Below are 72089 nucleotides of genomic sequence, written 5' to 3' on the forward strand. Positions count from 1 at the left end.
GAAACATGACAATTGCATGACACAAGTGAGGTCCTTTATAACATTGTCTTTTCTTGGAGAGTGGTATCTCTTGGTAGTTTATACTCAGTAGTCATAAATGAACTATACCAGAAGAAACAAATGCATTAGGCATTGGAGTTACATCTGCCCCATGAGCACTACCCTAGGGAATTAGAATCTAATTGGAACTTGGATATTTCTTTTGTGTATTCCGTATGTTGGTTAGAGACTACTGGTAAGCATGTAGTATTTAGCACTTGACAAAAGTGGAACAGATCTTAGTGACCAGTCTGTAGGCTCAGTCATATGTAACATTCCAACAGTGTGTTTGTTATTTCTTCCATTTTTTATTGAAGCTAAGTGATCTACATTGCTAACCTAACAGTATTTTGCTTGAAAGACTTATGGGTTCACAGTACCTGCCAGTAGTAGCTAGCAGTGAGTCTTAAAAAGTTAGTGTAGATGGTTATCATTCTTCATACCTGTAGTTGTTAAGAAGTGAAATTTATTCTCTCAGATACCATGTATGAAATCAGGAGACAGTAGTCTTTTGCTGTGTGTCCCCTTCTTGTACTTTATCGTTTTTCTCTATTTTAGGATTAGACTGCAAATATCTCATGAGGCTGCTGCCTGTATCACTGCTCTCCGGGCAGCCATGGAGGCCCTGGTTGTTGAAGTAACCAAACAACCTAATATCATCAGCCAGTTGGACCCCGTTAATGAGCATATGCTGAACATGATCCGCCAGATTTCTAGGCCATCAGCTGCCGGTATCAACCTCATGATTGGCAGTACGCGGTGAGTACTGCAGTAACTTTTCTTTGAACCAAGCTGAGGACAGTAATCTTTTTTTCTTCTTCTTCTTCTTTTTAACTATTTATTTATTTTGAGAGGGAGAGAACATGAGAGTGGGGGGACAGAGAGATGAGGAGAGAATGAATTCCAAGCAGGCTCCAAGCTGTGAGCATGGAGTTGATGGGAGCTTGATCTCACAAATCATGAGATCATGACCTGAGCTGAGATCAAGAGTCAGATGCTTAACTAGCTGAGCCACTCAGGCGCCCAGAGGGCAGTAATCTTATACTGGCCTAAAATCCCCACAGTTAACTATTAGAGACCTGGTTATTTTAAGTTAAAATTCTAGACCTACACTGAATATGAAATATAAAGCTGGTTAACACACTCAGAAAGATGTTACTAAGTTTTGTTTCTGTTACTGATGTATTATGTCAGTGCATATATTGGGAGTTTGAAAGGGACCTTGAAAGTACTTATAGAGTCAAGGGTGGGTCACATGACCGGAAAGTGACAGAGTCCAGACCGTTCTCTTTCCACAGTACTGTTCTGCCACCTCTAGCAAAAAAATGTTGATGGGGTGTTAAATTGCCACTTCTTCAAATGAAAAGCCTCAAGGTTTATCTTAGGAAAATGAAAGAATGTGAATATCTTGGAATGCCTGGATGACTCAAGTTGGTTAAGCTTCCAACTCTTGATTTTGTCTCAGGTCATGATCTCATGGATTGTTGAGTGCCAGCTTCAAGTCAGGCTCTGCACTGACAGCATAGAGCCTGCTTGGGATAGTCTCTCCCTCCCCCCCTCTCTCTCTCTGCCCCTACCTAGCTTGCTCTCACTCTCTCTCAAAATGAATAAACTTTTTAAAGAGAAAAATGTATCTTGAAGGGTGAAATTTCTCATAATTCTTAAAATTTGTGTCTTTGGTTCACTTTTTTTCACCTTTTTAATCTTTACTTGCCCACAACTTATTTGGAAATATTTGATAGCTACAGAGAAGGCAGAGGAATAGTAGTACAGTGAAAAACCCATATAGTCACATAACTTAAACTCCCTAATCATCAGCATCTTGTGCCACTTGCTTTCATATATCTGTGCACAGACCCACCTGCTTTTGTTTAATCCTTTGTGACTAACTCGCAGAGGTTACAGTATATTACATTGGTATACTTAGTGTATCTTTAAAGCACATAGCTGCAATACCGTGATCACACCCCAAAAGTTTATGTGTTATAATAACATTATCTAATATACAAACATACTAAAGTTTTTCTAGTTACCCAAAAATATTTCTTAATATTTCAAGGATCACTTACTGCGTTTGGTTATAAACTATTATAATTTTAATATATAGAACTGTTTTGTGCCTTATGGATTCTGGGTCCCATTTTGTTACAACTGATTTACTTTTTAAAATTTATTAATCATATAGATAGTATTCATTGTGTGCCAGACACTGTGCTTAAGTGCTTTTCTAATATTTGATCTATCTGTGATGTAGATAGATCTCTGTTCCCTTTAATATGAATAAGGAAACTGGCACAGAGAAGTTCAGACCCAAGGCCATACAGCTAGTGAATGGTAGGACTGGGTTCAGACTAAGACCGTAGTGACTCCTAAAACAATGCTCTTATTTATCGTGCTATATTTGCCCTTTCCAGTGGGTCAAATATATAAAAAAATTACTGAGAAGAGTCTTCAAAAAGAAAGGTAGATAATTGTCACAGGCAGATAACAACTGCAGTGCTCATAGGTGTTTAGGAGAGGAGAGCTTACTTTCGGCAGGAGAGAGAGTGATTAAGGAGGCTTCACGTATAATCTGCTTTGTGAAGGACAGAAGTCCAGATGTAGAAAGGATGGGATAAATACACGAAAAAGTCTGAGTTGCGTGAATATAATGATAGCCTCAATCACAGTAGGGAGAACTGAGATGGAGAGAAGCAAGGATTAGATGGGTTTGCAGGAGAGTTGGGAGGAACTGGTGATGGATTGCAGTGGGGGGGGTAGCGCATGGAAGGAATGAAGACCGACCCCAGCCACGTTTCTGTCCCGGACGGCTGCTGAATTCATAGTGCTAGTCTCTCAGAAAAGCTGCGAAGGAGGAGTAAGCAGTTTGGGGTATGCTGCATTGAGGCTGTTGGTGAGACATCTGATTTATGCAGTTTTCATTACCCCTCATTTTTATTGTTTTGCCACATGAAACAGATGTAGGTGAAAATAAATCCCCACAGACATTTTTCAAAAACATATTTCAGAGTTAATGAAGGAAAATACTTGGTGATAAAGATCAAATAACTGATTGCCAACTCCAGCAATCTCTTCTTTATGTATTATTTCCTTCATAGAATGCTGTATAGGCATTGCCTCAGTGAAAGCAAACTAGCTTAAGTTGTAAGGACATATGGCCAAAAATAAAGATCTTTGAGAATGAACCAGAAAGAACTTTAGAAAAACAGATGGTTACCATTAGTTGATACATCCTCCTGTTTTGGAATAACAGTTTAGTTCATTTCAGTTCATTTCAGTTTGCATTTGTGCACTTGGCCTGTTCCCTTTATGTATTAAATTTTCAAATATGACTAAATGTTTATTTTTTGTAAGTGGCTAAGAAGTATTACGGATGCTTTGCTACAACGGTGATTTTCGTACTTTTCCTAGGTATGGAGATGGTCCACGTCCTCCCAAGATGGCTCGATATGACAATGGAAGTGGATATAGATGGGGAACCTCTGGTTATGGTGGTGGAGGCTATGGCAGCGGAGGCTACGGAGGTGGCGGAGGCTATGGTGGTGGTAGTGGAGGCTTTGGTGGCAGCGGCTTTGGTAGTGGCCCCAACTCCTTTCGGTCAGGCTTTGGTGGAGGCTATAGGGGAGGTGCCCGAGGTGGCTTCAGAGGTGTCTCAGGAGGAGACTACAGAGGGGGTGGTGGAGGCGGCTTCAGAGGATCTGGGNAAAAAAAAATTTTTTTTTTTTGCATGCTACCCATTTTCCCAAGTTTATTTGATGCCAGTAAGTAAACCCATTTTCCATTCATTGTGTGGTTCGTTAATAGTTTAAGGAAACCAAGCATATAGCTAGATCCATTAGTGGTTTTGTTTATATTATGTAAAATATAATGATCTGTTATAAAAGTACCACAGTTTGTATTTTTTCTTTAAGGAGTAAAGATTTGCCCTTAAAATTAACTTGATATTTTCTTGGCTTTAGTTTACTACAATAGAAAATAAAGTATTATACCAAATACTGGCCATGTAGTTCATTGTTGACCTTATACAGTAGACTTATTTTACAGTGCCAGTTACATCTATTAGTTTTAAGCTTCACAGGAAAAATTGTGCTTTCAGTTTTCTAATGTATACCAAGTGATAGTTCCTACATGTTGTAGTTAGAATAAATAGTCTTGAAATGGAATTGTTATTACAGCAAATTCTGGCCAGTACACAATTTCACATGGACCTCTGCACTTGAATAAAACTTTTGACCTAGGGCTGAACATTTTGACTTTTTCCCAAGCTTTTTCTTTGAAAAATCTAAGACCAGGGTTAGCTTTTTCTTTAGTTAGTTTGTAGTGTAAAAATTAATTTTAATTAGAATTTTAAAATTAACCCACAAAACTCTTTAACGGTTAGAAGTCAAAGCTAAATGAAGCTTCACCAATGGATCAGTGGATTTTAGTAGAGATATTTATACATTTATAACACTATATGGTTTTCAATAAATTTTCACGCTTCTGACTTGAGAAATAGCACAGTACAGGAGAGATTACAAAGGCTTTGGATTGAGTAGAATTAGCCTCATGTCTTAAAGCTGCAGATCTCAAGATTGTATCTCCAACTGCGATTTCCTTTCTGAGCATCAGATCATATTAACAACTGCTGCTTGGATATCGCACAGACACCAAGAACTCCGCACTCTCCAGACTGAAGAGAACCACCTAATTCACCCTGTGCCCTATCCCCATCCTGTACTGTGTTGCCCTGTTCATCTGTGGGGGGGGGTTGTAATCACAGGAGATTTAGCTGCTTTAGGCCAAAGCCTTATAAATTGCCATATGGATGTAGTCTGTTCTCCCAAAACATTTTCCAGTTGTGCTTTCGTAAACCAACTGCCTGTTCTCTTCAGGCCTGTGTTCACTTGGAAGTGCAGTGATGCTACAGCTGGAGTAAACATTCCCATACAAGTCTCATACCACCGCCACCCACTCCTGGTGAGCCTTCAGAATAGAAGCTTCTCTCCCTTCTCCCCTCTCCATCTCCAGCCTCAGTCCTACTTCCCAACCATACTGAACTTTTAGCCTCATCAGTGGACCATGCTTTCTCTTACTTTTGCACATGTGCTGAAAACTCCCACAGAAGGCATACATTCAGTAATACCTCATTCATCTGGTACTTCTTTCTCCAACAAGTGTAACTATGAGTGAGAAATCAAAAGACCAGAATGGCTGAGAGGTCAGATTACATTCTCTAGAACATGAAAAAAGCAGTTAGGCATCGTTCTAATAATCTTTTATTAGTCTTTGGCTAAAAACCTAAGGAAATGCCTAGGCAGATTTCCAGAGCTCTTTTCTTTGTGGCTCCTTCCTGCCTTTTTGCTCCACAAATTCTAGCTGCCTTCCCTAAAACAGCCTCTGTCCTTTGAGCTCCATGAAACTGCTTGTGCTTGCTTGGCTCTTCCTTCCTCTGCTGTGATCTACTAGTTACATGTATGGAGATAACAGCTTTGTGTGTGTAGGGTTTTTTTAAATAGGTAATTTGGTTTTCTAGTTGTTTGCATGGGAGTGGGGAGGAAAATCAACCATCAGACTGTCACGGCTGTAAGTGGAAGTCAAGTTGGTTTTAATTGTCAGAAGAATCCATTGTAACCTTCAGAAGTCATTCCTTTGAAAAAATGATCAGACACATGGAGCAGAAGGCCATGTGGAGGAGGATTTTGTGGCATATTAATACCTGGAGATACTAGGGCTCCTCGTGGCTCAGCCTGTTAAGCTTTTGGCTTTGGCTCAGGTTACGATCTCAGAGGTTCATGAGTTCAATCCCTGAGTTGAGCTTTGTGCTGACAAACAGCTTAGAGCCTGGAGCCTGTTTTGGACTCTGTGTCTCCCCCCACCCCCCTGTCTTTCTCTCAAAAATAAAAAAAATACCTGGAGATATCAACCAATGTGCTGTGTTTCCTTTTTCAAACATCCTTCTACATCTGCCTAGAACAAAGAGAATATTCAGTTTAAGGATGTTGCAGGTGCAAGATGACTGGAAAGCGATTCCAGAACAGAGGTGATTATTAAGCTCCCACCCCACCCCCCTTCCCCATTCAGGAGATGAAAGGGGCTAGACACGGAAAGGATTGGGAAGAAAGATCACAACACAGTGGGGTTTGGAGGTGTAGGGAAAGTTGGCACTGATAAAATTGGGCCTGCCCTGCTAGAAATTTAGGCAGGGATGAAAACAGACCTGTTGGGTGATGGCGTCTTCACTGTGTACTTCCAAGTTTTGTGAGACGTAAACCTAACCGACTCCATTTTAGGAAAAAAACCTCCATCTTGAGGGTGAACTAGGCCCGAACCCAAAAAACCGCAGGAAGTACTTAGGCAGCCTGCCCTTAGTTACTTCCCTAACGACAGCAGCAGCCAATCAGTTTAAAAGAGGCGTCTATGTCCCAAGACGTTCCTGTTGGCAGTTTGCGGTCAAGCCAGATGGGCCAAGCCAATCGGGTACTGACGAGACAGCATGTGCTAAAAATCAACCTATCCGGAGACTGCCAAGCTGGGCAGCCCCGAATCCCACTGTACCCACAATAAAAGCCCTGCGACCCGGAGTTCTGGGCTCCATACCATCACCGCTGTGTCGGGGTGCGTTGGAGTCCCTGCTCGAGCTTGAATAAAGACCCTCGTGTGCTTGCATCGCAGTTGCCTCCTCGGTGGTCTTTGGGGTCTTGTGATCTGGGCAGAACAGTTTGAAGATTGTAGCAGTGATGTCTCAGTCAATAGCTTTCTTTGAGGTGAGGGTGTTCTAGAAGAGAATTGTAGAGTTGCCTTTGGGCCCAGAGAGAAGGGGAATAAGCGGAGGTGCCAGTTCCAGGAAGCCATGCTCCTCAGAGTCTGTGTCAAGAGGCTATGTCAGCGCTGTGTCCTTAAGCAACAGCTACAGTTTGATGGGGTCTCCTATGTTATGAGTGTGCACATAAAAATCCTCTGGACCTCACCTATGCCAAAGAAACAGACCAGGAGACCATGAACAGTTGTGTCAGCTTCGGGTCAGCACAGACATCTAGAAAGAGGACATCAACTGTGGCAAAGCACATGTTTGAAAGCCAGTTTCCTGACAAAATTGGGATAAGAGAAACACCACCAAAAACGGGATTATGAATTACACTGGAACAGAGACGGGTTTTGGTTTTGACGGGAAAAACGGTTCCTGAATTCCACTTGATTTGCCTAAAAGTCTCCAAGTTTGGCCAGAAGACAAGTTAGTGTGTTTGTGTCATGTGATATTTGTAGACTGTCCTATTAGGTGTAGTGTGAAAGGCTTCTGAATCGTACGGAAAACTTACTATTGAATCAGAGCTAATTGATTACAGTAATTAAACTACTTTAGTGATAATTTTGCTTTTAGGAAAGAATCTATTTCCTGGGCACTAATTAGGGTGACCCAACTGTCCCAGTTTGCCCAGGACTGAGACACGGAAGGTACTAAAACTGGAAAAGTCGTGCACAAACTGCACAAGTTGGTCCCCCTAGGATAATCTTAATGGGAGGTCATTCAGGAATTTCCAAACTTTGAAACTGCATATTCCTTTCAAACCTAGAAATTTAGAGGCATTAAAGGAAATTATTTAATCCAGTGTTTAACACTTCTCATATTGGTAAACCTATACAGTATATTCCATATTAAAATAATAGGAAGTACAATAGGATTTGATTAACCCTCTGATCTAAATAAAATCCAGTTTTTTTTGGCATTAGTAATAGCTCTAAGCTTTTCCAAATTAAACTAATATTCTAATGATATCTGTCAATGGCTTCAGAATTTTATTAAGTAAAATAAATGTGCATCTTATACAAAATCCGAAAAATGACCAAAAATTTTGTATTGTCATGTTCAGTATTTAAAAAGTTAAAAAGTTGTCCGAGTTTTCTACAGAACAAATGAGAATGTTCTGTAGAAAACACAATACAATTTTGTTAGAAGACCACTGTTAGGCTTCAATTGAATAATAATATGTGAAAAGAGACTTAAATATTACCCGTATCAGTGGTCAGAAGCTTCTGTGGCCTGAGAGGCTCCTTTGAGAATATGGTGAATGCTGTGGACTCTCCATCAGAAGGCATGCACACAACATTCTTCTACTTAAAAGTTTCCCTAGTTCTCAGACCCTTCAAACGCGTGTTTCTGTACTCACTTTAAGAACCTGATTTGGTTCAATCCACTAAAAGTGTACTATATTTATATAGTCTTTAATTTTAATAATTGGGGGAAAAAATCTACCCCTGTCCTCAAATGTAATGCTTTCTGGTTGTTAACTTCAATCTAGAAGAGAACACTTCAGGACAGCTGTCTCACAAAGAATGGCAACTTGCTCCTATAATCAGAGCAACGGTTTTGCACCCTGTGCTGCCAAAGGAATGGCTCTCTGTCCCTTGATGTGTAGCCAGTTTCACTGCTTCTACTTTATAAACCGACAGCAGGCCTTGGTATTGTGGGTCCCACTGTGCTCTTTAGTTGAGGCTCTGCTCTAGCTGCTACTGACATTGTAATGGAATAGGAAGGCTCCGCTCCCACTGCCGGTATTGCAAAAAGGCAGAAAGGGGTCCAAATTCATTCCTTTTCATTCCACACCACACACCACTCTTCTAATCTTGATTCTACCAGTCTTTGACCTCTAGAATCCTAACATTTTCATCCCCAGGCAACTTTGATAAAATGTCCTTAAAAAGTCCTGTATTGTAAATCTCATTTCAGTCTTTTAGCACAGGCAGAGACACCCCAGTATCATTCTTTAAAACTGTTTAGCAGTTGTTACTTAGAATGCACAGTACAGTGGGAGATGTCATGTTCCTAAGACCTAGTGCCTATATTCTAAGAAATTTTCAGCACCTTAGGTGGCCCAGATGCTTAACAGACGGAGTTGGCTAGGCACACCCCGAAAACAAATGTGGTTTTAAACATTGTTTTTGATACTCTTAGTCCAGTAAGCATTAGGTATTCTATGTAGGTAGTAGGCAAAACTTAAGTTTATAGCCAAATTAAATAAAAATAAAATTAAAATGTTAAAATAAATAAAAAATTAAGTTTATAGCTAATTCCTGATTCATTCCCACTTATCTGCTAGTAACTGAAATAAAGTAAGACAACACTACAGCACTATATTATATAGAATTAGGTTCAACTGCAGGAGACCAGGAAATCCAAAATAAGAGGCAAACAATACAGAAACTTAGCAAAGGTGACCCTGTGTTGCCATAGAGAATCTCTTGAGGCTGAGATTTGAATAAGGCAAGGTTTTTCTCATTTCGTCAGCAGTCTTTAATTTTTTACACAGGCCTTGTTAACTGGGTGACATAATTTCAGGTACTGTCCATGGAAGCTTTAACAAGAACAGTCTTTCTACAATGAATGTAATGAGCTTTAGGAGGAGGAATTTTCCATTTCAAATCCTCTTCCTCCACTTCCCTTTTTTGGCTTCAGGAAGAGGTGATTGACAAAGACAGGATCTTTTGAGAGTGAGCAAAAAGCAATAGCTTTGCAAGAGCACACTGCTCACTCACTGGTTACCTACCTTTTATCTGTTGCGGCCATTGGTTTCCAAGCAATTTCTCTTTTCCTAGGCTCACTTCAGAGTAGGTGTTTTTTGTTTTTTTTTTCTCCTATTCTCATGTCCTTACAGCATGCAAAACCATTTTTCAGATTTTCTAAGAAATTTGATCTTTCACCAAGTTTTCTCCCTCCTTCACCTTCCCATCTCTCCTTTCCAGTGTAATAACTGACCACAACTTCAAAGGTTTAACACCAATTTATTATCTCACACTTATGTAGGTTGAAGACTGACATGAGTGCCCCTGGGCTAAAGTCAGGATGGTGACAGGAACTTTCTGGAAGTTTCAGGAGAGGATTTGTTTCCCTGCTTATTTGAATGGCTGGCAGGATTCAGTTTTTTGCAGCTGTTTCCTGAATGGTTATCAGCTGAGGGCTGCTCTCAGCTTCTAATGGCCAACTGCTTTCCTTGGGTTTGGCTTCCTTCCTCCACCTTCAGAGGCAGCAACAATGGATTGAGTCCCTCTCTGGTTTTCAATTTCTCTCACCTCTTTAGTCTCACCGCCTTTACCCACTCTCCTGCCTCCCACTCCCACTTTTAAGTACTGATTATATTGGACCTACCTGGATAATCAGGGACACTTTCCTCTCCTCAAGGTCCTCAACTTTAATCACATTTGCAAAGTCCCTTTTGCCATGTAAGGTATGTATTCACAGGTTCTGGGGATTAGGATGTGGACATCTTTGGGGAGGTCATTCTGCCTACCACTTATCTCAACCTACTTTCTAGGTCAAAGGCAGACAAATCCTAATTCTCCTCAAAAGAGATTTTAAAATTCCCTCCAGGGGCGTCTGGGTGGCTCTTTCGGTTAAGCACCTGACTTGATTTCGGCTCAGGTCATCATCTCAAGATAGTGAAATGGAGCCCCGTGCTGTTGGGCTTTCGTGCTCCATTGCTGAGCCTGGAGCTTGTGCTTCTCCCTCTCCTTCTGCCCTTCCCCAGCTTATGTGCACATGCACACACGTGCTCGCTCACTCTCTCTTAAAAAAAATAAAAACACATTTGGTTTGGAGTTAAATAGTGATGATGGTGGTACCTATCAAAAATATACCAAATAGTGTTGAATTATATATAATTTAAGAGGTGAATTTATCATTTGTGAATCATATCGCAAAGCTGTTATTAAAAAAGGTTAAAATGAATCATTCAATGAAGGCATTAGAATGTTTAAATATTTTTTAATTAAATAGGTTTTGAATTTAATTAAAACTACTATTTCTGTGGGATATGAGGTTTACTAAGCAAATATCTGAAATATAAAATGTTAACATAAATCCAGATGCTTTAACTTGTGACTATTCTGATATCCCCCTTCAAGTTTGCTTCTATTTTATTATTATTCATCTCCAAATTCAGATTCTGCATTACCCTGGAGAGCATACTGTCGTCTTTTTTATCCCCTGAAGCTGCCCCTTTGTTGAAGGCTTCTTCTGCTACGATAAAAAATTGTTCAGTTGGTTGAAGAATGCTTACACCATAGCCATTGTTGTTGTAAATATGATTATTAGTCATCTTCAATTTTGGTGCTGGAAGAACCTGTTAAATTATTCAAAGGAAAGAGTGTTTCAATAATTTCTATAAAAATAAAATACATGAACTCTAGAATTCTTGGATTTACACATTTCTTTAAAACAACTGAATTTCAGTTTTGAGCAAGTGATATTTTCTTCAGACTAGGTAATGTAATATTAACTATAAAAATATTTACTGCAGAATTATTAAATGAAGTTTTCAATTTATTTTATACAATATCTCATGAAGCTTTTGATATAAATATGGAAATGATTTCAGATTTAGAAAATGATAAATTTTCAAGTAATACAAAAATAATTTGAAATATTATAAGTAAACTAGAGTTCTAGGGAAAAGCTTCATTATCTACGTAAGTCTAGAGAGGAACCTAGACAGGTAGGATTCAAGGAAGTAGAAAGGAATGGGAAAGCATTTCACTTATAAATTATTGCTATCAATGTTTTAATTGTCTAGCTTCTTGTACAAACTTTGGAAGTAAGATTTAAATATTTCTTAATATATTTTTTTTAATTTGCTTTACTTCCCAAAACGTATTACAGATCTGTCCAATGAAAAAATCTAAAAGGCTTTTTATAAAAGCGTTCTATCGGCTTTATCGAAGTTAATCTGCTAAGAATCTAATTATTCTAATCTGCTACGAATATAATTATTACATTGTAAGGCTAAAACTGTTTTATATCAGCCATCATTTAAACCATATTGTTAATTATATTTACTATTCTTTTCCAAGTCAATAATAACATTTAGACTAAACTGTATAGAAGTAATATTTTGGTATCTTTGTGATAACTATAATTCTTATAACAATTCTATATTAAGAAATATGATAATACCTTCATATTAACTCCACCTAAGGTGCTTTTTGAATGATCACTGGTTCTGAGGTTATTACAGTGATGAATTTCATTCCTTTCCAAAATGGCTGTGCTCCCAGGATACAGTTCGACACCAGCACCCTGTAAATTAAAAGCAAATAAAACAATCTCAAAACACACATATACCTCTCTAAAATTTTCTTTGGATTTGAAAGTTGTAATTCTATATTAGCACTCTCAACACACGAAGTTACAGAAAAATATATGATAGTTTGTGTAACGATATATTGTAGAGATAGTTAGAAATGTTGAAAACTAGTACTATCTGTGTTAGAAGATCATTGGGCCTAGAAGGAGGGTTGAGGTCATATAGTCTCATTGAGGCACATTGCCCCCACCCACCCAAATGAAGTCTCAAGAAGGCAGCCAAAAATCCCTTCAAGCAATTCTTTCCACTGTTATGAAATTTTATTTTTATATACTCTAAACCCCTCAATGCTGTGGAAGTTTAGTGGAAATTAAGTCATTCTATAAAAGGGTCCTATTATGTTTATCCTTTATTTAATCTTCTCATTGAAACTTCCAGTCCTTTAGTGAGTTTGTGCTTGTTATTTGAAGACTCAAATTCATTTGTTTTTAAGTAAACTGTTAACTGACCCATGATCTGCTGTACAGCCACCAATTCCTAGATATTTTTAAAAATCATACTTAAAGCTAATAATGCCTTAGTCTGGACTTGGGCAGTTCGCTTTTCCTATACGTACTATGATGCTCTGTACTTGTCCTCATTTTGTCAGTTTCTAAGCTTGATTAGAACTCAGTTCAGGGATGAAGTAATTGTTATTCTTTGCGCACTAAGATCCCTCAGACTTATCTATTGTCACATAAAGCTGTGTTTATAAAATGGAATACCTGGGCACCAGTTATTTCACTGTCTGTGATGGTCAAAGCAGCCCCTGTCAGAACACACACTCCTGTTCCTTCACATTTTAATACACAGTTTTCTAGAATCATGTGACCAGACTCCACCACCACAATACCATCAACTGTGCCTTGTTGTATCAAAGATAGATGCATTAGCTTCACATTATCGGCTTTAGACACCACAAAACTGTCATGTGAAGGCTCAGAAGTAATCATAATTTCCTCTCTCTTTCCAACTCCTGATTCATAGAGACAAAAACACATAATCAAGTCAGTGATCCCAAAGTTTAAAAGTCCTTTAGTGGTTTGGTAATACTTGCTATTACTGTTTCTCTTTTCATGTATTTTTAATAAATAATATGTACGTAATTATCCAGTTGTTAACTGATTATATACTTACTATAATGTAATCTTTTGTCCATATTTTGATGCCATGATGGAAGAATATGGTTTATAATCAATATAAATGTACCTATGGTATTTATTCAACATACTCATTCCATAATATATTTTCCTAAATTTCCTATTACATAACCAAGCAGTCATTTACAGAATGTCTAAGGTATAAAAGCTCTCTTACCATAATCTGGTTTTAAACCACAATAAATTACCATAACTAAAAAAAGACTGGCAGAGACTTGTGAATTAGGTTATAAGATTAATGCAGTCATGCCCACAATTTTGATCTAGAGTAGTCAAAGCAATCAGCTACATTTAATATCAATCCAAAAATAATGAGTTGAATTTTCAAGGAGGCTATAAATTTTAAAAATTACAAATATGTTCCTTATTACCCAAAATATTACTGGTTACAGTCATCAAGATCTAGTGAAATTTTTGCTCAAATTTTTTAAAAAAATATTTTGAGAGAGGAAAGATAGCGAGCGCATACGAGGAGGAGAGAGGGTCAAAGGGAAGTGGGGAATTCCAAGCAGTCTTCACAAAGCTCAGTGCAGGGACTGATGCAGATCTCAATCTCATGACCATGAGGTCATGACCTGAGCCAAAATCAAGAGGCACTCGCTCCACCATCTTTGCCACCCATGTACCCTTGCTCAGTTTTTCAACTGATAGGCAAAGCTTAAGTCACCTCAATCTTTTCTTTTGGTCAGACAGTGGGAATATCCTTACTTCAATGTCAAAGGGCAGAATTAAAGTTACTAAATAGGTTCAGAAACTGAAAGGAATTTAGTAAACTCTACTCTTCTATTTTAGCAAGTCTGCATATGAATTAACCTTTCTGAGAAAATGCTGAGTATATTTTAATATATCCTTACATTGGGTTTTCCTACTAAAGTGATAAGAAGTGCAATACAGACAGAAAAAGTCATTTGAGTAAAAATATAGATGGAGCAAATAGAAAATATTACAAACAGGTTTTTTTGTTTTTTCTGGTTTTGATCTTTTTTAGAATCTGTGCATGTAGTGCTACCTTATCATGGGGGAAGAAGTAGTCTCATTGTTTTGCTCTGGTACATTATGTCCAAATAATGTCATCTGTACAGATAATATGCTCATGAGCAGGTGAGAAAATCTTAATTGTGAAAGGCACATAAGGGATTTTTGTGTTACATAAACTCATTAACAATTTCTAATAATTTAATTAACTATACTTATACAATTTTTCCAGTGTACATTGCTATAGAAAGACTGCAAAGGATGCCCTGCTAACCCTTTATAATGATGTCATCAGTCAATAAAGCAAGATTCACAGCTTGATATTCTCCTGGAAAAATGACCACTGTATCTCCACTGTAACAACTATCCAAAGCCAAATCCAACTCATCATGCTGTTGGAGAAGTGTATCTGAAGATAAGTCCTTTACCTGAAAAGAAGAAAGAAAACAGTACACTATCAACAATAAATTCAATTGAAAATAGGTCATTTTATTTATTTAAAAAAATTTTTTAATGTTTATTTTTGAGAGACAAGTTGGGGAAGGGTGGCAGAGAGACAGGGAGACACAGAATCCGAAGCAGGCTCCAGGCTCTGAGCTGTTAGCACAGAGCCCGATGTGGGGATCGAGCCCACAAACTGTGAGATCATGACCTGAGCCGAAGTCGGATACTCAACCAACTGAGCCACCCAGGTGCCCCCAAAACAGGTCATTTTAATCAGCTAACTTATTATTAATGTGCTTTTCTCAAAGGGTTACTATGTATATTACACTGTAATACACTGTAAATACTCTATGTTCATTAAATGCTGAAAGTATTAGTCCGTCAATTAAGGGAATGATGAAATATTTTATTTACAATCACTAATAATTTTACAGCTATTAAACACTGTGTGCCAGAAGTTATATATATATTTTTCTTAATTTATTTCTAGGAGAGAGAGAGAGACAGCGTGAGCAGGGGAGGGTCAGAGAGAGAGGGAGACACAGACTCTGAAACAGGCTCCAGGCTCTGAGCTGGCAGTCAGCACAGAGCCCGACGCGGGGCTCGAACCCACGAACTGCGAGACCATGACCTAAGCGAAAGTCGGACGCTTAACCAACTAAGCCACACAGGTGCCCCCAGAAGTTATATTTTGAACTTAACATATTACCTCCTATGCCTCACAACAGGTCTTTGAGGTGAAGTAGTATTCTTACCTTATCAGGTGCAGGAGATTGAAACTCAGTAAGATGAAATGATTTGCCCAAGGACACAGAGTTAGTGACTGGTTAAATTAAGCTTTAGAATCAGGTCTTTATGACACCAGATCTCTTTCTAATATGCTACTTTATTCTCTTTAACTCAAACTAATCCTACAATTTTGGTAAATCAAAAAAACTTTGTACATTAAATATTCTAAAACTAAAAATAGTAGGTACCAGGAATTTGCACTGAGAGTAGGAAACGGGAGAGAACTTCATTCTTAGCGGCATGAAGAGTGAGGTACTTTGGAAATAAAGTTTGAAAACTAAAAATATATTCTGAAAAAAAGCTTATTTTTATCCCAGTAGTAGTGGTATTATCATTCATATATCTTTTTTTCTTATAAGAGTGTAACTTACAAAAAACAAGTGATAGCATAACAAAAATTGAAACTTCCATCTAAAAAAATGTATTTTATGAATGTATTCATTTACTCATCATATCAACATGCTATACCATACATGTACATGGCTTTGAATCCTGACTTTTCATTGCAACATATTTTTCCATATCTATAATATTTTTTCAAAGCCTATTTTTTTTTTAAAGTAGGCTTCATGCCCAGTGTGAAGCCCAGTGCAGGGCTTGAACTCACTACCCTGATATCAAGACTTGAGCTGAGATCAAGTCAGACACTTAACCAACTGAGCCACCCATGTGCCCCTCAAAGCCAAATTTTTAATGATTATATAATAATGCATCACATGGGCATATCATAATTTATCACAATTTAATTATAATTTTCTTACTCTTATTAGATGATTCATAATTATACTATGAAAATACTAAAACAAATAAATCCTTATGCACATCTCTAGTTATTTCTTTAGGATAAATTACTAGATGGAGAATTGCTGTGTCAAAGGAATAAGAGATTTCAAGCATCTTGAATACATCTTGCTAAATTGCCCTCCAGAAAGTTTAACTAATTAAAATTTGGTTTGGAAAAAATAAATAAATAAAATTTGGCTTAAGAACTCATTTTGCTACAAACTCATCAGCAGGCAGTATCTTTTACACTTATAAAATATTTGCCAGTTTAATAGGCAAAAACCCTCACTGCCTCATTTTAATTTCCATTCCTTTGGTAAGCAAGAGTGAATATTTTTTCCAGATATATATGAAACTCATAATCTTTACTAAATAAACAAACCCGTATATTCATTTCCATGTGTATTCTAAAAACTTGGGTGGCAGAGAGTACAAGCATTACCTCTGTAATTATTTTGGAAGAACTCTGGATTCCATCTCATTTATTTATTTTTTCATGAAAATAGGAAACACAAGAGAGAAGAGTTTGATGGGGAAGATAAGGAATTTAGTTTTGGTGCCAGTTAATTTGAAGTACTGGAAGTCACTAAGTAGAGGTATCCAGTAGACTATGCATATAAGAGTCTAGAATATAGGACTGAGATGTGACTAGGTATAAAGATCTTGGAGTTACTTACATATAATTTGAGCATAGGAATGGATAAGATTAGCTGTAAGACTATATAAAAAAGAAAGATAGCACTTTGGGACAGAACACTGAGGAACTTTTAAAGAATAGGCACAGAAGTACCTGGCTGGCTCAGTCGGTAGAGTATGTGGCTCTTGATCTTGGGGTTGTGAGTTTGAGCCCTATGTTTGGTGTAGATTGCTGAAATCAATAAACTTAAAAAAAAAACTAAAGAATAAGGAGAAATAAATGACGATTTCAAAGCTGAGGAGTAGCCAAAGAGGTGGTGAGAAAATCAGGAGACCAAGATGTCAAAAAGGAGGAAGTAGTTGATGATGTCAAATGCTGAAAGGTTAAATGAGGTGGTAATCTTTGAGTTGTGTTTACTGAATTTAGCCACAGCTTGGTCCCACACTGATGGCAAGAGCATTTGCACCGATATCCTGGAGGCAGAAACAAGATCACTGTGAGTACAGGTATTTTTGGTTTTGCTTTTGTATTTTGGCTGTAGGTGTTTATGGAAATCTCTGTCAGGTCTCTGGCTACCTGCTGAGATTACATAATAGACTGTGAATAGACACACACAAAAAGAAATACAGCTTTTGCAAAAGAGTTTGGAAGATTTACTAACCATACAGACAATTACAGTCGTCAACAATTAATAAAGCAACCCTGGGGATAGGGTAGACTCTGATTTCTAGAGTTATTATATTATAATACTCAAAATAACCAATTTTCAACAAAAAAATTTTACAAGACTTTTGAAGAAATAGGAAACTATGGCCCATTTACAGGAAAAAAAAAGATTGACAGAAACCATCTCTGAAGAAGCCCAGATAAGCCCTTGGATTTATCAGACAAAAATGTTAACAACTGTCTTAAATATGTTCAAAGAGCTAAAAGAAACCAGGGACAAAGAACTAAAGGAACCAAAAGGGCAATGTGTGAACATACAGAGAAGATTGATAAAGATATAAAATTATGGGGCACCTCGGTGGCTTAGTCAGTTGAACATCCAACTTTTGATTTTGGCTTAGGTCATTATTCCAGGGTCATGGGATCAAGCCCTGAATCAGGCTCTGCGCTGAATGTGGAACCTGCTTGGGATTCTTTCTCTCTCTTCCCCTGTCCCTCTCCTCTGCTCGCAAGCTCTATCTCTTGAATTAAAATAATAATGATAGGGGCTCCTGGGTGGCTCAGTCGGTTAAGTATTCAACTTCCTCTGAGGTCATGATCTCATGGTTCGTGGGTTTGAGCCCCACATTGGGCTCTGTGCTGACAACCAGCTAGAGCGTGGAGCCTGTCTTTGGATTTTGTATCTCCCTCCTCTCTGACCCTCCCCTGCTCACACTGTCTTCTCTCTCTCTCTCTCTCTCTCTCAGAAATAAATAAAAATATTAAAAATAATAGTAATAATGAGATAAAACTATGAAAAGGAACCAAATATAAATTCTATTGCTGAAAATTATAATAGCTGAAATAAAAAAACTCACTAGAGAGGTTTGACATCAGATTTGAGTGAGAAGAAGAAAGAATCAACAGGACAATTAAAATTATGCAGTCTGAGGAACAGAAAGAAAAAAGTATAAAGAAAAATGAACAAAGTTGAAGGGACCAGTGGTATACCATCAGGAATAAAAATACATCTATTACAGGAGTCCCAGAAGGCAAAGAGAGAAAGGAGAAAAAGAATATTTGAAGAAATAATGGGTGAAAACTTTCCAAAATTGTTGAAAGATGTGAATCTACACAACCAAGAAACTTAATGGATATCAAGTAGGATAAACACAAAAAGATCCAAACCAACACACATAATCAAACTGTTGAAAGTTAAAACAAAGAAAACGGTGAGAGAGAATCCAAAATAAACAAGGAATTGGCAATAAGAGTAACAACTGATTTCTTTTTTCTTTCTTTCTTTTTTTTTTAATTCTAGGAGAGAGAGAGAGACAGCGTGAGCATGAGAGGGTCAGAGAGAGAGAGGGAGACACAGACTCTGAAACAGGCTCCAGGCTCTGAGCTGGCAGTCAGCACAGAGCCCGATGCAGGGCTCGAACCCACGAACCACGAGATCATGACCTAAGTGAAAGTTGGACGCTTAACCGACTAAGCCACCCAGGTGCCCCATAACAACTGATTTCTTAACAGAAGCCATGGAAACCAGAAAGCAGTGGGACATGTTTAAGGTAGGGGGTGGGTACTGTCAATCAAGAATTCTCTATATAGCAAAACTACCCTTCAAAAACAAAACAAAACAAAATGAAGAATTAAGACACTGACAGATAAACAAAAACTGGATCTTCCCTACAAGACATGCTAAAGGGATTCTTTCAGACTGAAGGAAAAGGACACTAGATAGTAACTTGAGCCATATGAAGAAATACTACAGTAAAGGTAACTACATTGTTAAACATAAAGCCAGTGATATTTTAATCTTGGTTTGTAACTCTTCTTTTTGATTCCTATATTACTTTAAAAAGCAATGCATTAAACAATAAATATAAATCCATGTTAATGAGCATATGATGTATAAAGATTTAATTTATGACAATAGCAACATAAAGGGGGAAATGGAGCTATACAGGAGCAGAGTACTTATATGCTATTGAAGCTGAGTTGGAATCAATCAAAAGTAGATTGTTATAAATTTGGGGTGTTAATTGTAATCCTTGTGGTAACCACTAAGAATATAACTAAAATATATACAGAAAGGAAATAAGTAGTGAATGAACCAATGCACTAGAAAAAATCAAACACAAAAGAATATGACATACAGAAAAAAAATTGCAATATGGCAGAAGTAAATACTTCCATATCAGTAGTCACTTCAAATGTAAACAGATTAAGATTACCAATTAAAAGGCAGGAGATTGGTAGAATAGATAAAGAAATATGATACAGGCACCTGGGTAGCTCAGTTGGTTAAGAATCTGACCCTTAGTTTCAGCTCAGGTCATGGTCTCATGGTTCATGAATTTGTGTTGGTGGCACAGACCTGCTTGGGATTTCTCTCTCTCTCTCTCTCTCTCTCTCTCTCTCCACCTCCCTCCCTCTCTTTGCCCCTCCCCAGCTTGCATGTACGCTTTCTCTCTCAAAATAAATAAATAGACATTAAAAAAAAGAAATATGATCCAACTATATGATCTCTACAAGGGAATCGCTATATCCAAAGACAGAAATAGATTAATACTGAAAGTACAGAAAAAGGTATTCCATACAAATAATAAACAAAAGAGAACTACAGTGGTTATATTAATATTAAACAAAATAAACTTTAAACCAAAAACTGTTACCAGAGACTAAAAGGGACATCATTTGTTGACAAAAAAATTTAATTCATCAAGAATATGTAATAAGCATATATACACCAAACAATGAAGGCCCCAACATATCTGAAGCAAACATTAACAGAATTAAAGGGAGAAATAGTTCAGCAGCAACAGTTGGAGATTTCCATACTCGTCTTACAATAATGATTAGAACATCTAGACAGAAGATCAATAAGAAAATAGAGGACTTAACACTGTAACTTAGGTAGATCTGACACACATATATAGACCTAAACATATATACAGAACCCAACACAGAAGAATACATACTCTTCTCTAAGTGCACATATAACATTCTCCAGATACACCATATGTTAAGCCACAAAACAAGTCTCAATAACTATCTTCTCTGATCACATGGAATTAAGTTAGAAATTGATAACATCAGGAATACTAGAAAATTAACAAGCATGTGGAAATAAAACAACCCACTCTTAGACAACAAATGGGTCAGGGGAAAAATCCCAAAGAAAATTATAAAATGCTTTGAGATGAATGAAAATAAAAACCAACATCCCAAAATTTATGGGATGCTGAAAGCAGAGTTCAGAGTGAAATTTATGGCAATAAGTGCCTACATTAAAAAAAAAGCTCAGATCAAAAACCTAACTTAACATCTTAAAGAACTAGGAAAAGAACAAGTTAAATTCAAAGCCAAGAGAAGATAGGAAATAAAGATTAGAGAAGAGGTAAATTGAATGGAGAAGAAAAAACCCAATAGAATTAATGAAATCCAAAGTTTATTCTTTGAAAAGCTCAGCAAAATTGAGAAGCTTTCAGCTAAACTGACTTAAAAACAGGGGGAGAAAACTGAAATAACTCAAACCAGAAATGAAAGTGAGGACATTATTACTGACCTTACAGAAATAAAAAGCATTATAAGGAAATATGAATTAACTGTATACCAACAAATGCACCAAAGCCTCTCACTTTGGTTTTCTTTTTCAGTATTACTTTGGCTACATGGGGTCTTGAAAAGACAATTTGGAATGGGATGCCTCTCTTTCTCCTAGACCTGGGAAAATGTTTAATGTTTAGTTTAGGCACTGGAACAAGTGCTTCTTATTTTTGCCAGGAATGATTGTAAAGCTATAGAGTGTATGGAAAGAGCCCAAATGTCCATCGACTGATGAATGGATAAAAATGTGGTACACACACACACACACACACACACACAATGGAATATTACGCAGCAATTGAAAAGAATAAAATCTTGCCATTTGCAACAATGTGGATGGAACTATACTGTATTATGCTAAACAAAATAAGCCAAACAGAGAAAGAGAAATATTGTCTGATCTCACTCACTGCATATGTGGAATTTAAGAAACACACAGCTAACATAGGGGAAGGGAAGAAAAAATAAGATAAAAACAGAGAGGGAGGCAAACCATAAGAGACTTTTAAATACAGAGAACAAACTGTGGGTGGCTGAGGGGAGATGGATGGGGGATGGGCTAAATGGGTGATGGACATTAAGGAGGGCACTTGTTGGCATGAGCACTGGGTAATATATGTAAGTGATGAATTACTGGGTTCTCTCCTGAAACCAATACTACACTGGATGTTAACTAACTTGAATTTACATGTAAAAAATAAATAAAAATAAAATTTTTAAAAAAATAATAATAAAGAAAGAAAAGCCAGAGTGTTCTAAACCTAAAAACAGTCATCCCAATTGAGAACTTGGAGAATAAATGAAGAGGTAGGGACTAATATTTAATTTGGTTGACTGAAAGGACATTTATGACAGTAAGTGGATAAAGAATACAGAAGGACTAGGGATGGGCTGTGTTCAAAAGACAGTAAGTTCATTAGAAGTGCTGTATGTTGCTGAGACAGCAAGGTAAAGATGCTTATAAGGACAAGTAGTGATGTTGGTCAGCAGCGAATACAAGCAAGAAAGGGAAAGAGAAAAAAGAATAAATTTACTGAAAAATCACTGTGTGCCAGGCACTGCTAGGATAACATCTCGTATCATCCTCAAGAGCTCCTATAAGATAGTGGTGGTGGTGGTAGTTTAGTTTCCTACTAAACATTTATTGAGTACTTACTACATACCAGGCATATTCTAAACATATTACAAATATGAATTCATTTAATCTTCACATATAAAATATAAATAAGAAACACATACACTTTATAAATGAGGAACTAAAGCACAGACAGGTAAATAACTTGTTGAAAATCACATAACTAGTAAGTGGCAAAGCCAGAGTCTGAATCCAGGAAGTCTGGCTTCAGAGCCCATGGTCTTAATCAGCATAATAGACAGTTTTGATCTCTCTCTCTATTTTGGGGAGCTTTTTAAGTTTTTATTTAAATTCCAGTTAGTTAACATACAGTGTAATATTAGTTTTAGGTGTACAATATAACGATTCAACACTTCCATACACCAGCCCATGCTCATCACAAATGCACTCCTTCATCCTCATCACCTATTTCAACCCATCCCCCCTCCCCCCCAGTTACCATCAGTTTATTCTCTATAATTAAGAGTTTGCTTCTTGATTTGTCCTTCTCTTTTTTTACCCTTTGTTCATTTGTTTTTTTTTTCTTAAATTCCATATGAGTGAAATCATATGGTATTTGCCTTTGATTGATTTATTTCACTTAGCATTGTATTATCTCACTCCTATGTTTATACCAGCATTAGTTACAATAGCCAAATTATGGATGCAGATCAAGTGTCCACTTGGCTGTCCAAAAGCTTGGGATATATATATGAATATATATATATATATATTCATGTACATATGAATGTCCCATATATATATATGAATATTATTCAGCCATAAACAGAATGAAATCTTGCCATTTACCTCTCTTTTTAAAGCACTCTGCAAATAAGGAAATTGAGGCTCATAAGTTAGGCAGCTTGCCCAAGATTACATAGTTATTAAGTGGTCTCAGACTGGCTACTTAAACCCTGGGCTATCTGACTACAAAGTCCATGTCTTTTACTATAGTACTTGTGAAGATCACCAACAGAGAAATGATGGGGCACGGATAAAATTGTTTGAGAAGAGAACGTAGAGCAGGAAGAACTTTGAGTAAAGAGTCCTCAAAGTTAAGAAGGGTAAATGTTACGTACATAGCTCTGATAACTATCAAATTATACGATTTTGTCCACCTCAACAGTAAATCTAAGACAAAAGATCTAAGCAAAGTGGAAGTTGATGATGCTGCTGTCTCAGAGGAGTCTTTCTCACATTATCCAGGCCTGCGAAGTTCATGGGTATTTACTTACACAAATGAAGACAGGGTTGCAAACTACAAGATAGAAATCAAAGAAATTTCTCACTCTCACATAGGAAAATAAAACCAGAAACAGATTTAAAAACAAAATAAAAGGAGGGGCGCCTGAGTGGCTCAGTCAGATAAGTGTCTGACTTTGGCTCAGATCATGATCTGACTGTTCGTGAGCTCAAGCCTCACATAGGGCTCTCTGCTGTCAGCACAGAGACCACTTTGGTCCCCCTCTCTCTACTCATCCTCTCAAAAATAAGCAACATTCAAAAAAAGATAAGTAAAAATAAATATGGTAAAATGAGGCTGGAGAGAGAATCAGAATCTATACCTTACTTTTTTTTATACCTTACTTCTTATAAAGATTTTTACAAAGATAGTTGGTAGAATAATTAATGTTATTGAATAATCTGATGCAATAAGCAATTAAAAGAAAATTAAATTTTGCTGAAAATAATAAAAATGGGTAGGATAGTTGACAAGACCAGGCTAATAAGCCAACTTTATCTCTCACTACTCTCCTCTTAGGTGTTAAGCACCATCTTTGCTGCACTTCTTTCCATTCCTCATATATACCACACACTCTTGTCAAATATACACTCATTTACTAATTCAACAAAAGTGCTAAGTACCTACCATGTGTTAAACATCATGCTAGGTGACTGGATGAATGGTAAACATAACACAACTTGCTCTCAAGAAGCTCATGTTCTTATAAAAGAGACAGACATTTTATAGACAGCCACAAAAAATATTAAGTACGTAACGATAAGGGAAAATGCAAGGTACTGTGGGAAAGACAGTGTAATGTATTCTCGAAGGCTGAGAAAGCCTTTTTCTGTGGAAATACTTAAATTGAGACCTGAAGGATGTAAGTAGCTCTGTGAAACAGCATGGTGTACACCAGGATGTTGAGTTAGTGAAGGAGAATAGAAGTGGATATATGAAGGATATGATTAGGATAATTCTCAGAAAATTGTGACTAGCAGCTGGATAGATGGTGGTGCCATTTATTGGAATAGAGAGATCTAGAATACAAACAGGCCAATGGACAAGATCGTGAATTTAATTGTGGACATTTAGGTAGACGTACTTACGAGAAAATTAAGTGGTGATGAGCAACAGGCATTAGGACATATATGTCTTGGACTAAGAACAAAAATCTGGGCTATGGAGACACATTTTAGATTATCAGTACATGTAATCAAAGTCACAGGAAGAGATCAAATAAATCACTTAGGGAAAATATATAGTGCCAAAAAAAGTAAGTACCAAATATTTAGAGGACAGAAGAGGAAAAAAAAAACTATAGAGAATGAAAACCAGGATAGTAACAGAAGACAAAAAAAAAGAATATTTCAAGGAGAGAGGTGTGAAATGCTAGGGAGCCATCAAGTAAGATGGAAATATTTACTCCTTGACTTAAAACATTTTTCCCTCTTGGGCTGGTAAAATTTATGCTCATCTTTCAGGTTTCTGCTGAGTTATTTCTCCAGCTAGTATTGCCAGAATTCTTAATTCTGACTTATATCTGTCCTATGTACATCCTATATACATCCTCCTATCATAGCTTTTATCGTTCTGTGTTGTAACTATAATTGCCTATTTATGTGTCCATATCTCCACTGTAATTCAAGCTTCTCAAATGTATGCAAGACTGTGGATCTGGTTCAAAGCTGTGTCTCCCTCAAATGCAGTCTTTCTCATATTTGTCCCCTATCCTTCCCATAGCTACTAACATAGCACCCAGGAGCAAGGTCTATATTCATTAAATAGTCGTTTACATTTGTTTAATACCTATTATATGCCAATCACTGAAGTGGGAGAAACAAAGCATTAATGTTAGACAAGAATCTTACCCTCAAAGAGCTTCTTTTCTGATTATATGCAGCTACAACTTAAATGAACAAATAGGGACCAAGTGTATTTCTTACCATGTCAGTAGTCATCACTTTTGCCACAATATGTGTTATAGTCTTTCCAAAATCTCTTTTTCCCTTCCTGCGCCTCAGGATTCTTGGAAAGAAAGGTCCATGAACTCTAGAGTTGAAAACATTTATTTATGATTAAATTAACCTGAAAATTTACAATTCCTGCTTCCTATTACTTAATCATGCTAAGTGTCATCAAAAGAAAGAAAGTCTAACTTTTATCATTACTATCAGCCGAAAGGGACACTCCTTTTCCAATAGATGTAGATTTACTAAAATCCTTAGGTGTCATATTTTGAGTTCTCTGAAGCACATTATTATTTGATACAAATGGGATATAGCCTTAATACCAATATTTTTAATCTACAAAGTTTTCATTAAACATTTCAAAAGTAAACCGAGTCCGTGTTTTTATACCTATTTAAGCAAGTAGTTATGATCTTGAGAAAGAGAACTACTTGCCCGTTTCTTCACCATGTACCTGATCACTAGCTGCTCAGAGTACAGCATCCTATGTTCACAAAATACAGTAGTTTATCATGCAATCCTAGTTTTAAAAATCAAAAGTATGTTTAGCGTTTTTTAAGTCATATTTATCAAGGTATAATTTACACGACAGACACTCATTTTAAGTAAACCATGCCATGAGGTTTCACAAATGTGTGCACTCATTTAACTCAATCACAATAATCAAGATACAGAACATTCCCATCACACTGACAGGTTCCTTTGTGCATCTTTGCAGTCAATCCTCCACACCTATGCCCAGACAACCACTAATCTACTTTGTCGTTAGATAACCCTTTCTTGGAATTTTTAAATAATATTTTTAAAGTGAAAACATATATGAAGTACTCTTTTGTGTCTAGCTTTTTTCACTCAGTCCATGTTGAGATCCATCGTGTTATTTTGTGTATCATTTTGTTTATATTGCTGAGTAGTGTTTCATTATTTGATTTTCTGTGTACAAGATCATGTCATCTGCAAATAGAGATAATTTTATTACTTCTTCCTTTCCAATCTGGATAGCTTTTCTTTTTCTTGTCTATTGCTCTGTCTGGAACCTCTAGTACTATTTGTTTTTTTTTTCTTTTTTTAATTTTTTTTTAATGTTTTATTTATTTCTAGGAGAGAGAGAGACAGCGTGAGCAGGGGAGGGTCAGAGAGAGAGGGAGACACAGAATCTGAAGCAGGCTCCAGGCTCTGAGCTGGCAGTCAGCACAGAGCCTGACGCGGGGCTCAAACCCACGAACCACGAGATCATGACCTAAGCGAAAGTCGGACGCTTAACCGACTAAGCCAACCAAGCGCCCCCCTCTAGTACTATTTGAACAGAGGTGGTAAGAGTGGACATCCTTGTCTTCTTCCTTGTCTTCTTTCCTTAAGATCTTCCTGATCTTAGGAGGGAAACATCCATTCTTTCACCACTAACTATGATTAACTTAAAGGTCTTTCAGAGAAGGCTTTGAACAGGTTAAGAAAGATCGCTTCTATCCCAAGATTTTTGAGAATTTTTATGATGAAAGTGTCGAATTTTGTCAAATTCTTTTTCTGTATTAAGGTGTGGCTTTTGTATTTTATTCTATTAATATGGTGTGTTATACTGATTTGTTTTTATATGTTAAACAAATTTTACAACCCCGGGATTAATCCCACTTAGTCTTAGTGCCTGATCCTTTTAATGTGTTGCTAGACTCAGTTTGTTAGCATATTCCTGAAGACTTTTGCATCTATATTCATAAGGGATATTATTCTATAGGGTTGTTTTTTTTCTTGTGATGTCTTTGTAGTTTTTGTATTAGCCTAATAGTGGCCTCACTGAATGAGTTAGGTAAGTATTCCCTTCTATTTTGAAAGTTTATAAGTAATTGGTGTTAATCCTTGAAATGTTTGGTAGAATTCACCAGTGAAGACATCTGGTCTTTGGTTTTTCTTTGTGGGTAGTTTTTAATTTTCTAATTCAATCTCCTTACTTGCTATAGGTCCACTCAGGTTTTATGTTTTGGCTTGAGTCAGTTTGGGTAGATTGAATCTTTTCAGGAATTTGTCCACTTGATCTGGTGATCTAATTTGTTGGCATGTAATTGCTCAGAGTATTCCTTAGTAATCCTTTTTATTTCTGTGCAGGTTTTTATGTGGATGTAAGTTCAACTTAGTTGGGTAAATACCAACTAGCAGCAAGCACTATCCCTTACTATTGCTAGGCTCATATGCTTAGACCACATTTAGCTTTTACGAAACTGCCAAACTGTCTTCCAAAGAAGCTGTACTGTTTTTGCATTCTGATCAACAAGAAAGGCAAGTTCTTGTTCCACACCCCTGTCAGCAGTTGATATTGTCAGGGTTTTTGTTTATTTCTGTTTTAGTTTCTGTTTTGGATATTAACCATCCTAATAGGTAAGTGATGGTATCCCATTCCTTTAATTTGCAGTTCCCTAATGACAACGACAATGATTTTGAGCATCTTTTTATAGGCTTTTCTTTTCTTTCTTTCTTTGTTTCTTTGTTTCTTTCCTTCTTTCTTTCTTTCTACCAGTTATATATCTTGTTTGGTGAGGTGTTTGTTCAGAATGTTTGTCCCATTTTTAATTGGGCTGTTACTCAGAATGAACTTTAAGAGATCTTTGTATATCTTAGATAATACAAGTCTTTTATCAGATATGTGTTTTACAAATGTTATCTTCAAATTTTTGGCTTTAATTCTCTTAAAAGTGTCTTTCACAGAGTGTTTTTAATTTTAATACAGTCCAATTTCTCAATTTTTTTTCTTCCACAGATCATACTGTCAGTGTTTTATCTAAGAATTCATTGCCAACCCAAGTTCACTTACTTTTTCTTCTATGTTTTATTCTAAAAGTCTTAGTTTTATTTTACTTTTAGGTCTATGGATCGCTTTCAGTTAGTTTTTGTGAACATGTAAGGCCTGTGTTTAGGTTCATCTTTTTGTATATGGATGTTAAATTACTATATAGCACCATTTGTTGAAAAAAATACTCTTTCTCCATTGAATTTTCTTTGCCCCTTTGTCAAAGATCAGTCAACTATATTTGTGTGGATCTATTTATGGACTCTATTCTGTTCCATTGATCTACGTGATCACTAATACCAGGCTTTCTTGATTCTTGTCGTTTTATAATAGGCTTTAAAAGTGGGTAATATGAATGCTCCCTGTTTATTCTTCCTCAGCACTCTGTTAGGTATTGTAGGCTTCATGCCATTCCGTATGAATTTTAGCAATAGTCAATATCTACAAAATAGCCTGCTGGGATTTTCGTTAGGATTGCATTGAATCTACACATCAATTTGGGAAGAACTGACATATAAACAATATTGACTCTTCCAATCCATTCAGAGAATATCTCTCCATTTATTTACATTTTTATCTGTCATCATAGTTTTGTAGTTTTCCACATATGGATTCTATATATATTTTATTAGATCTGTACCTAAGTATTTCATTTTTTTGCTTTATTATGATATTTTTAAAATTTCAAATCCTTGTTACTGGTATATAAAAAAACTATTGACTATTAACCTTGCTATACTTATTAGTTCCAGGGTTTTCTTTTTGTTGATGATGTGATGATGATTCTCTGAGATTTTTTATGCACACAATTATGTCACCTGCAAAGACTTTTATTTCTTTCTTCCTTCTGTATATCTAGTATTTCCGTTTCTTGTCCTGTTGCATTATCTAGGACTTCCAGCATGACATTAAATAGGAATAATGAGGAAAAAATATCCTTGCCTTATTAGGGGAGAAACATCCAGTTTCTCATCATTAAATATTAATGTTAGTTATAGAATTTTTGTTGATGTTGTTCATCAATTTAAGGAATTCTCCTCTATTGCTTGTTAATGCTTGATATATCCATTCTTGAAAAAGGGATGCCAAAGTTTCCCACATATAATAGTGGATTTCTCTATGCATCCTTGCATTTCTATCAGTTTTTTCCAAAGCCTGCTTTGTCTGAAACTAATATAGTTAATTCAGCTTTTTAATGGTCGTGTTAGCATGAAGTATCTTTCTCTGACCCTTTACTTTTAACATTTCTAAGCCTTTACATTTAAGGTAAAGGCTTATTTCTTAGAGATAACATATAGTCGGGTCTGGTGTTTTTATCCACTTTGATAACTTCTATCTTTTATGTATTTAGACCATTTGCATTTGAAGTGATTACTGTTACAATGGAGGTGGGTGAGGGATGGGCTAAATAGGTGATGGGTATTAAGGAGGGCACTTGTTATGATGAGCACTGGGTGTAAATAAAATGTAAGTGATGAATCACTAAATTCTACTTCTGAAACCACTAGTTCACTATACTTTAACTATGACTTAAATGAAAATTTAGAAAAACAAAACAAGTGATTACTGACATAATCAAATTAATACCTACTATACTTCTAATAGTTTTGTTTGTTGTATTTGTTGTTATTTTCCCCTCCTTTTCTGCCTCCTTTGGTGACAGTTAAGCATTTTGTGATTCCACTTTCATCTATTCTCATCAATTATTTTTAAAAAATTAGTGTTTTCCTTATAGACTGCAATATATATTTTAAACTAATCTTAGCCTACCTCTAAAAAACACTATACTGCTTCATATATAGTGAAGGATTTTACTTATCCATACACTATTATCGCCCAATACCACCATAACTAATATTACTTTAAAGTTATCTTTTCAATCACTTGAGATAAAGACAAATAAAAGACTTTACCTTTAGTTATTCTTTCTCCAAAGCTCTTCCTTTCTATACATAGATCTGAGTTTCTGACCGTTAACAATTTTCTCCTCTCTAAAGAACTTTTCATTTTCCTTGCAGGGTGATAAATTCCCTTAGGTTTTTTTTTCTTTTTGTTTAAAAGAGCAATTACCCTTTCACTTTTGAAAAATACTTTCACTTGACATAGAATTCTAGGTTGGTAGTTCTTTCTTTCAATGCTTTGAATATTTAAATACTCTCTCATCTTGTTTGCATGGTTTCTTACAACAAGTCTATAGATAAGCTGATCTCTTCACCCTCAGTTTTTTTCTGTATGGTTTTCTTCAGTTTGAATATGATATGCCTATATATAGATTTTTTGGTATTCTTGCTTAGTGTCCTGAGCTTCCTGGGATCTATGATTTGGTATCTGCATTTAATTTTGGAAAATTATTTAATTCAAACCACTCATCATTATTAATTCAAATATTTCTTCTGCTGCATTTGCTTTTTTTCTCTTCTGGTATTCCAATTACACATATGCTGCACCCTTTGAAATGGTCTTACACTACTTGGATGTTTTGTCTTTTCATTCTTTTTTCTATTTGCATTTGTTTGAAAAGGTTCTTTGACATACTTTCAAGCTCACAGATTTCTTTCCTCAGTTTCATCCCATCTATTAGTAAACCCATCAAAGATATTCATTTACAGCATTTTTTATTTCCAGCATTTTCTTTTAATTCATTGAGTTTCTATTTTATGCTTACATTATTCATCTGTTCTTGCATGTTGTGTCCTTTTTTCATTAGAGACTAACATATTAATTAGTTATTTTAAATTCCACCTGATTAATTACAAGATCATAACTGAGTCTGGTTCTGATGCTTGCTTCCTCTACTCAGGCTTAATTTTTTCTTGCCTTTTAGCATGTCTTATAATATTTTGTGGAAAACCAAGCATCATATATTGATTAATAAAAACTGAAGTAAACAGGCTTTTAGTCTAAGGTTTTATATTAATCTGGCCAGGAGATAAACTGATTGCTGTAGCTATAGTTATCACAGGTTTCAAAATCCTATGGTTTCCATATTTGTGCCTTTGAAAACTCCTCTTCAGACTAGGTTTGTGTCTTGTAGCTCTTTTAGTTATAATTCCATTATTTTACTGGAGCCTAGCCTGGTGTGTTATAAGGTAAGGTGGAGAAAAACTGTTCTATAATCTTATGATTAAATATTAGTATTTTAATGGGTCTATGTCCATGGACTGTGACCTTCACAAGAGTTTCTTAGTGGCCTCTTCTCAGAGAGGAAGGCTAGAGGGGGGTTGGAGTTAAGGAAATGCCCTTTCCCTAGGTGGGCAAAGGCTCTGGAAAAGTCTTTTCCCCTGGTAAATAAATCCTTGTCATGGAGATGCTCTGGATGTATTTCACAATGGTAAGTTTTCCTGTCCCCAACCAGGGGCATAGTGGGATTTTTCTTGGCCTTTCATCCAAGAACTTAGTGAGATTCCTGGAGGCAAAACCCCACAGAGAAGTAGGGTGCCTCTCTAAGAACTGCAGCCCACCAGGAGTTTCTGACTTGCATACTGGCCCACATTTAACCTCCAGCAGTTTATCAAAATTATCCATTTAAGTATTCTTACAGTTTATGGCTCTAGGGAGTTATCTGTTCCAGGTAGGCAGATCTTGGTTGTGACTCTGAATTTACTTCTTTCCCCAGATTTTATGGTAACAGTTTGCTGTGTGATCTCAGTTTTCTTATGGGTCCAAGAAAGTCATTTTCAGTTTCCTCAGCTTTTTTCTTGTTTTCAGGATGGGAGTGATAACTCATAAGCTCTTTATATGTCAGAGCCAAATCTGAAAACATTTGGTTCTTTTCTAGTTTCCATTTCTCTGTTGAGATTTTCTGTCTACTTATTAGCACCAAGTTTTCTTATAATTCTTAGAACATATTTATAATAGCTGCTTTGAAGTTTTAGATAAGTCTGATTTTACTATCTTTCTTCCTGGGTATGGATCCTATTTTCTGGTTTCTTTGCATGTCCATTAATTTGTGGTTGAACAGTAGAGACTTTGGAAAATATACAGTCATTAACTCTGGATTGTGTTATATTCTTCTGAAGATTGTTAGTCTTGTATTCTAGCAGGCAATTATCTTGCCTGGGGTCAAAATCCAGCTGAAATATCTGTTCAGTTCTTTTAACCTCCATGTTTCAACTACATACTTTTTTTGAAGCATGGTTCCAAAATTTCTCTCCCCCACGAATGCTAGCATAGTTTAGTGGTCAGTCAAGAATTTGGGCAGAGTTTATGCTCAAATTCTGGATCTGACCCCTTTTGCAACTTTCTTCTTTCAGGATATCCCATTTAAATTTCCACCTGTTTTGCCAGCCTTGAACTCTGTCCTTTGCCACCTTGTAACAGTAGGACTGCATTTTTTGCTGCCAGAGCTATGAGAACTGGTGATCATTTTCAGACTGAAAAGCAAATCCTCGTTTCTTACCCATTCCAAGGATAAACTTTTCTGGCTGCTGCCTGCTTTGGTAATTTTACAGTGTCTTCAAATAGCTGGATATTTTAAAATTTTTGTCCAAATTTTATAATTGACCAATTAACTCATTCCAACACTTCCAGACCTAGATTCTTGTGATTATAAATTTTAAAATGAAAGAACCCCATGTGGCCCTATGCCATTAGAATCTAAAGTCTAGTGATGTTAATTTGTATTCAAATTCAACTTTTGTTGAATCTGGATTTCTAGATAAGTAGATTTCAAAAATCTTATCTACATTGATTTCCCAAAGTAATCCCAAGGTTTTGTTACACAGGAATCCCTATAAACAACATTAAAAATAGGGACTAACTGGGATTTTTAATGATTAAAAAAATATGTCAAGAAAATACAAAAAGAAAAGATTTAGTTAAAAGTTAATTGTTAGACAAGTAAAATGTGGCTCAAAATTCAAAAGGCAAAAAATGTGTACAAGTAGAACATATAAGAAGGTGTTTAACAATCTAGTATGAAATAGTCAGAAGTTCTTTGGCTCCATTCAAAATTTTCCATTAATTTTGAAACCATAAAGCAAGTATTCCTGTTTCTCCTCTATCTAAAACAAAGACAGAAATATATACTTCACTGCATAGTAATGTAAAAATATTTTAATACATTTTGAAGTACTCTGGAGAATGGTGCTAGCTAAATCTACATTGTTTTATTTATCATAAAAACAACTTATCAACCTAATGTTGGTTAGCAAGGAAGAAATTATGAGGCAGCCAAATTAATCAACTTTTTCCTTTACTTTGCATACTATATGTAGTGGAGATCTGCCTCCTCTTTTCTTAGGCTCTGGCCAAAATCAAAAAGATAAAGATGAAAAATAAAGGAAAGCTAGATTGAGGACACTTTTTAAATCTGAAATTCCAATGATTTCAGTGAATTCAGTTATATAAAAATAATTTTCCAATACTGGTAGTTGTAGTTTGTTCTTACCTCAAAATTGAACATCTAATTTTATAATCTACTTCAATCATAGTAACATATATGACAAGTTAAGTGACATGATAAAAGAATGACCATGTAATCTTTTTGTTTAAAATGGAACAAATTATTACCGGAGGCGTAAATCTTCCCACATTTTCAATAATCCACACAACATTACTATCTCATAGTATTTTTTCCAGCATTCAACAGCCTCTGCTGCGGATGGATCTTCCTTAATATTGCTCTGATACTCGATGAGTTCAACACGTTTATTTTTATACTTCTCCAAAGTTTTTTTGAAACGTTGTGCAATAGGACCAGGTATGGTTCCATCTTGTATATCACACCACCTGAAAAGTATCAACATAATTAACAATGTTTACCTTATATAATGTCCTGAGTAAGTTTTTAACTATACTTACAAATTAATTCTTTCTTCAATCAAAGCGGTATAATTCTCACAACTTTCTTCATCATCCCAGTCTCTCCAAAGAAAGTCATAAAAAAACCTATGATGAATCAAATTAATAAAAAAGTGATCAAAAAGAGCCAGTACCACATATAGAATTAAAACGACATTCTCATGTTGGAATTCTTTATATGAATTCTAAGAAAATACATTTAAATATATATTTATAAATATATATTTAAATCCTTTAAATGTTTTATTTATTTTTGAGAGAGAGACAAATAGAGCATGAGCAGGGGAAAGGCAGAAAGAGAAGGAGACGCAGAGTCCAAAGCAGGCTCCCGGCTCTGAGCTGTCAGCACAGAGCTTGATGTGGGGATTGAATTCACACGAGATCATGACCAGTGCCAAAGTCAGACACTTAACTGACTGAGGCACCTAGATGCCCCAGAAAAAAAAAATTTTAATACCCTTTCAGTAAACAAATACTAAAATCAACTTTCATTTTTTTATAATTTAAGTTTAATTATTTTGCAAAAGAGAGAAAGTGCAAGTGGGGAAGGGTAGAGAGAGGGAGAGAGAGAATCTCAAGCAGGCTCTGCAACTGTCAGAGCAGAGCCCATTGCGGGGCGTGAACTCCCAAACCATGAGATCATGATCCAAGCCAAACTAAAGAGTCAGACACTGGGGGCCTGGGTGGCTCAGTCGGTTGAGTGGCCGACTTAGGCTTAGGTCATGATCTTGCAGTTCATGGTTTTGAGCTCTGTGCTGGGCTCTGTGCTGACAGCCTGGAGCCTGCTTCATATTCTGCCTCCCTCTCTCTCTCTGCCCCTCCCCAGCTCATGTTCTCTCTCTCTCTCAAAGATAAATAATAAACTTAAAAATTTTAAAAAAAAAAGAGTCACACATTTAATGGACTGAGCCACCCAGGGGACCCTAAAATCAAGCCTTTAAAAATTAGGTGATCTAGATTCTACTTGAGGTTACTTATAAGATAATGTTTCTTGAAGTGGGAATGTAAAATGCAGGTTCCAAAAATTCTAGATTTTGGCTATGATTTTGTTCAACAAAGAAATAATACTTAGGATACAATCAGATTTGTATATTCTGGGGGAAGTGTTAGAAAAACAAAAATGTGCCCCCAAAATACTCTGTATTATGTTTATAGATAACTTCTCTCAAATTGTATCAACTTGTAAGAAGCAATCATAATGTGGATAATGACATCTAGTATTTGTAATGTCTTTACATGTGAAAAATAAAATCTAATATATTTAAGATGCTTAAAATATGAAGAAAATTTAATGTTACTATCTCTAGAAGTTTTTAAAATCAATTTTTGAAAATTCAAGATCAAAACAATGGCAAACTGTTCATTGCACGTATATAATACTTCCAAAAAAATGCTTAAAAGAGTTATAAGTATGTTCATTAAAAATGGACAGGGGCACCTGGCTGGCTTAGTCAGTGGAGCATATGAATCTTGATCTCAGGGTCATGAGCTCAAGCCCCATGTTGGGTATAGAGATTATTTAAAAAATAAATAAACAAAAAAACAAACTTTAAAAAACATGGACAAAATGAATTTAGTAGTGAGTAAAAATTAAATCAATAACTATTATAAAGTGATGTGTACTTACATATTAACTTTTTGAATCTATAATTTTAAGAGGTAAAAAGGTCAAATACCTTACAACTTCCAAGGCCAAAGCAATATCATGATTATCAGAATCTTGTCCTTCAACAGGGTACACTTCCAAGAGAGGCACACTGTGCTCTAGTTCTTCCAAAATCTCATTGACCAAACCCCTTGGAATATTTGCAATGTTAGAAGAAAAGGGCTCAGCCACAGATACAGTGACTTTGAAACAAGATGATGAGCTTTGGCGTGGTTTACAAATTACCTAAGATAAATATTATAAAACTGTAGTTACAAATCAAAATAAACCACAAGGATTTTTTTCCTTACACATGATCTACTTATAAAATTTCTTCTTTTAAATTTTATAATTTCTTCAACCACACATACAAAGTAATTATAGATCAATATTAAATAAAATAACATAATTTTTCAAAGCCTACTTTTGTTGTTGTTGTTGTTCCAGTGTAGTTAACAGTTCTATATTAGTTTCTGGTGTACAATAAAGTGATTCAACAATTCCATATACTAATCCGTGCTCATCAAGATAAGTGTTAATCCTCTCCACCTATTTCACTCATCCCTCTACCCACCTCCCCTCTGGTAACCATCTGTTCTCTATAGTTGAGTTTGTTTTTTTTGTTTTCTTTCTTCATTAGTTTCCTCTCTCTTTTTCTCTCTTTTTAGTTAGTTAGTTACTTAGTTAGTTTACTTACTTATTTATTTATTTATTTAGAGACAGAGGGAGAGCACATGAGAACAGAGGAGGGGCAGGGAAAGAGAGAGAGAAAATCCTAAGCAGTCTCTGCACTGTCAGCACAAAGCCTGACATTGGCTCAAACTCGTGAACCATGAGATCATGACCTGAGATGAAATCAAGAATCAGATGCAATCAAGAATCAGACACTTAACTAACTGAGCTACCCAGGCACCCCTCTCTTCATTTGCTTTCTTTATTAAATTCCACATGTGAGTGAAATCATACAATATTTGTTTTTCCCTGGCATATTTCACTTAGCATCATACTCTCTAGATCCACCCATGTTGCTACTAGTGGCAAGATTTCATTCTTTTTAATGGGTTACTAATATTCCATCACATACACACACACTGTCTTTATCCATTCATCTGTCACTGCACACTGGACTGCTTCCATAATTTAGCTATTGTAAATAATTATGCAATAAACACAGGGGTGCATATATCCTTTTGAAGTAGTGTTTTTGTATTCTTTGAGTAAATACTCATTAGTATGAATGCTGGATCACTAGTTCTATTTTAGTGTTTTGAGGAACCTCCATACTGTCTTCCAATGGCTGTACCAGTTTGCATTCCCAAGGGGATTGCAAGAAGATTTCTTCTTCTCCACATCTTCATCAACACTGTTGTTTCTTGTGCTTCTGATTTTAGCCATTCTGAAAGGTGAGATAATATCTCATTGTATATCCCTGATGATGAATGGTGAGTATCTTTTCATGTTTTCATGTCTGTTGGCCATCTGAATGTCTTCTTTGAAGAAATGTCTGTTTATGTCTTGTGCCCATTTTATAACTGCATCATTTGTTTTTTGGGTGGTGAGTTTAATAAGTTCTTTATATATTTTAGACACTAACCCTTTATCAGATATTTCATTTGCAAATATCTTCTCCCATTCACTAGGTTATCTTTTAGTTTTGTTGCTTGTTTCTTTCACTGTGCAGAAGCTTTTCATTTGGTGAAGTCCCAATAGTTTATTTTTGCTATTGTTTCCCTTGGCTCAGAAGACCTATCTAGAAAAATGTTCCTATGCCTGATATCAGAGAAATTACTGCCTGTGCTCTCTTCTAGGATTTTTATGGTTTCAGATCTCACATTTAGGTCTTTAATTTATTTAGAGTTTATTTTTGTGTATGGTGTAAAAAGAGGACCAGTTTAATTCTTTTGCATGTTGCTGTCCAGTTTTCCCAGCACAATTTGTTGAAGAGACAGTCTTTTCCCATTGCATATTTTTGCCCCCTTTGTCAAAGATTAATTGACCATATAGTTGTGGGCTTATTTTTGGTTTTCTATTCTATTCCATTGATCTATGTGTCTGTTTTTGTGCCAGAACCACACTGTTTTGATTATTACCACTTTATAGTATATTTTGAAATCTTGGATTATATACCTATAGTTTTGTTCTTCTTTTTCAAGATTTCTTTGGCTATCCAAATTAAAATATAGTGTAATAATGGTTTCAGGAGTAGAATTTCATGATTCATCACTTACATATAACACCTAGTGCTCATCCCAACAAGTGCCCTCCTTAATGCCCGTCACTCATTTAGCCCATCCCCCCAAAAGCACCCCTCCGGCAACCCTCCACTTGTTCTCTGTATTTAAGAGTCTCTTACGGTTCATCTGTTGTTTCTTAAATTCCACATATGAGTGAAATAATATATTCATCTTTTTCTGACTTATTTTGCTTAGCATAATACATTCTAGTTCAATCCATGTTGTTGCAAATGGCAAGGTTTCATTCTTTTTGATAGCCAAGTAATATATTCCATTGTATATTTACATACCATGTCTTTATCCATTCACCAGTTGATGGACTTTTGGGTTCTCTTCCCTCTGGTATATTTTAAATTTAAGTTATGGAGTTCTTCTCTGAGTGGTTCTTTTTTTTATATAGTTTCTATCATACTGTTAGGGGTCTGAGGTCCTCCACTCTTTCTCATATCCAGTGAGTATTTTAATGACTAATACTTTAAATTTTCTATCAGGCATATTACTTATCTCCATTTTGTTTAGGTCTCTTGCTGTAATTTAGTCCCATTCTTTCACTTGGGATATATTCCTCTGTCTCCTCATTTTGTCTAACTCTCTGCGTCTCTTTATATGTGTTAGGAAAGTCAGCTATGTCTCCTGCTCTTGAAAGCAGCAGACTTATGAAGAGGAGGTTCTGTGGTGCCCTGCAGTACAATATCCACTGTTCATCAGAACCTGGCACTTCAGGGGTGTCCACTATGTGGCATGCATGTTACTATTGTGGCTGAGCCACTTTTGACTTCAGTACAGTAGTCTTCAATGGCTTTCTTTGCCTGTTGCAAGCAGGGTATGCCCCTATATTGTTAGTGAGTCAATCTGGGGCTGCCTTGAGCCTGACTTGGGTCAGATCAGACATTTGCCAGAGATGCAGTAGCACCAAACTACAGGGTGCTCTCCCTGTGTTGTCTGCTGAGAAGCTTTCATTAGTGGGCAAGGCCTGCAGTCAGATCAGATGTCTGTCCCTAGCCCTCTTCAGGGGCCACAATCAAACTGGTATGTGTGGTTTTATTCCTTTCTCCCTGGGGCAGGAGTCACTTTGGGATGGTGCCAGCCACTGTCAGGACTGCCTGCACAGTGCCACATTTGTACTGCTTTGGATGGACTCCTGCCCAGGATGTTTTGGATGGGTCAGGTCTGTAAGAGAATGCAGGAGTGGGGACACGAGGTGCCAGCAAGGTCTGCACTGGTCAGCTGTGGGAAGATGCATGCTATGGCCCTAGAAAACTTCTGCCAAGGCCAGGCTGGAGGGGAGGGTCATGCAGAAGAGGGGGCAGCAGGGCAATTAGAGTTTCTTCAAATGTCTGGTGATCTTGGCTGTCTGCTAATTTTAAAAGTGGAGCATTAAAAAGGTGCTTGGGAGGTCTGGGTATATGGGTGGAACAAATCTAGTATGGATGTTCTACTGGCAGGAACATCTGTAGAACATCTGTAGGATGTTCTGGACCAGTTCTATCCATGGTAACTCAATATGCCAATGACCTTTAAGTCTTTTATTTTGACCTGAACATAGAAAATTCTTTGAACTGTCATGTCTAAAGGGATATGCCTTAACTGCCTGTGTTATAGAAGCAGAGTCAGAGTAGATGGTAGAGGATGCTAACATTCAGTACCACTAAACTTTGACTTATTCCCTTCTTCTCAGTGGGATACTACCATCCTTAACTATACTTCTCAAGACAGCTTTTTAAGTCTGTACATGTATGTCTTTTGTCAAATTTGGGAAATTTCAGCCATTACTTTATTTAATATTTTTTCAGCCACACTGTTTCTTCTTTTAGGACTCAGAAAGATATGAATGTTAGGTCTTCTGTTATAGTCCAACATGTCCCTGAAGCTCTGTTGATTCTGTTTTCCAGTTTATATTCTCTCTGGTGTTCAATTAGGTAATTTCTATTTTTCTATTGTCAAGTTCAGTGATTGTTTACTCTGTTTTCATTCTGCTATTCAGCACATCCTTTTGAGTTTTATTTCAGTTACTTGATTTTTCAAGTTCTAAAACTTTGGGTTTTGTGTATATATTTCATTTACTTATATAGATTTCTAATTTTTGGCTGAGACTTTCTATTTTTTTGTTTCACATGTATTCATAATTGCTCAGTGATGCATTTTTATGGTGATTGCTTTAAAGCCCTTGTCAAATAATCATAGCATCTGTGTTACCTCAGTGTTGGTGTCTATTGTTTTATCTCATTCAAGTTGAGATCATCCTAGTTCTTAAGGGATTGAGAAGTGATGACAAGTGATCTTCTGTTGAAAGCTGGATATTTTGAGTATTATATCATGAGATTCTTGACCTCATTTAAATCTTTTATCAGTCCTCTTCTGACACCAATGTGACATAGAAAGCAAGTTGCCATCCTGTTACAGCCAGATGGGGATGGAAGTCCAGATTCTCTACCCAGCCTCTGCTGACTGGGGAGAGTATGTGTGTTTACTGCTATTCTGGGGTGGGAATTCAGATTCAACATTAGATTTCTTCTGATACCACTCCCCAGCTGCGAGAGAGAGGAGTACTTCATTACTGCCCCTCATGTTGTTTCCATTGACATTGTGGTAGGGTGGGGAGAGTCCTGATTCTCCTCCACTAGATCTTTTCTGACATCACTGCTGCAGGAAATGGAAGGCATCTCTCCTTACCGGTGCAGGTGGTAGTCCAATCTTCCCATGTAGTCCACATTGACTCCATGGGGGACAGGGGAAGTTCCTTATCAGCCAGCTCCCCATTTTATTCCCACTAAGTCTTCTCTAACACCACTCTGGCAAGTGTAATTCCTTGTTACAACTTGACAAAAGTGGAAGTCTAGGCTCTTCACTTAGCCTTTTCCCGCAGTGGGGAGAGAGGGGTAGCAGTTTTGTTTTGTTTTGTTTTTCTCCTGTGGTGTTTGGCTCTCCCTTTCCTGATCCTTTGGCTAGAGAAAGTAGGCCTTTGCTGGGAGCGGGTGGGGAGCTTTTTAAATATTTTATTTTGGTCTATACCTATTGGGTGTTTCTAGGTTGCCAGCTTCTCCGGTACCCAGTCTAGGATATATGAAGCAAACCTAAGGAAAGTCACTATAATGTCATTCCTTGGGTCATGAGGTCTCTAGCCAATCTGCCTTCTATTCACCTTCTAGAGTCTTATGTTTTATATTAATATAATCCAGGTGGAGTTTTTTTTCTTGTTTCTTTTCTTTTCTTTCCTTATTTTCTTTTCTTTTTTTTGGCTGTACTTGGTAGGAAGAATAGCAAAAAATCATGTCTACTTCACCTTTTGGAAGTGGAAGTCTCTGTTTCTTAAATAGCTTTCAACCAATTTTTCTTAGCTCTACCTTTGGTCCCATTTCCAGACATCTAAGTAGAGTCAATTCTGGAGCTTTCGCATTATGCAGTGTATATCAAGTTGTTTTTTTGACCTTCCCTACTACCAACTTAGAATTCAATTTTCTTAGCTCTGCTGTCAGTTGCCACTTATTTATCTGTTATTTCCCTTCTAAGTTTTGTTGCCATTATCTCCCTTACTATCTCTTGTCCTTATGTACCTTTTAAAAAATTCCTTTGCTATTGGGGTGACGGAGTTGCTCAGTCTGTTAAGTGTCTGACTTTGGCTCAGGTCATGTTCTCACATCTTGGGGGTTTAAGCCCCGTGTCAGGCTGTGCTGACAGCTCAGAGCTCAGAGCCTGGAGCCTGCTTTGGATTCTGTGTCTCCCTGTCTCTCTGCCTCTCCCTTGCTCATGCCCTGTCTCTCTCTTTCTCTCTCTCAAAAATAAATAAACATTTAAAAAAATTCCTTTGCTATCATATTGGTGGAGGACTCTGGGGACAAAGAAAGAATCCTACAAATTTTCAGAGAGAAAAATATATAGGTATTATCGGAGACTTGATGACATTGGCTTCTCAATCAGCAACACTGGAAGCACTGGAAAAATGAAGAGTATTTTCCAAATTCTGGTCATAAAGCTGTACCTAGAATCATGTACCCAGTCAATCTTTCAAATAAATATGAAGACACTGTGAAGATATTTTCAAGCACACAAGATTACAATAATTTTATCTTCTTTGTGTCCTTACCCATCAAGCTGTTGGGATAAGGTCCTTAGCCAAAATGAGAGACTAAATTAAGAAAAAAGATAAGAATTCTGGGAAACAGGCTATTTGCACAAGAGAATGGCAAAAGGAACTCCTAAGATGATGATGGAGGGAGATCCCAAGAGGACAGTTACCCATCAGGTCTAGAAATCACCAATCCAGGCTGTAGATCAGAGGATGCAAAAGACACTGATAGGCATGTTTATGTGTAGAAGACTTACATAACTGGGGAAGAGTTTGAAGACAAACTAGTAAGAAAACTAAAAGAAATTAAAAAATAAGGTAATCAACTCTAGGAAAACTTCTAAATGTCCAGGTAAGGAAAATTAATCATAGTATACTAAACAGTTTATCTATCTATGAAGTGAATATTATATGTCTATGAAGGTAAACACTGAGCATATGATAAAACCAAAATTATTATATAAGTATTTTGGGAGGATGGGATCATGTGGAAAATATGGGTATAAAGTGGTGGTAGTATAGAAAACACCTAAATGACCAAAAAAACAGATTTGAAATATCTGAGACAAGGGTATTTGTGATTATAGATATTAATGTCTATACAAGGACAATTATTCTCTAAGGGAATCAAACTTATGACATCAAATGTGCCACAATATTTAACCTATAGAATAGACTTTAAAAAGTAAAGTCTTACCAGATGAAGGGTTGGAAGTTGATGTATTATACTAAAAGGGTACCTTTTCATAGGAAGAATTTCAAATTTTGCCAACAGTTTTCTGATCCATTGTTTCTGTCTTAATCTAACTAAACCTCATAATTCAGATAAATGAAGATTAAAGGGAAATGATGGGAAAAGGCGACCCAAGTCTATTACAGCCTAAATTACTAATTTTAAAGAAGTGCACTTATGAGGGGCACCTGGGTGGCTCAGTTGGTTAAGCATCCAATTTGGGATAAGGTTGTGATCTCACCGCTCCTGAGTTTGAGCCTCACATCGGGCTCTGTGCTGACAGCTCAGAGCCTGGAGCCTGCTTTGGATTCTGTGTCTCCCTGTCTCTCTGTCCCTTCTTCTCTCTCTCTCTCTCAAAAATAAATAAACATTAAAAAAAAGAAATGCACTTTTGTTATTTGAGCAACTGAAACTAAGCTAATAAATACTGTCTGATATGCTAGATTCCATTTAATGATTAACCATGCACAGGTAAATGCCCCCCCTTACCTTCTTTTTATGCTATGAATTTGCTTAGAAACTTAAAATGGACATAAACTTTGTCAATCTCTGTTTAAGTATCAAAGCAACAAATTAGTAAGGTCATATATTGGTCATAAAAAGAACTGATAATTTCACTCAAAAGAACAAAGATCAGGTAAAAATTATTTACCTCAACCAGTATACCAACAAAAGGGATAGAAGCTTCTTCATATTTCACAAAGAATAACTCAGGATTAGTCTTCCAGACTCCAAGCCATTTGTCTTTCAGCTTTAACTTTTCTGACAGATATTTACTCATAGCCTCATCAGCATCTTCTGCCTAGCAAAAGAAAAAATATATATGTAGAAGGATATGTATAAATACTTTTACTGATTTCTATTTAAATATGGAACCAATATTCCCTTAAATAATTTTTAAAAACCTGGAAAGTAATAGATTTTAACTGATTTTTGTTTACTGGAAAATATCATAAACATTAAAATCTTAAGAGATCTATTCACCCTTAAAGAGATCTACTCTAATAGAGTAATTCAGTGCTGAGACATCTACTTGTTATTTATATTTAAGTAATTTGTTTTATCAATCCACTGAGGAGAAAGAACTGTAATTATACATTTAAAAATAGTAATTATCATATTAAAAATAGCAATTATTTTTTGAACTTTAAAGTTATAACCTATTTAAAACATATTCAGCATATAAAAATTTAAAACAGCACTGCACTCTGTAAAACAAACACTAAGCATTCAATAAATGCTGCCCATTTTTTAAATTCCAGTTCAGCTACCTCAAGGATGACAATAATCTAAACTACTGTGAAACTCAGTCATTACACGTCAGATAAATGACACAATAATTTATATAAACGTTTTTCAACTGCCTTTCAGAGACTTCATCTTCTCCAACCCTCAGTATCCGATATAAGTTGGCCATGAATAGTGTCCCAGTTTTATGGTAATGGTGTTTTTATTTTTTTATTAAAAATTTTTTTAATGTTTATTTATTTTTGAGAGAGAGAGAGAGAGAGCAAGAGCACAAGCAGAGGCAGGGGCAGAGAGGGAAACACAGAATCCAAAGCAGGCTCCAGGCTCTCAGCTGTAAGCAAAAAGCCCAATGCTGGGCTCCAACTCCATGATCCTGAGATCATGACCTGAGCCGAAATCAGATGCTTAACCAACTGGGCCACCCAGGTGCCCAGTAATGGTGTTTTTAAAAATAAAATGTTCTTCGGATTATAAAATACGGTTAATCTACAGAAAATCGGAAAAACATACAAAATGTGAGGAAAACAAAAACCATTCCTAATCCTGACAGCCAAAATAACCACTAAGATTTCCTTCCTGTCACTTTTCTATGTATATAGTCATCCATATATATGAATCACATTTTGTTTTGGCTCCTGTTTTAACTATAGCTTAAGTATAACTAAATGTTCTTGAAAACCTAACTTCCACTGCTGCTTGGGTCTCCACTATAATGCAGCCCCGACAAGTTCTTTTTTTTTTTTTTAATGTTTATTTATTTTTGAGACATAGAGCACGACGAGCGGGAGAGGGGCAGAGAGAGAGAGACAGACAGACAGACTCTGAAGCAGGCTCCAGGCTCTGAGCTGTCAGCACAGAACCCTACGCGGGTGTCCAACCCACGAACCTTGAGATCATGACTTAACTGACTGAGCCACCCAGGTGCCCCGCAGCCACAAGTTCTTTACTGCCCCCATCATTGGAAATTTAGTTTCTATTTTTTAATTTTGATAATTATTGGTGAAACGAATATCTCTGTGCAAAAATTCTCCTGCTGTAACTTAAAGAACAACAAAATAGGCTGGAATCATGATATGTGCTCGTCAGTGTTGCCAGGTGTTGCCAGGTACCTACATGTCTTGGATATGAAACATCATTCCACATCGCAGATTCATGTCTGGGACTCAAAGTGCAGACACTTTCAGTACTGTCAGGTCAAGGTCAAGGCTAAGTCTTCGTAGCTTACGTGCGGGCACAAACTGTTAAATGGGAAAACTTAAGCTGTAAACCTGGGCTCGGATAAGACCCATCCATCTCCTGGTGTTGGAAGCTCCCAGAAAGCCGGGAAACGCTCCACGGGAGCGGCCCCCCTAATCAACAATGGTCTTTCCTAACGGTAACGCGCTGGGGCCGGGAAGGGTGCCCCTGAGACAGCGGAGGCCCGGCCAACGCCGGTCACTTGAACTCCGGGAACCGCGGGCTCGGTCGGGGCTCCCTCACCTTACAGCCCTGCAGCACCTCGTCGCAGTACAGCGCCACCTTCTCGTCGCGCCACATCCCCCTCATGGGGGACACGCAGACTGGGGGCAACGGCCGCGCCTCCTCTTCAACCTCCTCCGGCACCGACAGGAGGGGCTCCTCCTCCGCCTCCTCTTCTTCTTCTTCGACCTCCTCCTCCTCCTCCGCCCCCTGACCCCGGCCCTCGGCGTGAGAGGCCGGCAGGAGCTGCAGCCGCCGCCTGGCCGCCTCCCGGCCCGCCTTCCCCTTCACCGGGCGCGGGGACGCCACCACCGACCGCACCGGGGATGCGACGCTCTTCGGAGTCCCTACCGCCCCCGAGTCCCGGGTGGACGCGGACACCCCTTTCTCGCCTCCCCTGCCGGGGCTGACGGCCCGGACGGAGTCGTCCGGCCCTGGAGCCCTGGCCCCCGACGCCATCTCCGCACACCACAAGGGCCGGCTGCGGGCCGTTGGCCACTTTTCCCGCCCGGAGCCCGCTGGCCAGTGGGCGANTGCGCGGTTCTCCTTGGAACCACCCGGCGACAGAATTCTCTCCCCAGCTCACATCTGCGTTTTCAGGGTGCTCGTGAGTCACCCCCACCCAGATCATCAAGACCTATCTAATACACCTCCTACGACCGCGTATCTACGCAAACACAACCAGAAAGAAAGTTTAGTTTTTACCCTTGAGGCCATAGTAACTGGAACCCTCTCTGCTCATAGCCAAAGGACACTCTAGTGACAAACTCAGCGATCTAGATTTCACCCCACCTATTCACACGGGTGCCAAAATAAAGCTTCCTTTACATTTTGAACAAGACACTCATTTTCTGTCAAAAAAGGATAGGTGAATCTATTTCCATGTCTCTGCCGTGCTGCTCAAAATTCTCATAAAAGATTATTTTATGTAACTGTTCAACTAGACTCAAATTTCCAGCTGAAAATTTTGCTGTGTGCAAACTACAAATACCCTCACAGTAGAGGTCTGCTCAAGATCATGCATTTTGGAGAGGACCAGAGACTACTGGTTTCTGTTATATTACTATTAAAAGTACATAGAGCCAACTGGAATAACTTTTATTTACACTCCAGTATGAGGTACTGCCCTAGGGCCAATGGCTCCCACAAGGAACAGCATTGGGAAAACATCTGCCTTCCTTCACACTTATCTGGAAGGAGACTGTGTTAAGTTTGGAGTTTATTTTGAGAAAAATGTTAGTATTCATGTTACTGTAGTTCAGGGAGTAATTACAATATTTATCATGTTATGACTCTAAGTTTATTCCTTTCCTCAGGAGTCTTGGAGTTTGTTTAAAATTATACCTAGCTACAGATTTCACTCACCACAAGTAAAATCTAGAAAAGTTAGCATTTCTCCAAAAACTTGGTTTTTTAATAAATTGTGGGGTTTGTTCTTAGATTCAGAATAATGGAGACCACTTGTCCTAGGTTGAAGTTTAGAAACAACAACAGCCTCTTTCCAAAACAAAAGCCAGAAAACAAAAACCAAAAACCACCACAAACACATCTTTGTAAGCATTTACTTGTGCCAGGCAGTGCATAGATGCCAAAGTTATAGAAATAAAAGACAGAATTCCTACCCCCATTATCTTTTTTATTAAAATTTTTAAATGTTTATTTGTTTGTTTATTGTCAAGTTGGTTTCCATATAACACCCAGTGTTCATTCCAACAATTACCCTCCTTCATGCCCATCACCTCTTCTCACCTCTCCCCCAACCCCCTCAACCCTCAGTTTGTTCTCAGTATTCAAGAGTCTCTCATGGTTTGCCTTCCCTACTCTCCCTATTTTTTCCCCTTCCCCTTCCCCACAGTCCTCTGTTAAGTTTCTCCTGTTTCACATATGAGTGAAAACATATGGTANTTCAGGTGTGTTGGTGAGTACCTTATAGATTTTGGATATTAGCCCTTTATCCGATATGTCATTTGCAACTATCTTTTCCCATTCCATTGGTTGCCTATTAGTTTTATGGATTGTTTCCTTTGTCATGCAGAAGCCTTTTATCTTGATGAGGTCCCAATAGTTCATTTTTGCTCTTGATTCCCTTGCCTTTGAAGATGTGTCAAGTAAAAAATTGCTGTGTTTGAGGTCAAGGAGGTTGTTTCCTGCTTTCTCCTCTAGAGTTTTGATGGTTTCCTGTCTCACATTCGGTCCTTCATCCATTTTGAGTTTATTTTTGTGTATGGTGTGAGGAAATGGTTCACTTTCATTCTTTTGCATGTTGCTGTCCATTTCTCCCAGTATCATCTGTTAAAGAGGCTGTCTTTTTTCCATGGGATACTAATGTTTATTTATTTTTGAGAGAGAGACAGAGTGCGAGTGGGGGAGGGGCAGAGAGAGAGGGGGACACAGAATCCGAAGCAGGCTACAGGCTCTGAGCTGTCAGCACAGAGCCCAACATGAGGCTCAAACCCATTAACCATGAGACCATGACCTGAGCCGAAGGTGGAAGCTGAACTGACTGAACCACCCTGGCGCCCCATCCTTATAATCTTAGTGAAGGATGCAGATGGGTCAATAGATTATTGTGTTTGGTAAGGATGGGTTTTTTTAAAGTATATATATATATACTTTAACCCCATTATGGGGAAAAAAGTACCTTTCTTCCCGGAAGTGATACTTAAGCTGAGTCTTAGTTATGAAAGCAATATCTGTGCCATTTTGAAAAAGACGAAAATTCAAATTAGTTGTACTTCCAATGCTTGCAATAACTACCATTGGATTTTGAAATATTTTCTTTCAATATTTTTTCCTATCACATTATTACAAAGTTTAGATCATATTAACTTTTAATTTAGTCTTTTATTTAGTGTAAGCATTTTATTTAGATAAGCATTTTCTTATCATTACAAATTATTTAAATACATTATTTCCAATAGCTGCATACAATATCTTTGTATGGATATAATTTCCATAAACCCTACTTCCAGCTGTTTTGGTTACATTAATTTTTATAATCATTAATATGCCACTTTGACATATTTGTGCATAACTTTTACCTATATTTTGTATCCTCCCTCACCGCCAGGGAAACGTGGGATTCCTGAGTCAGGATATGTAAACATTTTAAGGTTGTTAATATTGCCACATTGTTTTCCAAAAAAGATGTGTATGAATTTCTACTTCTGGTAGCAAATGTAATTCCCAGATGATCTGTGTTATGAAACAGAAGTAAGCTACAGGCTCTTAAGGTGGGGATAGGATGGGGAATATAGTAAGATAAACATTCCAGGCAGAGAGAGTCATTAGTGATTCTACAGAAGGGTAACAGAACTTGGTCTAGATATCCTGGTATGGCTGGAATAGAAGGGGGAAATTAGGACAATAACTCAGGTTGGAAAGACATACAAAAGGCATCTCACAAAGGGTCATGTATGTTTTGTATATAAGGAGGTGGATTCTAACCATATTGAGAAACTCTTCCTTGTCCAACTTTATATTCCACTCTCTGATCCAGTACCTTCAGTGCCCATTCCATATAAATTTTCTCAGGTCATGCCAGTACATGTTCGCCAGCTCTCATCCTCCGTTACTGGACCCAGTACATCTCTGGCTGGGTTATGTTGTGTCTTAATCCTATTTATTGGACTGGTGGCCAGGAGGGAATGTGGGGTAGATCTCTCAGTGGTGGTGCATGTAGTCTTCCAAGGCAGAAGCCTGTGTTTCATCTCCAAGCATAGGGGACTCTAGACTTTAGTGGGGAGAAGTGAGCTCAGAGGGTTCAGGGGGATCTGGGGACTCATTGTTCTTCAACGCATCAACTAGGATGCGCTCACACCAAATGTCAGGATCTCTCCTTCCCAATCAGAGCCTGACTAGCTTAGTGATCCTGCTCCCAAAAACTCAGCCTTTGCTGGAACTCCATTCCATTACTCCTATAAAAATTCTGAAGCTCAAGTTTTTTCTGCTTCTCGGCTGGAAATGAGTCTTTTTGTATGCTGCAATGGAGGCTTTCTGACTTTGACACTTCACCTCACGTTGGTTATCTGAGCATTTCTTTGTCTTTTGCCAGTGAATACATAATTCTCAGCAAGAAACAATTGACTCCATAATCCTTATAATTATTATGTTCACCAAACTTCCCAAACTCCTGATATTGCACCCACCAGTGCATCCTTTTCCCTTTCACCCACAGTGGAAGCTTTAACAATTGCACCTGCAGAGCGTACCAGGAACGATCAGTATTCTACTTACCACCAGTGACAGCATCATGGTTGGCAGCTGGCTAGAAGGGGATTCAGCTCCAACATGTCATTTTATAATCCGCTTCCATACCGTGTGTCTCTGGTTGGGTCTCCTGGGAAACAAGATTTGAGGTAATGATTTGCATAAAGAGAGTTTAGGGGAGTGCTTTTGAGAACAATATCTATAAGGGAATGAGGAATGGGCAGAGAGAACTATGGTACTGTGATGTGTTTATAATAGAGTTATGAGCCATTCCTACTGAAAGCTCTGGTCTAGGATGGCCGTTTAGAGTTATGGCAAGGGCTGGGCCTTTACATCCATGCATCTTCTAGTAATTGAAAGTAAGCTGCCTACAGAGAGAGGCATTTCTCTGATGTGGCAGCTCCCTCATAAGAAACTACCTGACTGTCTTCCAAAGTGGCTGTACCAGCAGTGAATGAGAGTGTCTGTTGCTTCACATCCTCACCGGCATTTGGTGTTGTCAGTACTCTGGATCTTGCCCATTAAGATGTGTAGTAGCCGCTGCACCTTGTGGCTCAGGGTAACTGCCAGGGAGGAAGTTACATGTGAGTTTTCAGCAGTCAACACTCCCAACAGATGGGAGAATGAATGTCTTGGTCCTAAAATACGATTGGGGCAGCAATAGCATCCACTACACACAGTTATCAGACTGGGATAGAAGACAGAACAGAACTCTACAAAAGCGGACTTGCTGCTGACTCATTTGAGCTATTGGCCCACAATACAGTGTTAGGCCAACATTTGGGATCATTATCTAGAAGTCAATCAATTCTAGCTCTGGGTGTGGATGGGAATATTAGGTAACCATACAAAGTATTAGCCACCCTCTCCCTAAGGCTGAGATTCAAGGAATTTGAGGGTTAGGGACAGGCAAAGAACTTGAGAAGTTTTTAAATGTCCCTGTAGCCGATCTAATTGGACTCATGTCTTTGAGCTTTCTTTTTCTCCAGCACTTTCTCTCAATTCATTTCTTTGGTGAAGTTATATTGCATAATGAATGGTCAAGAGCATGAACTCTGCCCAGACTGCCTGGGTTCAATGGCTTGGCTCCTCTCTTTAAAAAAATTTTGACGGGGAGTGCATCTGGGTGGCTTAGTCAGTCGGTTGAGCATCCAACTTCAGCTCAGGTCATGATCTCACGGTTTGTGAATTTGAGCCCCACGTTGGGCTCTGTGCTGACAGCTCAGAGCCTGAAGCCTGCTTCGGATTCTGTGTTTCATTCTCTTTCTGCCCTTCCCCCACTTGTGCTCTGTCTCTGTCTCTCAAAAATAAATTAAAAAATTTTTTTTTACTTTTATTTATTTTGAGAGAGAATGAAGTATTTTATGTATTTATGTATTTTATTTCTTTTGTATGTGCACAAGCCAGGGAGGGGCAGAGAGAATCCCAAGCAGGTTTCACACTGTCAGCACAGAGTCAGAGGTGGGGGTCGATCTCACAAACTGTGAGATCGTGATCTGAGCTGAAATCAAGAGTTGGTCACTTAACGGACTGAGTCACCCAGGGGTTCCTCTCCTCCCCTTTAAGGCTTTTTCCTTGCCAATAAAATCGGACATACGTAACAGTTTGTGGTGGAGTTTTGCTGCTGAGGTAGTGCCCGAGCCACCCCCCATCAAGGTTGAATGAGCTTCTGCCTTCCTACAGCAGTTAAAACAATTCTCACATTTTATGAGTGCTTCTAACTGGCAAGGCTTTGGGTGGTACAGGAGGCCAGCTCTATTCTCCATCTTGGGCGGTAGAAAACTCATTTCCCCTCTTTTTCCTTGGAGGCTTTTCCTTGAATTGCCTCTTCCTTCCCACTGAAACGTTGGCTGTGGATTGGGGCTGCTGCCGGGTGTGTGGACCATAGGGCTCATGCCTAAGAGGTACAAGAAAATCCGTGGTCCCCACATACGTGGGCTAGTTTCCACACCGGGTTTCGTGGTCAGAACCTCTGGTCTTGTTTCTCACAAAGACCTGGCTATGGCAGGGGGTGCCTGGCTATGGTAGAATTGAACTTGAGAAATGTAAGGTCCCGGATATCTTTCTTTATCTCTTGTTTCCAGGGATCTGACCAGTAGCCATTGTCCTATCTTGCTCACGGTCTTGCCGTCACTTCAGATGTCCTTCCTGCTTGTCTCTTACCTGTTGAAATTCTCCTAGGCCAGATTCCAATACACATCCCTCTTCAGAACTAACATTTTTCTCCTTTGTGCCTTTCAGAGTACTTTCTGCACAGTATTAGAAACACTGAAAACACTTCATGTGCAGGGATAGATATTTTTTATCCCCAGTACTTAGTGCAATCCTTGGCACATAACTAGTGTAAGTTTTAAGAACTGTACTACTATAGGAGTATAGTAAATATTTTTTCCAACATCTGAGTTGAAATGTGTATACGTTTTCTCCTCCCCTAGGATGTTACTTCCTTGATGCCCACCTAGGGTCAGGTTCTACTCATCTTTACATCCACTGTGGAACTTACATAGCATGTGAGTTAAATTCTAGAAATTAATGTGAATATTCACAGGCTGTTACTCTCTTTGTGCTGGGCTATGTGGGGGAGCTCTCAGTTAAATCCACAGGCTGTCTGCAATATACAAATGATCTAAATTACATAAGTTTTGGGGCATCTGGGTGGCTCAGTTGGTTACGAGTCCCACTCTTGATTTGGGCTCAGGTCATGATCTCATGGTTCATGAGATGGAACCTAGCCTCAGGCTCCGCACTGACAGCAAGGAGCCTGCTTTGGATTCTGTCTCCCTCTTTCGCTGCCCCTCCCCCACTCCCATGTTTGCATGTGCCCACTCACTTTCTCACTCTCTCTCTCTCAAAACAAACTTAAAAAAATTATAAAAGTTTATTTAAAATCATAACTCATTATTGTCCCTTAGAAAAATATTTCTAATCAAAACTTCTCTTCCTCGGTCACTGTGAAGCAGAAAGTAGGCTTATAAATTCTTTCAATCTTTCAGTCCCTGAATCGTAACCCTTTGAGATCTTTTTTCTTTTTTGTTTTTAGAGGGAAAGAACAAAACACTGATAAATAATAATAACAGCTGGCCATAGGCAAAACAAAAATAGATAAGACTCTTTGATATCTCAGAGATACACCCAGATTCAGAGTTCCCTTGATGTTTCATTATTATCTAGAGTAGGACTTGGCGTCAGTAGAGCAGATCTACTAGATAGAAGTACAGAGATGCAGTAGGGCCTGGAGCATAATAAAACCAGCTCCGGGATTGGGGAGATGTACTGGAGAGACATGAGACACCTGGAGGGTTCCTTCCTTTCCTCCTATTGATGATTAACCTGAATTCAGCGAGAGGACTGGGACCAGAATTAAGAGGGACTGGGGGATCCCATGCAGCAAAGAGAAAAGAGAGAAACAGGTTTTTTTCTTTTTTTCATTTTATAGTTATGTATTTGTTCATCTACTTTGTATAGTTATGTATTAGGTGCTAGGGATATAGCAGAATACATAAAAATCTCTGTGCTTGCATTCTGAATGGGAAGGTAAAAAAATAAACAAATTTTGAAGTAAAATTCCCGAGAGAAACCAAAACATGTCCACACAAAAACTTGCACACGAATGTTCAGAGCAGCATTATTTATAATACTCAAAAAATGAAAAGAACTCAAGTGTCCATCGGTTGATAAACAGAAAAAGGAAATGTGGTGTGATCCATACAACGAAATATTATTTGGCCATTAAAAGAAATGGAGTACTAAAAAAAATAAAGGAGAAATGAAGAACTGATACCACAGTGTGGAAGAAACACGAAAACATGCTGTGGGAATGAAGTCAGTCTCAAAAGCCCACAGAACATACGATTCCATTTGTGTGAAAAGTCCTGAATAGGCAAATCTGTAAGCACAGGGAGCAGACTAGTGATTGCCTAGGACTCGGGGCAGAAGGATGGTTTGAGGAGAAATGGGGACTGATTGCTAATGGGTCCAGGACTTCTTTTGGGGGTGATGAGAACATGCCACAATTGATTGTAATGAAGATGTACAACTTTGAGAATACACAAAAAACCATTGAGTTGTATGTGTTAAATAGGTGAATTGTATGGTATGTGAATTAAAGTCAATTTGGAAAAGTAAAACGTATAGAGGTAAGTGCTATGAGAATGATAAAAAAAAATATGGCAGGGAGCAGAGATGGGGGAGTTTGGGAAGGTAGGGCTGCGGATATAATTTTCACACAGGGTAGGGAGGGGAGGTCTCACTCGTAGGCAACATTTGAGTAAGGATGTAAAGGAGGTCAAGAGGAAAATCTTGGACTTCGACCATTGCAAGGGAAAGAAAGTTTTTTCCATCACCCAGTTATTTCCAGAGGGCAATTCAGCTGTAAGGAACTGAGGTAAATGAGGAGTAACTACAGTTCTTGAAAGTCTGTAATACTACTAGCATATTATTTTCTTTTTTTTAGAAACTAGTTTATTGTCAAGTTGGTTTCCATATAACACCCAGTGCTCATCTCCTCAAGTGCCCTCCTCCATGCCCATCTCCCCCCTACCCCTACCCACACCCACATCAGTCCTCAGTTTGTTCTCAACATTCAAGAGTCTCTCATGGTTTGCCTCCCTCCCTCTCCCCTCCTGTTTCACCCCTTCTTCTCCCCCATGGTCCTCCATTAAGTTCCTCCTAATCCTCCTATACGTGCAAACATATGATATTTGTCCTTCTCTGCCTGACTTATTTCGCTCAGCATAACACCCTCAAGGTCCATCCATGTTGCTACACATGGCCAGATTTCATTGTTTCCCATTGCCATGTAGTATTCCATGGTATAGATAAACCACATCTTCCTGATCCATTCATCAGTTGGTGGACACTTAGGCTCTTTCCATGTTTTAGCTATTGTTGAGAGTGCTGCTATGAACATTGGGGTACATGTGCCCCTATGCATCAGCACTCCTGTATCCGTGGGGTAAATTCCTAGCAGTTACTATCATATTATTTTCATGTTTCCTTACACGATAAGCATCTAAATAAAGCCCACATTGGTCAGAAAACACTAACTGAGTACATCGGGGGATTTAGGAATTTTAGAAGTTTTGTATGACAGAGATTGGATTTTATCGTTTTGGATAGGATTCTGTGAAATGCTGCTGTCTTTGTTTTTCCATTTGGTTTTCTCAGTTGAATAAACGAGTAAATATTAATAAGCACATCATTCAGCAATTTATTCCCAAGTACTTTAAATTTTCCTCTCTTAGGACACTAACAGTTCCCTCTTCCTTAACTCTGTGACCTTATTTTGAGAACAAATATTCTGATGAGACCCTACAGGAGCAGCTCTTTTGGAAGACATGTAACTCCTCATTTTTGTCCAGAAGAGGGCACTGGAGAGCTTTTGGACTGTTTGAGGGCCCCAATCCCAAAGGGCTAGGTGCAGCCTAAAGAGATCCTTTAGCCCAGCCAGCTCCAGGCCTGACTTAAAATCAGACTGCACATCACTTTGCTAGAGGACAAGCTGAGACACATTGCTCTAATGTCTAACACTTCTTTAACCACACACGTGATGTTCTGCTACATCTTCAAACTTTGACAGTGTGTACTAACTCCCTAATACTTGTTTTGTGCTCTGCTTTTGTTTTTAGCTCTTTTTGAGGGAAATACAAGATTTTAATTTAATTTTACATTAACCATACACACAAAAAAAGAATCACCAGACATGTTTCACGGCACATAAATTCCACTAAAGAGAGGCAAGACAGGATATGGACAAAGAAACAGCCTAAAACCACTGATAACAGCTTCCCTGGTAAAAAGCTAATGGCCCAAATGTGACTTAATAAAGCTCAGAAGTCTTACCTTTCAATCTAACAGTAAAGAACACTAAGGATGACAATGATAATAGTTAATTAGCCTGCATTTTGAAAAGTGCATAGATATCTAACAGTAGGGCAACTATTTAAAACTGATAATGACCAGTGTAAGATAATCACCCTCAACCACTGTTGATAAAAGTAGATATTGTTAAAGACATTTAAGAAGGCAATTTGACAGAATCTTTCAAAAGGTTAAAAGTGCCTAACTTCAATCCAGCAATGCCATCCTTAGAAATCTGTTCCCCGAGATGCTTGCATATGTGCATAAAAGGTATATGTAATAATTGTAATGATGATAATAACATTTAGTACTTATGATGTGCCAGATAGGTTGAAGAACTCTACATATATTGACTAACGCCGTTCTACAAATAGCGCAGCGATCCTCACTTCATGATGAGGAAATAGGCAGAGAGGTTAAGTAATAGCCATGAAGTGGTGGAGCCAGGATTCAAATACAGGCAGTCCAACTTAAGAGTTTACGCTCTTAACCAAGACACTATGCAGTACAGGCTACTTACTGTAGCATTGCTTATAATAGTGTAAAACTGAAAATGATCTACATACGTCTAGTGAAATACCTAAATCACTGATGATACATCCATCTTATCCAAATGAGGTCAGTCTAGATGCCCTGACTTAGAAAAATCCCCAAAGGCATATTGTAGGGAAAATTAGGGGTGAGGAGAGAAGCAATTTCTCGGACTAATACATATAATATAATCCCATTTACGGTTTTTTAAATTTCATATTAGAATTTGGACATACAGGCATAGAAAAAGGATGGAAAGACCTACAGACATGAAACTGTAGTAACTGTAAGGAGGACAGTGGTTTTGGGGACACGGGTATTTGTAAAAGGGGAGTTTCATGTTTTACCCTATGTAATTCTGAATTACTTAAATGTTTAAAAATAAAATGTATTTATGTACTATAGGAATATTCTTTCAAAGAGGGAAAATGACGCAGTGTAAAAACAGAAGGTAACCTCAGCAAGCGGTCCAGCCCACCCCTTCATATCACAAACAAGGAAGCTGAAGTGTTACGAGGCACGGTGGAGTGTGAGCTGTTCCATATGCAGTGGCTGAGCTAAGCTATAGAGCCTGCCAGCCTGACTCCTGCCCTAGGGTTCTTCTTGTTGCACCATTTTGCCTTTATCCTGGTAAAATGTCTGAAAATGTTATGCACTATCTTTAAAAAATTTTTTCTAATGTTTACTTATTTTTGAGAGACAGAGCATGAGTAGGAGAGGGACAAAGAGAGGGAGACACAGAATCTGAAGCAGGCTCCAAGCTCTTAGCTGTCAGCACAGAGCCTGACACAGGGCTTGAACCCACAAACCGTGAGATCATGAGCTGAGCCAAAGTCGGACGTTTAACCAACTGAGCCACCCAGGTGCCCCTGTTATGCACTATCTTAATGTGATTTCACAGTTACGTTTTATCTCACAAATTTGTAATCATCTGGCCTTTAAAAAGCTCTGGAAGGTATATAATGTCAGCCATTCGATCAATGAATATTTATTAAATCAAGTAATTAGATATTACTAATTAGATGCTTATTGTTATATGTCAGGCACTGCTGGAGACTTGGAAATACAATGTTGATCAAGAAAAAAAATAGTTATCGCCATCAAGAATTATGGAAACATGTTCCCCACATAACCATACATGAAAAAAACCCAAAACATGAAGCCGTATATGCTGGAAGAAAATGCACAAAATTGTTAAAGCCATTGTCTTAGGAGTGTTAGGATGTTTTGTGTGGTTTTTACAGATTTCCATGTTTTCTTTTTTCCATTTTGCATTTATTTCTTTCACTGTCAGAGAAATATATTTTGAAGAATCAAAATAAGCTCTTTGCCTGAGCTTAAAGCATGTTGAATTATATGAAAAGGGAAGAAGGTCATTATACTAAAGGAAATGAAATGTTTCTGGTGGGAAGAAAGGCTTGGGCAAGCTGTTCTATCCCTGATACTAAACTGTGATTCTATGGAATTCTCACAGAAAAGGCTTCTCAAAGGGCACTGAATGGAGGTGGGTGACATCTTTTGTCACACTACCAGGGAATATTAAACAATATGCCTCAGAGGAGAGAACACTGGAAGCCAGGTTCACACTAGCAATTTAGTCCTCAGGCTTTAGAGACAGACACCTGGGCTCAACCCCTTTCTAGCTGTGCAACCTTGAGAAATATACTTGCCTTTCTGAACTTCAGTTTCTCCATCTATAAATGGAAATAAGATAGATATCATATCATTGGGTGGTTATGAGAGTTAAATGAGATAATGTATATAAAAAGCTCAACATTGAAAACAAATAAATAAACAAGCTCAAAACCATGGTTGTCACATAGTTGTGCTTAATTTATGTTACTAATTTGCACTTTCGTAAGAACCTAATTCTCAGTTCCGTGACGATTCACCCCACGCACACACACAGTCCACACACACATTAGCACTCCCGCAATAAAAACACAAGTTATGCTGGAGAGAAAATGTCATCAGTGCTATTTCAGGCAGTCATACAAACTAGTTCATTTACCCTAAATTGGACTAGAAATAGAACAACCCTACATATTAAAATATAATGATAGAGGAGGGGGGGACACGTGGGTGGCTCAGTCGGTTAAGTGTCCGGCTTCTGCTCGGGTCATGATCTCAAGGTTCGTGGGTTCCAGCCCCACGTAGGCCTCTGTACTGACAGTTCAGAGCCTGGAGCCTGTTTCAGATTCTGTGTCTCCCTCTCTCTCTGACCCTCCCCTGCTCATGCTGTCTCTCTCTCTCAGAAATAAATTTTTAAAAACATTTAAAATATATATATATAATGACGGGGATGAACCCCATGGCCTTTCCTTTCAACTTATTGCTCAGGCATCTTCCCTGCCCATAGAAATAGGTCCTGGGATGCCTGATCTGGCTCAGTCAGAAGAGCGTGCAACTCTTGATCTTGCAGTCATGAGTTTGAGTCCCACATTGAGCATGGAGATTATTTAAAAAATAAACTTAAAAAAAAAAAAACGAAATAGGTCTTAACATTTTACTATATCTATTGCTTTATTTTTCAAATGCAAGAGGGGTTAGCCCCAAATGCCAGGGGTCCCAAATAAGCAAAGGCTTAGCTGCTCCCCTGACATGTGATCAGCAGAGCTCTCTAATTTGAAGAGACGACATGGGCTCAGGTGTGGAGGATACCCATGACACCCCTGGTGACTTAACTCTTACTCACTGTCCAGCACCACAAGTTTGGGGCTTCAGCACTTTGATGCTTTGAGGAACCATTTGCCAAAGACTCTATCTTTGTGTAACAATGGAGCACATGCTAGATTTTGAGGAAAGTAAAACAATTCATTAAACCTCCAGTGAAATCATAAGATCACTTTCCAACAAGTAGTTCGACTGCTGAAAGCCATCTCGCAATCATGAAGGAAGCCAGAGTGGGTGCAAAAGCCAATGCAGACAAGAAACAGAAAGAAGGAAAGCCAGAGCCCTGATCCAACTATGCCTGAGGCTTGGAACCACTTCTGGACTCTTCAGTTATAGAGGCCAACAAACCCCAATGCTTTTTAAAAAAACAATGGATAGTTTAAAAAACAGTGGCTAGTTCATATTGCATATATTAGTGAAGCAAGCAGATAATTAGTAGAACAAGTGAGTTTCCTTTTCTGGTGTTGAGTCATGGAACCAAATTTATGGAGCATGAACTTCGGCAGAGTCACACCAAAGTTCTTGCAGTAATGTATTCGTTCCTTCTCACCAGCAATTCCAAATTCATTTCTTTTGGAGTATGTACTTCTTAACTTAGATTCATTTCATGTATATTACAAATCTAAGCCGTAGGTATGTTTTACAGGTGAACATATTTCATAAGTCAACTTACTGGTTGGAGGTTTGGAAGGCTTACCAGGTGAAGGAATCACTGCTGGGTAAGAGGTGCCAGAGCACTGGCTGACCAGTGCCCACTGACTGGGGCTCCTGCCAGATCAGAGCTGGCTGAGGGAACAAACACTCTTTCTAGGGTGTCACTCACCCATCTTTCTTTTATGGATTTGTGGCTGGAGGGAACATACCAAACACTAAGGAAAGGGGAAATGAGCTACATTTTAGATAAAGAGCTGTTTGACTCAAACGGGGTTTCTCCATGCCCTTCCCTTTGATCTCAGAGAGAATCAGAGGAAAGAAACATGCCAGTGGAAAGGTAAACGAGAAGAGCGGCCATGCCTTTGCCTCATGAATGCCGAGAAACTTGAGTCACTGAATACTTCTAACTGGCTTTTGCCTGTTTAGAGTTAAAAAGCCTCCTTCCCCAATAGTAATGGGAATTGGAAAACTCCAGGCAAGGCTAGTTCAAAGCAGATACCAGTTTGACTTATAAATGTAATTCATTTTATCTTGTAACCTTGAAAAGTTAATGCCTTTATAAAGAATATAGAATCAGAGGGCAACTAATGGACTACAAAAAAATTGAATGGCTTGAAGTAGAATGATTTGGGATGGGTTGGGACATAACCCCCTCTCAGGTATAAAACAACCGAAGATTTCATTGCATTCATAGTCAAGTACACCTTCCCAGCCAAGAATTGAAAGCACTCCATGAATTGGTCCATGCTTCTTCTCTAGGCTTGTCTCCTGCTAAATTATCCCATACCTTTCATACCACTTATTATCTTTGGGCTTTTGTTCAGGCAGCTCCATTCCTGCTTGGAATTCCCTCATTTCTCCCTTCCCCTAGCATCTGCCCTGTATCACAGTTGTTTATGGGTTTATCCTCCATGCTTGGTTTCCCACTCAGAATGCAAGGACCATGCCTCTTTCACCTTTGAGCCTCCATCTATGAACTTTGCACATATTGTATAGATCATAGACTCAGTGCATTCCCATTTTCTTGTAGTAATCATGTACTACCCATAATAATAGTTCACCTTTATTTACTCAAACACTTTTTTAAAAATATTTATTTATTTTTGAGAGAGAGAGAGACTAGAGACAGAGCTCAAGCAGTGGAGCGACAGGGAGAGAGGGAGACACAGACTCTGAAGCAGGTTCCAGGCTCTGAGCTATCAGCACAGAGCCTGATGTGGGGCTTGAACTCACAAACTGCAAGATCATGACGTGAGCTGAAGTCAGAGGCTTAACACACTGTGCCACCCAGGAGCCCCATATTCACTCAAATATGTTCTTTTTTTAAAATAATTTTTTAAAATGTTTATTCAGTTTTTGAGAGACAGGAAAAGACAGAGCATGAGCGGAGTAGGGGCAGAGAGAGAGGGAGACACAGAATCTGAAGCAGACTCCAGGCTCTGAGCTGTCAGCACAGAGCCTGATGCGGAGCTCAAACTCACAAACCATGAAATCATGACCTGAACCAAAGTCAGGAATTTAACTGACTGAGCCACCCAGGCACCCCTCAAATATGTTCTTAAAAGCTCTACATATATATCAACTTATTTAAAGCACACAACACTGCTGTGAGGTAGGTTACCATTATTATCCACTGTTTACAGCCAATAAGTAGCAGACAGATTTGAATCTAGAAAGTCTGGTTCCAGAAGTGTCTCATCTCTTCTGAGTTTGGCATCTACATTATAAGAAGATTAATTTAGAAATGACAAGCTGCTAGGTTTTTCTACTGTTTTTTGTTTGTTTGGTTGTTTGATTGGTTGGTTGGTTGGTTGTGGGGTTTTTTGTTTTGGGGGGCTGTTTCTTGAGTCTCAGGAGGACTTAAATATTAAATCATTTTATCTGGAAATCTTTTATAAAATTGGACCTGAATGAATTCAAGACAGTAAGACATGGATTGTATTTTCAAATGGTGTTTTTAAGAAAAACCTAATTGTACCTTTTCAGCATTCAGGACTCAACCTAAGTCCCACAATACACAGCTGTACCACTGTGAGCAAAAACCCAGGGCCAAAGAGAGACTGAGAGAATAAACACTCCTTGAAAGTTGTTTCCAGCCAGAAAGTAAATATGGTCAAACAACGGCGCCTGGCTGTGGTATTTTTCAGATATGAGCTAAATTCAGCCTGGTGTGTTACCAAGCTCAATTTACTCAGCATGAAATGTTCCAATTCGCAGGGAGATATGGGGAAGAGCCCCAGTTTACTTTACTTGCACTGGAAATTTTGGAGGACGATTAAGTTCAAAAGTTATTTTCCTCAGTCTAAAGTTTACTTTCGGGTTTTGAGGACTTCATGGCTTCTCAGGACATCAAGGCAAAGCATGCATGTTGTTTTCACTGTGAAGTTAAACTAACTCTGATGTTTTTTAGAAACACAGTATAAGGCTGCCTTTGTCAGCAAGCTATTAGAAATAGACTGTTGATGAACCCCTTCTCAAGGTCTGATATTTAACTTTTTGAAGTAAACATTTGCAGGTCACGTGTAGGTTTTACATATCACTTCGGGTGAAGAGGTTAAAGTATTAATGGTAAACTACACATTTATGTGGTCAGTGTATCAGTTTCCTATGTTTAAGGGTTGAAAGTGAATTAGAATTATGAATGAAATAAGTCTCTTAGGTTCTCAACTATAAATTCATGATAATTTCAAGAAAAATATAACGACATAATTTCAACATGACACTATGATTTTTGAAATTTGAAAGTCTGCAGCAGAAAACTACAAAATCTTTTAAAAGCTTTAAAGCATTTTAGGTTTGTTTTTTAAATTTCTAGGACACGGTAGGAATCCAAACATTCTAGTAGTTGCTAGATTTCTGGAAAGCATTATCTGCAAGGATATTAACACCTCTCAACTAGTTAGTGGCCCAGATGATGGTATTGTTTGTTGGTAAAGGAGCTATTCATTCATAGAGCTGAACCCACCAAACCAAACAAAGAGACTCTGGGTGGGTGTTCAGGTAACCCCAAGCCAAGAAAAAAGGATTGCCTCATTTCCTTAAGACTGAACTTTTGATTCGTGCTGTGTGGTCAAGCTAAAAAGTTTTTTAATGGCATTTTGGAAGTCACTGTCAAACATTCTCCCCTAAGGAAGAAGGGTAACAAGAAAGATGGAGTCAGGCAGGAATTTGTTAAGGAAATTGGCCTCTATTACTACAATGTGCATAGAACTCTTTTTGACATCAAGGCTGATGAATATTTTACAAATAGTAAAAAATTATCCGCTTTGGCAAATCTGAGGGTGTAATATGGGTTTGTTTATAAGTTTATATGTTTGTCAAGTTTTTCATAACTAAAATGCGGTTGAGTTTGCAAGATGCTGGGATACAAGAGAAAAAAGATTGACAAAGCTCATGTTCCTATGGAGCTTATATTCTAGTGCTGGAAACATCTTTTTTAAAATATATTTTAACAAATTGTGATTCGTGTTTTGACAGAAATAGGGTACTTAGAAGAAGATAACAGAGGGAAACTAGTTAAATAGGGTGATAAGGGAAGTCCTTTCTGAGTTGGGGACTTTTAACCTGAGATCCAAAAGATGAAAAGAAGCCATTCATGGGAAATTTGGTAGGAGGAACAATGTAGGCAGGGGCATTTTGCATGTTATAAAAGAACTGACAGAAGTCTCAGATGCATGAAGCATCAGGACCAGGGAGGGTGGAATGAAATGAGGTTGGAAAGATGGGTGGATACAGGTCTTACAAGGAAACTTTTCTCAAAATATTTCACTATAGGAAATATATCTTCTATCTCATTCAGTAAACAAAACAAAATGCACAAAACAAAACCTACTTTTGTAATGTATAATGCCTATGACATGTTCTATTCTGTTCTATCATTTTATTTTCAAATGCTGATCATTACTGAGGCACTTGGGTGGCTCAGTTGGTTAAGCATCCAACTCTTGATCTCAGCTCAGGTCATGATCTCACAGTTTGTGAGATGAAGCCCCACATCAGGCTCTGGTCTCATGGCATGGGGCCTGCTTAGGAATCTGTCTCTCTCTCTCTCTCTGCCTCTCCCCTGCTCATGCCCCCCACCTGTCAAAATAAATTAAAAAAAAAAAAGAAAGGAAGGAAGGAAGGAAAGAAGAAAGAAACTCATGCCAAAAACAAATAAAATAAAATAATAAAATAAAATGCTGATTATTACCTACTGAATTGATTTCCTGACCAACTAATGGATTTCAGCAAAACCACAGATAAAGGTCCTTGTAGGCCAGGGTAAAGAGTTTGGAAAATTATTGGAAGTCTTTAACGAAGGGCAAGCATGATTAATAAATAAAATCATTTTAGCTGCTGTAGGAGGAATGAATTGAAGGATTACAAAAATGGAAGTGTGAGGTGAAGCCCAGGTGAAAGATAATAGTAGCTTGGGCTAGGGTGGTGGCAATCAAAATGAAGAGATATGTTCAGATTCAGGACATATTTTAGAGGTAGAACCTATGGGACATAGTGATGGATTGGATGGGTGAGAATGAAGGAAAAAGAGGCATCCATGGGGCGCCTGGGTGGCTCAGTCGGTTAAGTGTCCGACTTCGGCTCAGGTCATGATCTCACGGTTCGTGGGTTCAAGCCCCGCGTAGGGCTCTGGGCTGGCAGCTAGCTCACAGCCTGGAGCCTGTTTCAGATTCTGTGTCTCCCTCTCTCTCTGACCCTCCCCTGCTCATGCTGTCTGTCTCTCTCTCAGAAATAAATAAAAAACATTAAAAAAAAAAAAAAAGAGGCATCCAGAGTTAGTCCTAGGCTTCTGGTTTTGGTAACTGAAAGAATGATAGCACTATTTATTAGGATGTGGGGGACTGGCACAGAACAGGATATATGGTAAAAAATAAAAAACTCTACTTGAAACATATTAAATTTGAGATGACTCTGTGTCATCTAAGCAGTTAACTGTACAACTGGAATTCAGAGAAGAAAGTGGAGGTTCAATAAAATTAGGGTTTAAAACAAATAAATGGTATTTAAAGCCACAGAAATGTATGGATTCATCTAGAGAAAGTACGGATATTAAGGAGAAAAGGAAGGGCTCAGGAAGGACTTCCATGGAGCTCCCATGTGGAGAAGTGGGATAGCGGGGTTAGGAGGAGCCAGCAAAATAGATCAAGAAGGACCTACCTTGGAATATGAGCAATGTCAACAGAGTGCAGTGTCCTGAGAACCACAGGAAAAAGCTGTGTTGAATACTATTGAAGAACCAAGCATAATGAGAATAGAAAGTTTCCCATGTGGCACTATGGAGGCCTTTGGTAACCTTGACAGGGGTATTTGAGTATAGTTGAAGGGATGAAAGCTAGAATAAACCCTATAACCAAAATTCCACCCCTCAGTTATTGGAAACAAGAAACTCTTGCATGAGTACACCAAGAGACTTCTATACAAGATGGTCATAACTGCTTTGTTCACTGGGGCAAATAACTGCAAAAAGACCAAAATTTGCATTTTTAGGAGAATAGGAGAAATAAATTGTGCTATATTCATGGAATGCCATAGTATAATGAAAGTGAGTGTTTCAACATGGGTAAATCACATGACCTTAATGTTGGTGGGGGGTTGGGAAAGGCACAGAAAAATGGTATGATTCCATTTATAAAAAGATTAAAAATACCTTGTTTAAGGATGGGTAAGCAAGGGAATGACAAACACAAAATTCAGAAGGGCTGTCACCTGGTACATATGAGAATCCTCAAAGATTAAACTGCTTGTGTGTTATATACAGTTTAGTGTGTATAAAATATTTATTTAAGTATGGCTACCTAGCTCTACCCAGTGAATGGGCCTAAATGTGTTAAGGAACCCAGTAGCGGTGAGCACTGTTAGCACTCAGATCCTAGTCTTCAAATACTATTTCCTACTGAAAGGAATAAGGACTCTTTGGGAAAAGGGCTGATCTCAGGTACGGAAAAAGGGAGTATACAGCACAAGCTTGAAAAATCTTGTCTTTGGCTGCCTGGGAGATCTTGGGACTGCTAGAGTTGTGTCTAAAGAGCTTAGAGTCCAACCCGAAGAGGCTCCCATGGCAAAGATGAGTACCCCATAAGGATAAAAAAATGCAATAAATTGAAAAATACACCAAATATGCTCACCTACTTTTCTTATATAAACTCCTCTTATTGGTTATCTAAATGGTAAACAAAGGAAGTTTCTCTTTATAATATTCCAGATAATAAATGAAGAGATGAGGAGATACAACCATTTTGCAATTTGTAATCAATTAGTAGACTTAGACACTGTTCATCAACTGCTGCTAACATCACAGAAAGAGAATCAAGCCTCTAGGTCCGACTACCAATTTGTAGGAAGTGCAAAAGACACAGGAAAGTCTTAAATTAAGCCAGAGGAATACAATCTGCAAAATCTATATTGTGGAAAATTCCAAAAGACAAACAACTTGGGTTTTTTTTCAACAATAACAATAAGAACAACTATAAACTGACAAAGGAAAAATGAGAGATGAAGGAAGAACCTATAGATTAAAAGGGAATTAAAAGACATATCAAGCAATCCCAATATGTGGACATTATTTGGATTCTGGTTCAAACAAACTATTAAACATTTCTGAGAAATGTATGAGGCAGTTGGAAATTTGAATACTGACTAGATACTTAAGATGTTAGGAAAGTGTTAAGTATTTTATATGTGATAAGGGGACTGTGGTTATATTAAAAATGAATTTTACATTTCAAATGAGTTTAGTTTGGGTATCAAATTAATTATAAAAAAGAGTTAATTTGGGTTAAACAGAGAAAAGAACCATTTAGTTAAAATAGCTGATTGCACTTTTACAGCTGCTTTCTCCAAAACTAGAGAGATAGAAAAGTGTGTACTGTACATACATACATGTATGACCTTTAAAGTCATAAATCCACAAGTGCAAAAAATAAAGCGAAAGAGACAATGACAGAATTTTGGACTTAGGAACACAATGCTTATGGGAGGGTGGGGGTATGCCAAAGACTTAAGTGAAAACTTCCTTGACCTATCCAGCTGCAGAATGTTGGTGTTTTGTTTCATTTTTTTTTATCAAAGATTTCATTTTTAAGTAATCTCTACACACAACATGGGACTTGAACTCACAGCCCTGAGATCACGAGTCTCATGCTCTACTGACTGAGTCAGCCAGGAGCCCCTGGAGAATGTTGGTTTTATCATTTTAATTTGCATTTCCCTAATTAAGGATGAGGTTGATCATCTTTATTATTGGCCATTTATTTATTTTTGTGTGTGTGATTTGGCTGTTCATATGTTTTGCCTGATTTTCTATTGGGTGGTTTATTTGCAAGTATTCTGAATATTAATCTTTTATTGGTCATGTATGTTGAAATATCTTCTCTGAGGCTGTCACTTGTATTTTAACTTTGTAGTATCTTTGGTCATATAGATGTTTTAAATTTTTATGTAGTCAAATTTGTCAATAGTTTCCTTTATGGTTTATGGTTTTTATGTCTCATTTAAGAATACTTTCCCATGTGGGGTGCCTGGGTGGCTCAGTTGGTTAGGCATCTGACTTCGGCTCAGGTCATGATCTCACCGTTCATGAGTTCGAGCCCCGCGTCAGGCTCTGTGCCGACAGCTCAGAGCCTGGAACCTGCTTCAGATTCTGTGTCTCATTCTCTCTGCCCCTCCCCCACTTGTGCTCTGTCCCTCTCTCTCTCTCTCTCAAAAATAAATAAATGTAAAATAATTTTTTAAAAAAAGAATACTTTCCCAGGAGACCAAATGTCCATCGACTGAATAGATAAAGATATGATATATACAAACAATGGAATACTATGAGGCAATTAAAAAGAATTAATTCTTGGGGCGCCTGAGTGGCTTAGTCGGTTAAGCGTCCGACTTTCGCTTAGGTCATGATCTCGTGGTTCGTGGGTTCGAGCCCCGCGTCGGGCTCTGTGCTGACTGCCAGCTCAGAGCCTGGAGCCTGTTTCAGTCTGTGACTCCCTCTCTCTCTGGCCCTCCCCTGCTCACGCTGTCTCTCTCTCTCTCCTAGAAATAAATAAAACATTAAAAAAATTTTTTTTTAATAAAAAGAATTAATTCTTGCCATTTGCCACAACATGGATGGAACTACAGTATATTATGCTAAGTGATTTAAGGCAGTCAGAGACAGATATCATAGGATATTTGTGGAATTTAAGAAACAGAATAAACATGGGGTAGGGAAGGAAAAATAAGATAATAACAGAAGGAGGCAAACGATAAGAGTCTTAAAAATAGAGAACAAACTAAGGGTTACTGGAGGGGAGGTGGGTGGGGAGGGTGGGCTAAATGGGTGATGGGCATTAAGGCACTTGTTGGGATGAGCATTGGGTGTTATACGGAAGTGATGAATCACTCTGGGTTGTATTCCTGAAGCCAAGAATACACTCTATGTTAACTCACTTGAATTTAAATAAATTTAAAAAAGAGAGAATACTTTCCCCTTGCAAGGTCATAAAGATTTTCCTATACTTTGTTCTAAAAGTTTTAAGATTTTAGCTTTCATATTTAAATCCTTAATCCATGCGGGGGCTCCTGGGTGGCTCAGTCAGTTAAGCATCTGCCTCTTGATTTCGGCTCAGGTCATGATCTCACGGTTCGTGAGATTGAGCCCCACATCGAGCTCTGTGCTGACAACACAGAGCCTGCTTTGGATTCTCTCTCTTTCCCTCTGCCACTGCCTGCCCTAAAAAAATAAATGAATAAATAAACACTTAAAAAAATCCTTATTCCATCTGGAACTGATTTTTGTGTAAGATTTAAAGTACAAATCTAATGGTCTTTTTAAAAATGTGAATTGTCCAGTTGTCCCAAGATCATCTGTTGAATAGTTCATCATTTTCCCATTAGTTTGCATAGCTTTTTCTATCACATACCAGGTTCTCAAATAATCATTAATTTGTTTTTTATTTTTCTATTCAGTTTTATTGATCTGTTTGTCCCTAATCCATGCTTTTTGGTTCAAATTTCTAGAGCATCAAACAAAATCTTGATAGACAAGTGGGCAAGTAAAAGAACACTTTGTTTTTTAAAGTGAAATTGAAACACATTATTATAAGAGAAAGGGATTAGACTAAGAAGGAGGGAAAGACCATAAAATGCTATACTTTAAATCATCAGAATGGCGCATTGTCCTTTTCAGTCTTCAGAGGAGAATTTACAACATGCTTTCTTAGAGTAGAATTTGTTTTAGAACAAACTAAACATTTGTATTATAACTAAAAACTAACAGAAGATTCATAATAGACAAGATAGGAAATCGCTCTTTTGTACCTGATGTGTTTATGCATAGACTCAATTTTCATCCAAGCTCTGATCAGATATTGGTTAAGCTTTTGTACCAAGTGAACATATGATGAGTAAATCACCTGGAAGAGTTATCTGCTATTTATCTACAATCCATTAGTACTACTTAATGAAGACTATACAAGCCATAATTAGGAGAAACAGAGATATTCTATTTTGAAAGATTATTAAATTAATGGGACTTATGACTTCCATTAGTGGCTTGTTTAAAAGTTATCTCACAGATATCTGAGATCTGACCTGTATTTGTTCTCATATCCATTTTTCTCTATTCCCCTGCTTTTCACAGGGCTCCTGTCCCGATTGATTCTGTTCATACAAATGGGAGGCAATGGCAAAAGATTTGAAGGTAGCAGAAAGGAAGGAGTCAAATGATATTCCTTTTTCTCGCCCTGCTTCAAGTGATACAGCAGTCACTGTATCCTAGCACCCACTGGGCACTTCTTAGTATGGTTCTAGCCCCTTGCTGCATGGCCCTGGCCTCTAGACTCTGAGAGGAACTCCCCATCCCATTGCTTCTGCTAAACCCTGGGCTGCCACCCTGTCCTTGTGAGGCTTCTCAGGGCCTTCATCATTTACATAACCAACTCTCTCTATTAAAGTCCTTTTGTTCATAGTTCTTAGAGTAGTTTCCATTTCCTGACCGGACTCTATTAGTACACTCTACAAAATACTTCCATGTACCACGGTATAGCATTTAGAAGCTATTACATGGTTATCCTGAACAGAGACCCAAAAAGAGGGATGCAATAAGGTGTATGTTGATTTTAATTCTTGAGATTGGTGTGGGTTGATTTTCATTCTATTATAAACTTGGAAGCCTCAAATCAATGTTTGCCAAATAGGAAAAAATAAATACACTGGTATTTAGAGGAAGGAAATGTTATTTTTAGGAATCTAAGCTACATATTTAAAACAATAGAATGCTTAAAAAAGAAAACCTTAAGAATATGTAAAAATAAGCCAGCTTCCTCTGAAATACTGCATTATTTACTTTATGAAAAAATGTCAGTCAATACCTACTTAGAAAATTTAAATATTCAATTGTGTTTTTAAAAACAAATTTAAATTTAGTAAGTTTTAAAATTCACTTAGGTGATAAAAAATTATGGGGCACCTGTTATGTGCTAGGCAAGTATTATGAGGCATACAGGATGAATAAAACAAAAATAATTCAAAAGACAAAACAAAACAAAACATAGAAAGAAAAGAATGTACAAAAGAATGTCTTGAAAAGAAGTCCATGTATCAGATTACCCATCACTTAGGTTAAATTTAACTAACTTTTGTATAATACCTATCCTATCTTATCATGGAATCAGAAGGAAGATTTTTTTTTTTAATGTTTTATTGATTTCTGAGAGAGATAGACACTGCATGAGCAGGGGAGGGTCAGAGAGAGAGGGAGACACAGAATCCAAAACAGGCTTCAGGCCCTGAGCTGTCAGCCTAGAGCCTGACACGGGGCTCAAACCCACAAACCGTGAAATCATGACCTGAGCTGAAGTCGGACGCTTAACCAACTGAGCCACCCAGGTGCCCCCAGAAGGAAGATTTAATATTAGGATACTAGTGAGATAATGCTGATTTCATTGTTTACCACTTTACCTTTTGCTCCCCCCATTCTTGCTACACTGGACTTACTGCTATTCTTTGAAGCATGCAGCAGAGACAATGCAAGATAAAACATAAAAATAATACATAAAATACAAGTATAATGTATAAAAATAACAAAATATATTAACGATGATGGGTGCCAAGTTCCTTATTTTCTGGAGAAACAGATATGGAAAAAGATAAAACTAGAACGAACATTTTGGATTGTATTGAAATTAGAAGTATTGGTGTGAGGGGTGTCTGGCTCAGTCAGTTAAGCTTCTAACTTTGGCTCAGGTCATGATCTTGCAGTTCGTGAGTTCAACCCCCTCATGGAGCTCTGTGCTGATAGCTCAGAGCCTGAAGTCTGCTTCAGATTCTGTGTCTCTGTCTCTCTCTGCCCCTTCCCCTATCACACTCTCTCACTCTCTCAAAAATAAAATAAACATTAACAAAAGGGGGGGGGCACCTGAGTGGCTCAGTTGGTTAAGCATCTCAGCTCAGGTCATGGTCTTGCTCAGCACAGAGCCTGGTTTGGACTCTGTCTCCCTTTCTCTCTGCCCTTCCCCAGCTTGTGCTCTGTCTCTTTGTCTCTCATAAACAAATAAACATTAAAAAAATTTTTTGAAGTATTTATGTGAACTCATGGAATTCAACATGTATAGACAGATATGAAAATACATATAAATATAAGTTACATATATTCCTTAATTTTGGCCTAGAGCAGATTCCTCCCCGCACCCCCCCCACCCCATACCAGTGAGCACACCAACTGTCCAGACGTTGACTTCTAAATACTATTCTTCACTAAAAGGAATCAGGACTCCTTATAAAAATGACTAATTCCAGAGTTGTTGCAGGGAAAGTAAAAGATGAGCCTGGGATATTTTATTATTCCAGACAAAAAAGAAATACTCAAAGAATGATGGGGCCATGTCAAAAGGACACAGAAGTCAATTTGAACAGAGTTGCCATTGGCCAAAATGGGGACCATATGAACAATAGAATGATGCTTGTAACAGGTTATGAATCCATGAGTCCACACTGACCCAACTTAACAAACGAGTAAGTTGAAGGTTTGGTGGAACTTCAAATAGTCTCAAAGTATCACTTTATAAAATGTTTATTAATTATAAAGGGAAAAAGAGTAACTGGAGAATCCTGGCAGACATTACCTTAATCAAGTGATCAGCGTTAAATGAACAAAGAAGAATTCTGTGTGCCTGGACTGGATGGGATGAAAACAGAGCATCACTCCTGTGATGTTCCTGACAAAGATTCAATACCTGAAAGAATACAGAAATCTCAGACAAATCTAGATTCAAGGGCCTTCTGGAAACTAACTTGCCAGTAATTCTCAAAAGTATCAAGGGGCCCCTAGGTGGCTCAATCAGTTTGGCATCTGACTTCAGCTCAGGTCATGATCTCATGGTACGAGTTTGAGCCCCGTGTCGGGCTCTGTGCTGACAGCTCAGAGCCTGGAGGCTGCTTCAGATTCTGTGTGTCTCTTTCTACCCCTCCCCTGCTCGTTCTCTGTCACTCTCTGTCTCTCAAAAATAAATAAACGCTAAAAAAAATTTTTTTTTAAGTATCAAAGTCATGAAAGTGAAAGAAAGACTAAGGAACTGTTTGGTTCTGACGGTGTCACCACACATCACAAGTAGATGTAATTGGTGATTCTGGATTGAATTTGTTTCCTATGAAGGAGATCGTAAGTGTTAATTTCCTGATTTTGATTGTTATATTGTGGCTATAATTCATAATCATAAAGTGTTCCCACTGTTAGGACA

General features: G+C 37.8%; 2 protein-coding genes across 2 annotated transcripts in view; one reads left to right on the forward strand and one right to left on the reverse strand.

The window, feature by feature from the left end:
- The window catches only part of DHX9 (DExH-box helicase 9), a 53260-nt gene extending 49452 nt beyond the window's left edge, over positions 1-3808 (forward strand). Inside the window, exons 27-28 of the mRNA XM_077763361.1 lie at positions 598-798; positions 3451-3808. Coding sequence (XP_077619487.1) covers positions 598-798; positions 3451-3808 — 559 coding nt within the window. The remainder of the gene's footprint in view (positions 1-597; positions 799-3450) is intronic.
- Positions 3809-10757: 6949 nt separating this feature from the next.
- On the reverse strand, positions 10758-45980 carry SHCBP1L (SHC binding and spindle associated 1 like). The gene is made up of 10 exons (XM_077763239.1): positions 45475-45980; positions 43400-43549; positions 35746-35960; positions 34070-34156; positions 33779-33997; positions 25465-25570; positions 14544-14697; positions 12860-13110; positions 11966-12088; positions 10758-11135 (listed from the first exon to the last, which is right to left on the reverse strand). Exons 1-10 carry the CDS (start codon positions 45910-45912, stop codon positions 10884-10886), a joined length of 1995 nt encoding a protein of 664 aa, XP_077619365.1. The 5' UTR covers positions 45913-45980; the 3' UTR covers positions 10758-10883.
- Positions 45981-72089: the final 26109 nt, after the last annotated feature.

The sequence above is a fragment of the Crocuta crocuta genome, unplaced genomic scaffold (assembly GCF_008692635.1).
Source record: "Crocuta crocuta isolate KB4526 unplaced genomic scaffold, BGI_CrCroc_1.0 scaffold3, whole genome shotgun sequence".
NCBI classification, from domain to species: Eukaryota; Metazoa; Chordata; class Mammalia; order Carnivora; family Hyaenidae; genus Crocuta; species Crocuta crocuta.

Coding starts and splice junctions, on each gene's coding strand:
- SHCBP1L (XM_077763239.1), bottom strand. CDS start 45,912: ATGGCGTCGGGGGCCAGGGCTCCAGGGCCGGACGACTCCGTCCGGGCC. Junction 34,157..35,745: donor TTGGCCTTGGAAGTTGTAAG/GTATTTGACCTT, acceptor GATTCATCATAG/GTTTTTTTATGACTTTCTTT. Junction 11,136..11,965: donor TAGGTGGAGTTAATATGAAG/GTATTATCATAT, acceptor ATAATTTAACAG/GTTCTTCCAGCACCAAAATT.